The 54,214-nt window shown below is 34.4% G+C and overlaps 3 protein-coding genes across 3 annotated transcripts; 2 read left to right on the top strand and 1 right to left on the bottom strand.

Moving 5' to 3' along the window:
- Positions 1-6,628: 6,628 nt before the first annotated feature.
- Positions 6,629-7,670, top strand: LOC114580142 (importin-5-like). Its single transcript, XM_028696703.1, has 2 exons — positions 6,629-6,965; positions 7,152-7,670. The coding sequence occupies exons 1-2, from the start codon at positions 6,666-6,668 to the stop codon at positions 7,377-7,379; spliced, it is 528 nt and encodes a 175-aa protein (XP_028552536.1). The 5' UTR covers positions 6,629-6,665; the 3' UTR covers positions 7,380-7,670.
- A 15,927-nt stretch (positions 7,671-23,597) lies between these two features.
- On the top strand, positions 23,598-27,408 carry LOC110106029. Its single transcript, XM_020835750.2, has 7 exons — positions 23,598-23,867; positions 24,321-24,407; positions 24,518-24,778; positions 25,304-25,468; positions 25,587-25,640; positions 25,760-25,906; positions 26,607-27,408. The coding sequence occupies exons 1-7, from the start codon at positions 23,700-23,702 to the stop codon at positions 26,982-26,984; spliced, it is 1,260 nt and encodes a 419-aa protein (XP_020691409.1). The 5' UTR covers positions 23,598-23,699; the 3' UTR covers positions 26,985-27,408.
- Positions 27,409-32,257: 4,849 nt separating this feature from the next.
- Positions 32,258-49,130, bottom strand: LOC110106030. Its single transcript, XM_028696705.1, has 8 exons — positions 48,840-49,130; positions 42,074-42,255; positions 41,832-41,956; positions 40,892-41,313; positions 38,555-38,641; positions 33,766-33,947; positions 33,522-33,646; positions 32,258-33,003 (listed from the first exon to the last, which is right to left on the bottom strand). The coding sequence occupies exons 1-8, from the start codon at positions 49,017-49,019 to the stop codon at positions 32,579-32,581; spliced, it is 1,728 nt and encodes a 575-aa protein (XP_028552538.1). The 5' UTR covers positions 49,020-49,130; the 3' UTR covers positions 32,258-32,578.
- Positions 49,131-54,214: the final 5,084 nt, after the last annotated feature.

Genomic DNA, 54,214 nt, shown 5'->3' with positions numbered 1-54,214 from the left:
GGCATATGCAGATGTTACTGTCTTAATTTCTTCATTATGATCAGCTAGAAAGTCAAATAGCTCTAAATAATTTCCTCGATTATCTGAATTGGAAGACTCATCATGCCCACGAAATGATAATCCCTGACGTAACAAAAATCTAACACAATCAATGCCTACAGTTAACATGATCCTATATTGTTTTTTGTTCTTATCATCTTTGCTTAGCCATAAAGCTGGAAGACTGTGTTCTTGATTCTTCATCAAATCTTCACATTTTTGTCTAGCCTTATTATGTATACTGTTGTGATCTCTAATGTGGCATAACAATTTCTCTTTCTTCTTCCAGTTTTTGAAACCTTCTTCAATAAATGAATCCCCACCACCTTGCCCTTTAATAATCTGCTCTTGAGGTTTAAACAGATAGCAGTAAAGACAAAAAACAGCATCTTTCTTCACACTATACTCTAACCAATCAAAGTATTCATCAAACCATTTCGGATTGAACCTACGTGCAATATTACCATATAAAGTTTGGGGAAATTGATGACTACTCGGTTGATGGGGTCCCTTCAATATATATGATCTACGAATCTTATCTCTATCATTTACATCATAACTCCAAATAGGAAGTCGGAGTCTTGGATCTGCTGGGAGATTGTTAATATCAACTTCTACTCACTCTTTTCTCTTTAAATAACGCTCCATTTTTTTAATCCTATAATGAAATTTAATTATCAAAAAAAGCAACCATTAATCAAAATATTTACATCATAACCTTAATATGAATTTTAACCCACAATAATATTAACCTACAAATAGAAACTCAACAAGTTTTTTGGACCTATTGAAAAGAAAGAGTTCAAAACTCAACAAGTTTTCTGGAAATTTTAACCCACAGCAAATAGAAACTCAAATAGAACTTAAGTTGAAACTTGAACTTAAGTTATTTGGGTGGGCTAAGATTAATTAATCAGCAAACTAATTAATGAGTTCAAAACTAGAGAAACTAATTAATTTAACCAAACAATGAAATTACTGCTTGATCAACAACGGTAAACATAGAATGGAAGTGCCGAGTGCGGAACAAAAAAATTGCAAAGGAAATTACTGCTTGATCAACAACGGTAAACATAGACTGGAATTGCAAAGGAAAATCTCAAAGGTAAATAGGAAGATGAGAACTATTGAACTAACAAGATTACTAACCTCTTCCAAAAATTACAAGCCTTGATGGAATGATGGTAGCGACCAAAACCCCAGCGCTGGATAGATATTGGCTGCTCTAATGCTCTGAGACAAAGGATTTCATGATTTAATGATTCATTCCCCAAATAGTTTAGAATGCTAAAAAAATAAAAAAAATACAGGCAGAGTCGCCGGACTGGAAGTGCGGAACAAAAAAATTACTTGCAGATCGGAGATCGGTCTGAAGGCTGAAGGAGATCTGGGGAGAAGCTAAACAGACGAAGTCGGTGTCTTCCTCGCCTCCTGTGAGTGATCAAGCGTGAGAAACAGAAGAGAGGGAGATCCTGTCGATGGAGAGGGAGATCCTGTCGATGGAGAGGGAGACTGGGAGAGAGTGGGCGCGGACGGCGGAAGACTGCGGGTCGGGCGAGCGAAATAGCGTGAGAAACAGAAGAAAAAGCTGGGCTTAGGGCAATTTTTAACATACTGTAATGAAATATTACAAAAAAGCCCTTACTATAATATGATTTTTACATTTTTTTAGGGGGGGCAATTGCCCCCCCTAGCCAGCGTGAGAAACAGAAGAGAGGGAGATCTTGTCGATGGAGAGGGAGACAGGGAGAGAGCGGGCGCGGACGGCGGAAGACTGTGGGGCCGGGCGAAATAGCGTGAGAAACAGAAGAGAAAGCTGGGCTTAGGGCAATTTTTAACATACTATAATGAAATATTACTAAACAGCCCTTACTATAATATGATTTTTACATTTTTTTTAGGGGGGGTAATTCCCCCCCTGGCTATATGCTGATTCCGCTCTTGAGGTTGAGTACAATGCTTTATAGTTTCATATTCTTTAATTAATGGGAAGAGCATATCTCTGTAACTTTACTTATATAGTGAATCATTTTATTTGGGATAGCTCTCGTAGTGTTTTTTTTTTTCTTTATTGGGATTTTTATGTAAAAAAATTGGTGTCTCTCATATTCCTTTTTTTTAACTTTGTTTATCTATTTTTTGATGCAAAGTGATGATACAAAATTATCTCTTTATTAGCTTAGATTTTCTTGCATGTAATAGTTTATCACATCTATGAAAAATTATGATTAAAGAGACTTAACTTGTTCAAGTGTCTCAATAGGATGTCTACGTTGACAACATAGAGTGGTGACATATTTTAATTTTTATAACATGTCTTTTGTTCAAGGTTTATTATACATTTTTATAGATTGTAGACATTGATGAGAAAATAGAGAGTTAAATGATATCTCAAAAAAATTTAATTAATCAACATAAATCTTGATGCATTTCATGTGATTTTTCATAATATAATTTGAAAGAATTATTCTTTTATTTTTTAATATATGACAACGAGAGCCATCTAATTTCTTTTATCAATATAAATGCCAAAACGAAAATAAATTATTGATCAAAACATCAATATATACATATATTTATTTCCCAAAAATTATTTATATAACTCATGATCTATACAATAATAGCACAACTACTCTGTCATGAGTACAAAAGAATAACTACAATAATAAAAACTGAACATAAACCTAAAGGATCCTGATCAATCTTATACTCCTGCTCTATTATCTTGACATAAAAATATTTAAATGAGCTAAAAAACCCAAAAGGTCAACAAAACCTACAATTGAACTCAAAGCATGATAAAAAAGCAATATGCATATCAACAGTCAAATCATAACACTTATATTTAGATGATCATTGAATCAATACAAAAATAATAAAATTGTATGGTACAAAAAATTATTAATCAGTGTGTCAAATCACTAAAGTAATCATCATATCAATATTAGAATTAGTAGATAAATCATATAAAGCGATAAAATCAAATCATTGATAAAGACTATTAAAATCAAATCAATATAATAAAATTATATAGAAGTGTACACATTATATATAATTGTTCTATATTAGTATTAAATCAATATATTAATCACATGCTCAATGTATATATGATGTTTTTTTATCAATAAATTAGTAATAGTTTTAATAATAAATCCATCTAGTAATATAAACAATGCCTCAATAACATTAATTCATTTCAATAGTCACACTAAATAAGTAAATTTTTTTTCTATCACGATGTTTTTTAGTATCATATAAGTGACAGTAAATTATTGGCTCAATAAACAGAGTCGTTACTCTTTGCTCATCAGCATAGTAATTATTTATATATTACTCTCATTTAGTAACACATGAATCAATTTAGGATAACACAAAACTATATTATTTAAAGGAAAGCCTCATCGACTCACCATCATGTACAAGTCAATAAGACTCCAACCAATGAATCAATCAGTATTTACTTATCTTTTACACATACATTATGATCATAGTATTATAATAGTAATTTCAATAGCATATTCATATTCATTTTCAATATATTACAACAAATAAAATATAATTGAACTTAATTTAAAAATTATCAAAATGTCTCAACAGTAGGTAATGAAAATACTACTAAATAAAAATTCACTTTTTAAAAAATGTATTAAATTATCAGAGATTATATAAAATAATATTTTGAATCTTTAATTAAATTGAAGCACTATTTTAGATGTTAAAATAATTTTTGAGTAGGTAAAAATAGTTGTATTTTTAAAATTACATGGAAAAAATATCAAATAAATACTCAAAAAGTTTATAATCTTAATTCTATAATATATAAAAAATTACGTAGTGAAATATTTGCCAATATAAAATTATTCTCATTTTCCAGTAACATATATAAATACAAAATGGATAGAAAAAATTTATAAAATATTTGAAATCAGAAATATGATTATAGATTCTTACAACGAGACAAATAAAGACTCCAGAAAAAACATTTGATTGGGCCAGAATATGGATTATTACATTTCATGTGTTGGAGACTTCTAAAAATAAATTCAAGATCATCCAAGCTCCAATTTCAACAAATTCATAGTCGAACGACTCGGCAAGACAAACCCAATAATATCAAAGGTGATGCAATTCAACTCCACATGTGCCTAAATCAAGCTCTTAATGCATGATAGAAAACTTCAAGATATTAATTAAATGAACAAACTGTCTTTAAAATTTTTATACCTATACATGCTTATGTCAACTCAAGTTTCTTGATGAGACAAACCTAATAAGCTTAAGATCACTCAATTTTATTTCATTTAAGGCACTTATTAAATGAATAATTTATGATCATCCAATTACCATCATTTAATTGTCGTTGCATGACCGTTATTGTTTGACCATCACCGCTTAACTATTACAATCCATAATATGCCATTAGATTGTCATCATCCATCCACTATTACCCAAACGTCATCCAACTATCATCCCGCCGGTCTATCGTCATCTAACTATAGTTGCATGAATAACATCTTTTGACCTTCCATTATTACCCCTCAACTATTTTTCTAATGTCACGCTCTAGGATCTATAGTGGAAGAATTTCATCTTTTTTTCTTTAATATTCATGTTTTCTATTGTCAATTCATATTATTATATATGTTTTTGGTTAACAATCAATACTCATTTATAACGAGATAATCACAAATCAGAGTTGACTAATTGCATTCAGGGATAAATATAAACAACAAAAATATAATTACATTGATATTGGCAATATTTCTATCCTGATTCAAAAGTCAAAAGTCCAAAATAATATATATAATAATTCAACACGCTATAGAAGAATATATAAAATCAAAGAACTTAAAATAAAACTAAAATATCATTACAACTAAGCCTTAATCCACAATTTTCTTATATTTACATGAAATCATATAAAATCATGTAATTAGCATAAAAGTCCAACAAGTAATTTAAATCTTACATCTGAAACAAATTCATAAAAAGAGAAACATTATACTGTAAATTGTGCAAGAAAATTAGTAAATCAATATCTTTTGCACCAGTCACTTGTATCAATTTATCAATATGTTATATAGTTCATCTTCGTCTAACAATTATATACATTATCAATTTTGATTATACATCAATCTTTATTAGTTAATCAAACAATCAAGCTGTATCATTTAATTGGTCTCATTCAATCAATCAATCTCATCATTCATTCTATATTATTAGTTGACCATTTATATTAGCAAAAATAATCATATCAATATTCTTATTATATATTAGTACTATATATTTTATATTAGTACTCTTATTATTTATCAAATATTCAGATGAGGGTACCTTAATCTTACTCATACACTTATGTCTCATGTATCAGTTGTCACATCCCAAAATTTAACTTGGAAGAATTCGAACAGTCGAAATCAAAATATTTAAAAATACGAATAGGATAAAATTCACCAACCACAATCTGAGCAATTTTTGTAAAAGTGTCGAAACAAATCGACAACCAAAATATGGATTGTCTCTTCCTCTCTCCTCTTTCCTTCCCCTTTTATTTCTTCCTTCTACGGCAAGCCACGATGCAAGGGTGAGGGAGGCGAGTGAGTGGAGGAATATTACATTTCAATATGATCATATCACATCATAGTACATCACTTTCAACTCGTTTTCAACATATGTTTTCCCTACTCATTTCACATAGAAATTAATATACACATATTTAATTGATAAAAATATAATAAAATTACATCAAATTATTTAGAGTGATCAAATTTATAATATATCAAAAATTACACGATGAAAGCTTATGAAATCAGGAAATGATACATTTTTGATAGATTTAGAAGAGAGTTGGCGGCAAAGTAAAATAGCAATGCATTTAAACCATTGGTTAATCAAAGGTGGCTAACGATGATAGCGACCAACAACAAAGAGAGTTAGTGACAAAGACAGCTGACCGACTTCATTTTTATCAAACCTGTGTAGTATTTGCTCAAAATAAAAGAATTCTAAATAAACTCAAAAGTCAAAATAAACTAAACAATAATTTTGATCCACCCCTAAAATATATTATATTTAAAATACAATAGTCCAAACATCTATTTTTTTTTTTTTAATTCTTATATTTACCTTCCCCTTACTAACTCCCTTATGATGTATAGAGTCAATTCCTACTTCAGGTAAACAGCCCCATCTTGTAGTATTTAGCATTCCTAGCTGCTCGTTTATTCCCGCTAGAGTGGTCTCTCTACTTCTCCATTGGAAACCACAGAGAGAAAGCTTCCACTTATCGTCGTCTCTCTCTTTCAGAAGCAAGGGCTAATGCTTCTTCTTCCTGCTCTCAAACCTATTCGTGCTCGCCTCCCACCTCATCGAATGGCTTTATAGGGTTTCTTTATTTTTTTTCTGACTTCTTACAGAGGCAGTTAATACAGGAAACGAGGCTACCGCCCAGGAAGCTCTTGAGCTTCTCATTGAGCTTGCAGGCACAGAACCCCGGTTTCTCAGGCGCCAGCTGGCAGATGTGGTTGGTTCTATGCTCCAGATAGCTGAAGCTGGAGGAAAGGACTAGGCATCTTGCTGTGGAGTTTGTGATTACTCTTGCGGAAGCGCGTGAGCGAGCCCCGGGGATGATGAGACGACTACCCCAATTCATTAGGAGCCTCTTTGCTGTGCTGATGAAGATGTTGCTTGATATTGAGGATGAGCCAGCTTGGCATGGGGCTGAAACTGAGGATGAGGATGCTGGAGAGACGAGTAACTACAGTTTGGGACAAGAGTGTCTTGATCGACTGTCTATTGCCCTAGGAGGGAACACCATTGCTCCAGTTGCCTCAGAATTGCTTCCGCAGTATTTAGCAGCACCAGAATGGCAGAAACGTCATGCGGCTCTAATTACTCTTGCACAAATTTCGGAAGGGTGTGCAAAGGTATCAAAATTGAAATAATTTTGTTAATCCTGCAAGGTTGTTCGAATTGGCTTGTTTTCTGTGACTAATGCTATTGAGATTAAATGATCTGTCATCCTCATTGCAATGAGCTTATATTTGATTGACAGCCAACGTTTTCCATAATCTTTAAAGCTCATTTTGGTGTTGTTTTTTTTTTTTTTTCAGGTCATGATGAAGAACTTGGAGCAGATTGTTTCTATGGTATTGAACTCATTTATAGATCCACATCCTCGTGTACGCTGGGCAGCTATAAATGCCATTGGACAGTTGTCCACAGATTTGGGTCCTGATCTTCAAGTTCATTATCAGCAGCAAGTGCTGCCAGCTCTGGCCTCTGCTATGGATGATTTCCAGAATCCTCGCGTGCAGGCAAGTAGTTCCACAATGCTGTGACTGCTGTCATGTATCGTACCACATCATTTACGTCTTCCTAGGAACTGGGAAAAAAAAAGGTTGATAAAGCTAATCTGATATAGCTTTGGATAAAGCTTTTGCTAATGCAGAGACACGTGTTTTTTTCTTTTTATTTTTTTAAAAATTTTGTATGTATTGTTATTGTTGCTTCTGTGTAATTATTTTTTGTTAGCATTACCAATCCATTCTTGCTACTGTTCTTGTTAAGAGTTGCATTGATGCTATTTATATTTTTGGTTAGATACCTTGATCATAACTTGAACTGTATATCCATGCAACGGCATTTCTTCATTAAAATGTTTAAAGCTTTCTGTTCAAACTATGAATTTTTTAATGGTTCCCCATCACACATTTCAAGAAACATGCTTTCTTTCATCAAAGATTTAGAGGATTTACGATCTATTTTTAATGTACTCATCTATGGAAATTTGAATATACATGAACTCCATGATTCTTGCATTGTCTTTTTTTTTTTTTTTTTTAAATGTCTACACAAGGAATCACCAATTAAAAGACCATATTGATGATCTAAACTTTTAGTAGGAGTCAAACATTTCAAATATAGAGTCATATAAGAAAATTTAATTGGTTCTCATTTCTTTTGCATTGCACATAGTATGGAGCATGCTTTTTTTTTATTTATAATCTTCCGTACGTTTTATCGCCATTATAAATCTTGTCTCAGGCATCAGCTTGGTTTCATGACACATTTATGGTTTTGAATTGAGGTAGTATGTTTAGAATGATCTCATCCAATGTTTGAGAACATACGATATGGTATATTTAACTCTTCTATTTTGTGGGAAGAGATCTTTGCTACCACTGGTTTGGCTAAACCGGTTTGCTTTGATTTCAAAAGCATGAATGATCACTATGCTTTTATTGTGCTATCATGATTCACATAAAAATTTGATACCATTTTAGTTAGTATCATGTAAAAATTTTATTTTTGAAATGTTTGAGCTTTTGTTATTGTGTTATCTTAATGGATCAAAATTAACTAGTTGTAATAATGTGAGTATGTTCTTGTTGTTTATGGCAAAAGATGATTAGTTTGAACCTTGGAGGCTAGATAATAGTAATAATTAGTCGTTTTTATATTATGGCGTCTTTGTGGCTTAAGCTATGATGTATTAAACTTTATTCCAACATATTTGATATATTGATATGATGTATTGTATATTAAAGTGATGGTCGAAAAACATAAAAACTTCCTCATGGTCATACTTGTTACCATGTTGAAAAGGGAAATAGAAAAAGTGTACTGTAGAAAGAATGTTGAATCTAACAATGCACTGACTCCGAAGTTCTAAATCTTGTTTGAGATTTGGATTTAGTACTGAGTAATGCTCTTCTCATAAGGCATAAACATATCTTGTTAGAAACCAATTACACAAGTTTCCTATTAGTCTGACTTTGCTCAGCAAGTACAAGTGGTTCTTCATTGTTCACAGTAATGATATTATAAAGGTTTTTTTTCAACATAGGGTACCATTTTTTATTCTTAAATATATTGAGATTTATGCACTTCTTTTTTTTTCTCTCTACAAGAATCACTTACGTTTTTCTTGCCAGATTCAATCGTTGTGTTTAAAATTTTATAATTAGATTTTCTGGTATCATGTACTTATGTTTGGAGCCCTTTTTTATTCTTACCATTTTATTGTTTGACGGCACTTGTGCTTCAGTTTGTAATACAATTTCATTGAGAATGCACTCCTGATATTTAATCACTTACTTGGATGGCATTGTTAGCAAATGCTTGTGTTGCTTCAGGACATAAAGTTTCTTTCTTTCTTTCATTTTTTTCTTATTGCTATTTAGGGAAGATGACCAAAGTTTTTTTTGGTTGTTTACATTTAGATGGGAAGCAGAATGGTGGAAGAAAGGGGCATTTGACAGCTCTAGCGCAGTTGCTGAATTCATCTCAGGGAAAAAAATCATTAGGGAGATTTTTTTTTTTGTTGGGGGTATTATCTTGGACTTCCTTTGATGTTTGCATATTTAGCAGGAGCACTTTCAAAATATATGAATGGCCTGTTGGCATATTTAAGTTTTTTGATGAATGCCACTGACCAGGCAAATGAACTTAATATAACCTTTCTATTAAGAACAGATGTCATCTAATAGAATAAATAAATTATGAAAATATTTCACTATTATCTTGCAATCTTTTAGATTTCTTCTTTCATGAATCACATTCTAATGTTTTGTTTGGAGAATATTTCTAAAATAATTGCTTGAAGCAGGTTAAGATTATAAGTATATTGATGAAATTGGTATTTGGGTCTTTTGAGAAATTAAGTTTTAACACCTCAAAATGGCAAGTTAAATGGTGACCTCTCAATAGGAGATGACTCATGCTCAGGATGGAACCTACTTATTCAGTTTTTTCTATGCATCGTAGCGCCATTCTCACCAAAAGTGTAGATCCATATTTGATACACTCGTCTCATATTTCGACAAATAAAGGCATTCTGCATGGCCCAGGTATATTAGACAGTCATGTATGTGGATTTCCAATGAATGATTAGTTTTCTGATCACGGACAACTTTACAGTGTTTCATATTTTGTCTTTTTACTACAGTGTTTTTCTCGAGATATGGGATCGCACGGGTTTCTGCCTTTGTAATTGACCAGCAGAACAAAAGCGTAAGGTTCATGGATTGAAAAGATTTGAATTCCTCGGTATTTTTACAGAGAACTTACATGAGGTGATTCTTTAAAAATGAAAAAATAACAATTTTTGTCATCTATTTTTGAGTTAATAGCACAATGATGGTGTTTTCTGATTTCTTTCATTATTAATCTTTAAGCTTTCATTACTTTCTTTCTCGTTATACTTGGATTCTTTAGAGTTTTAGTTGCCAAATTTTTTTTATTTTTTTCAACTCATTGAATGACTTAATGGTATATAGCATGCATAGACTATTTATTCAGTGAAAATAATATATTGTATGATTGATGATGCCCAAATAATTTTAAAAAATATATTCATTTTTCTTTTCTTCTTTATGATCCTGCTTGTTTTCCCTGCTACTCAATAGAGCAACATGAAGAACAAGGGAATCATGATAATCAAGAAGAGAGTCCTGACATTTCTTCTTGCACTGAGTTTTTAGAGAGAATTTTATTAGAAGCTTTAATACCTCCTCAACACTATCAGAGTATTTGATATTCAAACAACACGTAAGTAATTATTTAAAAAATATCATATATTATATTAAGATTAATTTTTTTATTTAATCTAATCACAAGATATTATATTAATAGTACTGATTTTGTACATATGTAAGAATTTCTTATGCATATGTTCATAAAAAAGAATAGGAAAATACATGAATGTAGAAGATGGAGCATGTGTTGGCAAACAAGCAAGGCTATTTAAGGATTTCTTCAGACTTGTGCCTGAGAGTGAAAATATTATGTTCTCTTCTTGCTAGATTGGTAAGCCAATTATTTTTCTTGAATTTATGTACTTTTATGATTTAGTAGTTATTAACTTGAACATCTTTATCTTATTTGAATATATCTGTTTCATATCAATGTTCATCATACAAATTCAACATGTTTTTATGTACAATTTTTGTAGGACGAAAATGTTCCATTAGAGGAAAGTTGATGTTTTGTCTGCATCGCCTGTCAATTGACATCAAATCAAGGATATATTACTTCCAAATATCTTTTTGCGGATTTGGTGGTTTGTGGATGATTATCTAGTCATATGGAATCAATTCTTTGAACGAGATTAAGTAATATACATCAATTCAAAACAAGCTTCCAGATCTCAGCAAGATTGAATTGTCAAAAATGGCCTCATTGCTCTTATTCTTTGTAAAGCTTGGTCAATGTATATCTTTAGTTTTGGGTAGAAGATTTTAATGGCTACCTGAGGTAAAGTGGAAAGAAGTTTCTGTAGCGATGTTTGTAACTGAATAATGAATATGATATTTTTGTTATCTATGGCTATTTGTAGGAGTTTTTTTGTTTGACTTATTATGTTAAATTTGAGTCATGAAATCATACAGCCTGTTGTGATGGCACAATTGTGTAATTTATCATGTAAGAGTTTCTCAAGGACATGAAATAGAAAAAAAATATGTTGATTTGTGTTTTTGAATATATATTATAGTATGAATTTTAAATTATTAATAATTTGCGTAAAAATTAATAGCTTATTCTCTTGCATTGTATGTATATGCTTTAAGTATTAATCAATTGCTTGATTGTTTATAATTTTATTCTTTTTAATTTTAACACATCAAACATAAGATTTATTTGCTGATAATAATTTTACTAATTCAATAATATGTGCAGTGCTTTATTCATTTTGTAATTGATACAAATTGGTTTTGACTTTTTTTTTTTCCATGCTAAAGAATAGCAGTCATTTTAACCGCTATAGTAGAATAAGTGCGGTTAAAATCGCTGCTATTGCAGATTTGAAACAGTTCACAAACCGTCGCAAAATACATTACTAGCAAATACAAATATAATGGATTTGTAGTGGTCATTAAATCACTGCACTTATTTCTTAAGTGTTTTAAATTGCTGCAATAGATTAAAAAAAGGTTGCTAAAGCCCTATTTATTAGTAATGTCCTGAATAATTCATATATTTTTCATTTGATTATTTCGTTCTTTGTAATCCTAAGTGTAACAGAATTTCATTCTTCCTATTTCTATCAATATTGTTTTATTTATTATCTTACTTTAAAAGTTAAAACAACAAAACAACCTACATATCTAGTGAATTTAGTATTTAAAATCAACAAAACAGCTTATATTTCTATCAATATTTTACGATAGATTCCATAACTCGAAAATTAAACATAGTAAGTAAAAAAAAAAAAACTCCTAACATGCATACAAATATCTCATATTGACAAACATCTTGTATTCATGCGTCCATTTACAGGCAATGCTATAAAACCTTCGTTTCACTTGTTTCTTATGTAACCATAGATTATCTCATTCCAAAGCTAAGTTCCACATGACAAATCTTCACAACGAATAAATGATAATGAAGATCATTTTTACCATATCATTTTGCTGAAGATATGTGAATCTTATTTTCGGCATTGATGTGTATTACTCGACACATCGTTCAAAAGATCAATATTATGCGAGTGAGATGAATAATCACGAAACCACTAAAGTCCCATAAGATATTTAGAAGAATATGTCATTGACTTGATGCCAATTGAAGTTGATGCAAACCAGCATCATATTTTTCTCGATTGAACATTTCCTCCTACAAAGTTACTTATCAAACATTTCGAATTTAAATGAATGAACATTGGTATGAAACATATATATGAATAACATATAGATGTTCAATGCTATAATTAACCTCAAAAGATATAATGAGTATTGAATTATATAAGTTGATTAGATTCAATCCAAGCAAGAAGAGAGCATTAATATTTTCTCTTTCAGCACAACTCTGAAGAAATTCTAAATAGACTTACTTTTTTTGTCAATACATGATCCAATCTTCTACAATCATATATTTTCCTATTCATTTTGATGAATGTGTTACATGAAAGTCCTTACATCTATATTTAACTATCATATAATTAGATAAATAAAATAGTTGGTAGTAGAAATTTTTGGCTATAAAAGTCATAGGAAGCTAAAGTAATCAATTTTTAAGCTTTTCAATTTTTTTTAAAACACTCATCATTATCATCATTAAACTTACGCTTCATTTGAGACATCCTTTCACCAATATTTTTTTGCTTCTTTCAAAGAAACAATTTGTGCTAAAAAGCTGCTAAAAAATAGTATGAAAACTGTTCCAAACAAAGCTTTAACCCATCTATCTTTATTCTGTGTTATAAATTCTTATTTTTTATTCTGAAAAATTATGCATTTATATAATTTTTATTTTATGAAATGAGAAAAAGCTCCACTTTGAGGAAAAAAAATGGAACATTTCATAAGTGCATATAATTATTTCAAGATATTATTAGTTTGTAATAAATAATTGCTCATGATATTTTCATTAAAAATTTGTTTATTTTTGATAAGATAACAGTGAAATTAATTACTATTTTTAGATGGAAATGAAGAAAAAATATCTCAATAATACACGAGATTTGGTCGTTTAATAACTTAACATCTGAATAAAAAATAAACTATAAAATTCATATGTTAATGTATGGATCACTGTTAAATCATGAAGAATTTAATAAAATTAAAAAATTTCTTGATTGCATTATTATAAGTTGAAGTAGCTGAATGTTAATTTTTTATAAAATATTCAAAATTTAGGTGTTGGGTAGAAAATTTATTGTCTTGCAAGGTAGAATGATTGAAATTTTATTGAAAACATCTTGATTTATGCTATCCTAACACGAAATAACACTCCAAGAAAAAAAATGAGATTTCTTGAGAAATTATTGGTAGAAACACGATCGAGGAAAATTTCAACTGAAGCACCACTTGAATTTATTGCAATGATTTTCGGTGTATTTTCACTTGGAAATAGCTCCGACAGATTCGCTCCCATCCATAAGAATTTCATCGAAAACTAAAATTATCAATGATTGTTTCATCGATAATGTATATATTTCTTGTAGTATAAATTGAATGAAATTATAACTATTAGATGTATGAGGAGGCTTTGACATACCAGAGGAGATTAGCAAGAGGAATAGAGAGAGAAAGGACCAAATGTGTTTAACCTTAGCCAAGGAAATTAGCCTGAGAATTGAGATACTCAGGTTTGAAGCATTTGGGTGCTACTTATAGCTTAGAAATTGCATTGAATATGTTAATTGCTTTAAGCTATTTGAACATTTCCATTTCTAGACATATGCATGTATGAATTTAATTTTATCCATTCTCATTTTGAATAACAATTTAATTATATTCTTTCAATAAATTTAAACCTTATATAAGGTGATATTAGCTATCTATTTAATATTGCATGATATTTAAAGATATGCTAAATAAACCACAATCATGATTCTTTGTATTTGGATAAAAATATATATCACGGCCTATATCAGGCATAAATCAAGACATACTTAAATTAGAAAATTCTGAAAATATGATATTAACAAGTTTAAAATCGAATTGAATATCTCGAAGAGATGAACCTAATGATACCAGTATTTATTTAAACAATTTTTTTTATTTATAAAAATTTATCATAATAATTTTCATAATAATAATATTTTAATAAAAATTTATGCCATAAATCCATTGGAATTGTGACGCCGGAAATCCGTCATAAATCTATTGTAAAGTTCTTTGGAATGCTCAACGGAAAGTTTTCCCATGAAATTCCGTTGGTAATTTATATTTTTCCACCAGTGATTATTATTTATTAACAATGAAAAAACAAAAATGTTTCATTATATCATGAAAACTGAATATGCCAAACATTATTTTTTAATCATTGCTAGTTTCTGTTCCACTTGTTTCAACGATAAAATTTTAAGACAAATTTATAAGAAAATTAATAAAACTAATTAATGCACAGCTTTTTTTTTGTTCCTTTGAACAAATAATATTTTTTCTTGTCACAAAAAATAGATTTTTCTAAATAGTTTGTGTCAGCCCGAAAAGGTGCTTTGGTTGGTATTTTCTTGAATATTTTTGTAGGGGTGTCAATATTGGACCCGATCCGAACCCGACCCAAAAATTTTGAATTTGGGTTGACCCGAACCCGAAATGGGTTAGGTTCGGGTTCAATAATTCGACCCGTTTCAAAAATCGGGTCGGGTTGACCGGAAAACTCGTTTTTGACCCGGGAACCCGTTCTTGACCCAAAAAGTAGAGTTTGACCTGTTTTTGGACCCGAAAACTAGCTGTTTTTTGTCCTAATCAGGTCATTCGGGTCGGGTCGGGTTGACCCGGACCCGAAGTGGGTCGGGTTCGGGTCCGGAAACTGACCTGTTTATAGAAATGGGTCGGGTTCAGGTTGACCCGAGTAGTACTGGATCAGTTTCGGGTTCAACCCGAACCCGACCCGTGACCCGAAATTGACACCCCTAATTTTTTGTATCAGAATGTCTTGTCACAAACTTTATTTATATAACTTTAATCTTCCCTATTAAAATCTATGACACATAAGCCTGAACTAAGAACCCAATGATGAATTTGATTTAGTAGTGTCCATTCTAAATTTCTTCATAACTTCTCAGATGTATTTGTATTGAGATAAACATAATAAGCCTTTATCTTTGTCCCTTAGTAAATATATTCTAATGATACATTTGGCCTAACCCAAATCTTTCATCTCTAGACTCTAATCAACTATTGAGAAATCTCTTTAGCTTTGTTATCTCTACAGTGTTGACATATAGAAGTAAATATATCACATTGTTCTTTGAGAATATGTTGTAATAAACGTAAATATCAAATGTGTTTCTTTTGAAAGAATTAAACAACTTCTTATGCTACTATCACGGAGATTGCTTTAGCCCATTCTAAGATTTTCTAGAAAGACTTGCTTTATTTTTCTGACCAATTTTGATGCTTTTCTATGGTTGGATCATATTTATGAACTCCTCAAGTTCTCCAAATAAAAAAGTTGTTTTCACATCCATGTGTTCAAGCTCAATATCATATTTAGCTATTAATAATAATATCATTATATTTGAAATATGTTTAGCAATAGGAGAAAAAAAATCTTATTGAAATTTATTTCTTCCTCCTAAGTGAAACCCTTTGTCCTAACCTCTCCTTGTAGCTTGTTGCTCAACATTTGGAATATTGGTGGGAAAAATAAACCATGGATTTGAAGTTTCTATCAAATATTGCATTAAGAATAGTATACCATCTCAAAAGATTGAAATAATATTCTATAAATATTCAAAAAAAAGCAAAAATATTTACATTCTCAGAAACTTTCTCATATCAAAAGATTAAAAAATATTTATATTAGATAAGATTTATTTTCTTTCTAAGATACATATTTCTCATAAAATCAATCTTATGGTTAATTACATCCTATAAGAAGTGGTCTCTTTGGAATACTCGATCTCAAATAAAGTAGCGCCAAATATTTTAAGATTTCAAATTTTTAGACAAGAATGGTGTTTTTGGAATTTCAAAGGGAATTGATTTAATTTAGAATGGTTTTTTTTTTCAGAGTCAAAGGAGGAAGGATATGAAGCACTAGATTTTGAGTGGCTCAGATGTGCTCCAAACTATCTTATGTTGGGATTTAAAATTTTAAAATTTGAATTTTATTATTTGAATTATTCATTTTATGAGAAATATAGAGCTTAAATTTTTTAATACAAATTAAGAAAATGTCTAGAAGGCGGAGGCTCACGATGTAGAAAATCAGCCTCGGGTCCTAAAATTAAATTGAGCACTACATGGTTGTTACTCGAACCTAGTTGAATAAGATGTAGTGGGACTTACATCTTTCTTCCCACAAAGGATTAAGAAAGCCCAATTTTTTTGAATTTATTATCTTGCCTAAAGAGTACTACCACCTAAACCTACCTAATCACAAACATATACTAATCAAAGTTACTATGAAATGGATGATAGGGTAGGCTTCTGTTACTTTTAGAAATTAGGACTTACAACTTAGCTACCAAAGCAACATAGCTTGAGGGGCATGTAAAAATATCCTTACTAATGCAATAATTTTATTATTTTGATTGTATCCTTACGGGCTTATTCTATTTTTCTTCTTTTATTTCTATATCATTTTCATTAGGAGTTTGTAAAAAAATAGATTTTATTTCTTGATTTGATGTTATTTTAGTTTATTTAGTTTATCATTCTTTATAATTTTTTAACTTCATAAAAAGATATTCATGTGGTATTTTCATTGATTTTTTTCAATTTCTAAGTCTATTAGGGAGTCCACATAACCTAAAAGTAGGGATGAGATATCTAATGAGTCAAATGTGCCTCAATAAGATAAAAGTACTCTACCTAATGCAAAATATAGAGAAGAAGATATTATTATTGTTGTTAATACTCTCTTTTCTTCTAGATTATGAGAGTTTCTCCAAACTATGGATAAAAGCTTCTCCTTCATATGAAATTGAAACTAACAATTGTTAGCATTACTCTTCTCTAGTTGTTATGTATTTACCTTCATGTCATTGTATTCTTATAAATACACTTGCTATACAACTGTAAATAATATGAACTATCTTTCTTTCAATTCCTTTTCCCTTTGTCTTCTCCGCTGAGGAGTTTCTTGGCTTGTATTATCGCATGGTATCAGAGCTAGCCATGGGAGAACAAGATTCGGCCAATTCCCTTCCTCCCTCCTCCTCCACCACCATCTCTGAATCTTCCGCCACTGCTCTGTCTATACCTCCTTCCCTCAAGTTTCTTGTCTCGAATATCAAGAACCTAGCTCCGCATCATCTCACGGTGGACAACTACGCTATATGGCATATACAAATTCTTCAGCAATTCACCGCCAATGGGTATGCCAGCCATCTAACCAGCATCACCACTTCACCAGCTGACGTCGATTCCACCGATTACGTTCGTTGGAGTCTTGTGGACAACAATCTTCTATCCGCCCTCTTCTCCACAATTTCTCAATCCATTTTACCATACATTCTTTCCTCCACCACCGCTCATGAAGCTTGTTCGGTTCTTGAACGGCGCCTCCAACCCACTTGCCGTTCTCGCGTCATCCAACTTAAGAACGAACTTCATCACATTCAACTGAAAGATCTTACCATGCAATAATATCTAGCTCAGATTAAATCCATTGTTGACAACATCGCCGCCTCTGGATCAAAAATTGATTCGAAGGACATCATTCTCTATATCCTCAATGGTCTATCACCCACCTACAACTCCTTCAAGACTGTCATTTGTACCTCTCTTCTACCCATAGATCTCGATACCTTCTACTCCCTTCTATGAAATGAGGAGATTAATCTCCATCAAGAGCACCTTAAAAATCAAACAACATGTTCACCGACTACATCTCTCTATGCCTCTTCCTCCTCCAACATCTTCCGTGGATGACCCAAAAAATGATATTTTAAAAACAAGAACACTCTGCAGTCTCCAGCAACCCACCGAACCAAACAACTCAATCCACCCCCACTCTGTCTGCCAAGCAAGTTTGCCAAATCTGTGGAAAGGCCGGTCACATAGCCCTCAACTATTGGCATCGCTGCAACTTCAAGTTCGCTCCCATTGTTTTAAGATCTCCACGTGCCCTTCTTGCTCAACAGTCCGCCTCATCAACTCAAGATTGGGTTCTTGACTCCGGCGCGTCAACCCATCTCACACCGGACGTAACCTACCTTCAATCTCCTACTGCCTATCATGGACCCGATACAATATCTATTGCAAATGGTTCCTCTCTCTCCATTCAAAACTCTGGTGGGTTCTTAACTCCGGCGCGTCAACCCATCTCACACTGGACGAAACCTACCTTCAATCTCCTACTGTCTATCATGATCCCGATACAGTATCTATTGCAAATAGTTCCGCTCTCTCCATTCAAAACTCCGGTCAAGGCATCCTTCTGCTTCCCGATACTCCTCGGAAGCTTCGTCTTTGTAATCTTCTTCATGTTCCATCGCTCACACACAATCTTTTATCTATTTCTAAACTCACCTAAGATAATTCTGTCTCAATTTGTTTTGATACAAATGGATTTGAAATTAAGGACCTTCAGGACCAGCGTCTACTTCTTCGTGGGCATCTTAATAACGGTCTTTATTAGATTTGAATGTTTCCCGACACCTCACCTGCGGCTCTTACTGCTACCACCTCGTCTTCTAAACTTTGGCACGCTCACCTCGGCCATCCGAACAATCGTCTCCTCCCAGTTCTTGCCAACAACATACATGATCTCCATAATGTTTCTTATTCTTTCGTTTGCATCTCTTGTAACATGGCCAAGAGTCACAAGCAAAAATTTAATAAAAGTCTCTTTGTTACTTCAATTCCCTTTGAACTCATTCACACTGACGTCTGAGGTTCAGCTCCGCTAAATTCTCTTGATGGGTACCGATACTACATTAATTTTATTAAAGACTTTACTCATTTTTTGTGGCTCTACCTTTTGTATTCCAAACAGGAAGCTCTCGCAAAATTTAAATCATTATGTAATCTTGTTAAAACTTAACACCTTTGCACCACCAAAATGTTATGCTCTGATGGCGGCGGCGAATTTATTAGCAATGTCGTTAAATATTATATGCAAGAATCGGGTATCACTCAGCAACTTAGTCCTCATACTCCTGAACAATACAGCTTATCCGAACAAAAGCACCGGCACATTCTCGATCTCACTTGAACCCTTCTTCACGAATCCAATCTTCTAAACAAATTATGGGCTGAAGCTCTATCAACAACTCACTATCTTATTAATTATCTTCCTTCCAAATCCAACTCCCTTCAAACACCTTATCAACACCTTCATGGACAATCTCCAAATTACTCTAATCTTTGCATTTTTGGCTGACTCTGCTTTCCCTGGCTAAAACCTTACACATCTAATAAATTCTCATCTTGATCTCACGAATATGACTTCTTAGGATACTCCACCCTTCACAAAGGTTATAAATGCTTTGATCTCACTTCGGGCAAGACTCAAATTTCTCATCATGTCGTAGAACACCTTTCCTTATAAAACCATAAACCAAACATGTGCTCCCACTCAATCCTCACCGAACAACCCCATCTCCCCTCTTCTCCTTATTCCTACATCATCTACTACCACCTCAATAGTCCCACCTCCTCCCTCAAATCAAACTCATAATCCTCCTTCTCTAGCCGTTCACACTCTTCCTCCACCAATACCACGATTCCAACTAACACTCCACCAATCACACCTTCCCCTCATCAACCCAGACAGACCAATACTCATCCCATGTTGACTCATCTTAAACTTGGAATTTCAATACCAAAGCAATTCTTTAATCTCATTAGCCACACCACGTCTCAATCTACTCTGACAACCTACAATCAAGCAGCCAAATTCGATCATTGGCGTTAAGCAATGCTTGATGAATACACAACACTTCAGAAACAGGGCACCTGGTCCCTTGTCCCCACTCCACCAGACAAACTAATCCTCAGCTGCAAATGGGCCTTCAAAATCAAACTTCTCCCTACCGGCCAAGTTGATCGCTATAAAGCACGTCTCATAGCTCTTAGCTAAGATAAAAAGTTTGGAGTGAATTTTACCAAGACTTTCAGTTCTGTTGCGAAAATGCCTACTGTTCACTCTTGCTCTTCAAAAACGTTGGCCAATGCTCCAACTTATGTCTCCAATGCTTTCTTGCATGACGATCTTCCAGACGACATCTACATGTGCTAACCACTAGGATTCGAGGACCCCATCTCTGTCTGCAAGCTTCACAAGTCACTCTAAAGCCTCAAGCAAGCACCCCGCCAATGGTTCTAGAAGCACACAAGCTTCCTTCAATCCAAAGGATTCGGGTTTAGTCATTCTGATCCCACACTTCTTCACTTTCATCAAAATAATATTCTCATTTATATACTAATCTATGTCGATGATATTCTCGTTACAAGTAACGATCAGTCCGTCATTCAACTTTTGTTAAAACAACTACACTTAGAATTCCCTCTCAAGCAACTTGGTCAAATCTCACTCTTTCTCGAAAATTCAAGTGCTCAAGACTCCAACCGGCTACTTCCTCACACAACAACACTATGCCACCAAACTTCTACAGGACGCCAGCTTCGTTGATTGCAAAGCAGCGCCCACACATGTCACGCCGAAGTCCAAACATCATCACAGTAACCCGCAGTAGTTCAACGACCCCATTCTCTACCGTAAACTAGCCGGATTACTACAATATCTCTCCATAACTCGACCCGACATCGCCTCCGCAACCAATCTAGTATGCTAATACATGCAACAACCAACCGTCCAAGATTTTCAAGAACTTAAACTTTTTCTTCGGTACATCAAAGGGACTCTATCCTTCGGTCTCCCCATCACATTCGGGGACCTCACACTAACCTCCTACACCGACGCTGACTGGGCATCCGATACTATGGATCGGAAGTCAATTTCGGGATTCTGCACCTTCTTGGGCCCTAATATAATCTCATGATCCATCAAGAAGCAAGTCACCGTTGCAAAATCTTTTACCGAATCCGAATAACGATCCCTTTTAGCTACCATTTCAGAGGTCATCTGGCTTCGTCGGCTCTTTGCAGAACTACGCATTCCACAACCATCACCGACCACGATTCACTGCGACAATGTATCTGTCATAGCTCTCGCAAAGAATCCCGTCTTCCACGTTAGAACCAAGTAGAGATCGACAAGCACTTCATTCGACAACACATCGGGACTGTCGACATAACAATCAATTATATATCCTCCACGGATCAAATTGCCAATATTCTAACAAAACCCCTATTCATTAATCGGTTTAATGATCTTCACAGTAAATTAACTATTCAACCTTCGAATGATTAATTTGAGAGAGGCTGTTAGCATTACTCTTCTCTAGCTGTTATGTATTTATCTTCATGTCATTGTATTCTTATAAATACACTTGTTGTACCGTTTTAAATAATATGAACTATCTATCTTTCAATTCCTTTTCCCTCTGTCTTCTCCGGCGAGGAGTTTCTTGGCTTGTATTCTCGCAACAATACCCCTCTCTCCAATCTCTAATTATTTTTACTATTTACTTAAGATTATCAAATGCCAAATCACTCAATTATTCTAAGATTATATTTATTATGGTAGCAATACATTAATTTGAAGATAATTAATTACTAACTACATGATTTCACAAGATCTCTTAAAGTTAATAAATATCTCTTAACCCACAAAAGTATTTAATCATATCTCTTAAAATCTCATAATAAATAGGAATCTCTATGATATCTTGTACTAAAACTTTAATGAAATAAAATTTTGTTGTATAATGTTAGCAAATTTGTTTTTTAGACACTTGCATGGTACTGGGATGTGTGCAAGTGGATTTTGAATTGACTAAATAAATAAATTTAATGTTATTTTTTATTGAAGAAATAAAATATAAACTATTTATATTAAAATATTTTGATAAAATCCTAGTTAAAATAAATATCAAATTCTTTAAATTTATTTCAAATGAATAAAATATATGAAGGTTATAGATGTCACTAAGGGTGATCATGTTACTCCATTCACCCCATGGTAAAGGATTTATATCTAAATTTTATGAGAAACTTTTCTGTTCTTATTCACAATTATTGCTAAATATTCATTATTTGCATTTAAATATTATTTTTAATTTGAAATTTCATAATAAAATCATAATTTATTTTTAACTAAATAATTAGTACCAAACCAAAAAATAAATAAACACTGAAAGTCAATAAATGATCCAACTTGCAAATCTGACCTAAACCTAACAAAAAAAAAGTTGAGTTCAGGTTAAGTTGGGTTTTTTGATTTGTTTAATAAATGGGTTAGATTCAGGTTGACTCGTAAACCCGCTTTTAAACCAAAATTGACCCTTTAGGCTTTAATATATTTTTATCATTTTTTTGGGACATTTAGGCTATTTAAGGCAAACTCATACGCACAATGCATACACAAAGACTTGAATACTAGACCTCTTATATATATTCATCAAATATCTTAAACTTTTCGGCTAATAAGTTACATTTTTTTTTAATCAAAATGGATAAGATTTGGGTCATTCTTTTTGTTAGCTGGTCGGTTTCACTTGATATTTTGACCAGTTTAATAATTAAGTCGTATTTGAATTGATCATATTTGAATTAGATAAATTTTAGATCGGATCGAACCTACAAACCCATTTTAAACTCAAATTATTCTATTCAGAAACCGGATGCAGAATATCATCCAGGAGACCAAACGAGCAAAATATGATATGTCACATTTTGATTCTTCTCAGAACGACATTAGCATCAGCATAGAATAATTAATCCCATTACCTATGCAGAAATATATAAGCATAGAATTTAAAAGACCTAGATTGATAGAATATTGTCCGATATATGTGCAACTTCAGGACGCCAATGACGAGGTGTGGAGGGGCTTTTTAGTCATTTTGCGGTCATGATGGAGGAAAAGCGGTGTGCTACAGAAAGGTCAGTCCGCGCGAATGTGGAGCTCAGTGTTCTCTGACGCCCACTTTCCCTTTTTACCCCACCATATCATGTACAAAGACCATTATACCCTCGCATCCTTCTACTTTGAACTGGCGAGTGAGAGAGGAAGGAAAGCTTTCATTTTTTCTTCTTCTTCCACCATTTCTTACAAACTCTTCTTCTTTTCAGCAGTAATCAACCATCAAATTTTGAGAGCAGGGGAGTGATCGGCGCACGTTAGCACAGGCCATGAGGGCGCATGCTAGTGTCGTTTTTGAGGTGGTGGTGTTGCTGATATGCTTCGAGGTATGGCTAGCCTGTGCGACGTCGCCGGCCAACGCCGGAGACTTGAACAAACAGTTAGCCGTATGGAAGCACCTAAGAAGGCTCAACAAACCTGCCGTGAAGAGCATTCAGGTCTCGCTTGCTTTAATCTTTGCATTCACCAATTTCCTGTCCTGCGAGCGACACTTAAATGGCTGTTTGTGATTGGATCATTGCATGTTTTCTTGGAAGTTTTTATTTTTTTCGCATTAAAGTTATGATTTTGGCTTTTTTTCTTTAGTTTTTTGAACAAAAAATGGGGAGTCCGCTTTTCCATTTCTAGCGGATTTTGCTCAAGCTGGAGCCCCTCTTTTCCTTTTTTTTTTGTATTCACAGTCAAAAGTTCCCTTTTTAATTCTGAAAAAAGGGACAGAAAAAATATAAAATCATTGTTATGTATGCAATTCACCTAACTTAATAGATTATTCAGGAATCTTTCCTTCTTCTCTCTTGTTTTACTGTTATTGTCACTTATTCACAATATTTTAGCTCTCTAAAGTACGCATTGGGTGCTTAACACAACTGTTTGTTCTGTAAATTTTGCAGAGCCCTGATGGAGATATCATAGATTGTGTAAACATAGCTCAACAGCCAGCATTTGATCACCCTTTCCTAAAAAACCACACAATTCAGGTCTCTCTATTTCTCTTTTTCTCTTATCTTTTTTGACGCTTTCCCTATGGAAGCTCCATTAAGTTTTACTTTCTATGTTCAAATTTGATAAGTTTTCCTTCATTTTTTAGTTGAGACCTGGCTTTCATCCTGAAGGCCTTTATGATGAGAGCAAGAGAGCTTCAGATGCAAGCAACAATAGACCCAATACTATAGTTCAGCTCTGGCATCAGAATGGGAGATGCCCTGAGGGCACAATACCCATAAGAAGAACAAGAAGAGATGATGTTCTCAGAGCTAGCTCAGTGAAAAGATATGGAAAAAAGAAGCAAATGAGCTTTCCAAGACTACTATTTGCAGACCCTGACTTCATCAATGAGGGTGGTCATCAAGTATGTTTCTTAGAACTTTGCTCCTTTGCAACCAAAATTCCATTTTTTTTCTTTGCTTTTTTGTATAATTAGAGTTTTTTTAATCTGCTTCCTGATTGTACATATATTTCTTGGCATTTTTGAAGCAATAGACTCTAATAAATTATCATAATGTAAAGCAATATTTCTTACAAAGCATGCTGCAGAAGGATGCCGTCCTCTAAGCATTTAAGAGAAGTTCTTTAGTAGTTCTTCCAAATCTTTTGAATTAATGATGGCATGCAATTTGAGTAAAATACATTTACTACTGGCTGCTATTTTTGATCAATAAGTCGATCAAAACTCAACAAAACTAAATTAACATAAGCTAATAGTGCAATCAATTGACCGGAATTTCTCTCGAATGGAATTGTTTACATAAGTTTGAAACCAGTGAGAAAAAAATTAGGCCTTTTTACAGTAAAGTTGTGACCTTTTGATAACGTTTCTTCTCCCTTTGAGATATTTCTTCTCTTTTTCAAAATTTTCTTCTTTTATTTGATGCAGCATGCAATTGCCTATGTAAATGGGGAGAAGTTTTATGGAGCAAAGGCAATAATAAATGTCTGGGAACCAAATATTCAATTGCCCAATGAGTTCAGCCTCTCCCAGCTCTGGATCCTGGGAGGTTCCTTTGGTCAAGATCTCAATAGTATTGAAGCAGGCTGGCTGGTAGACTCTCTATGATGTTATCCTCAACAGGCATAGAGAAAAGATCTAGTAATTTGTCATTCCACTTGCTTGGAAAATAGATCTACCAACTAATCTTATCTCTTGCTTGCAAAAATAGGTCAGCCCAGAACTCTATGGAGATAATAATACTAGGCTCTTCACTTACTGGACTGTGAGTAAATTCCCAACTGCTTCTATTCAATTTTTTATCAACATTTTCATGTTTTATAATCTATGTGAGGTAATTTGGATTTATGACTTTGAATTGACTAATCTTCATGGAAATGACAGAGTGATTCTTATCAAGCAACTGGCTGCTACAACTTGCTATGCTCTGGTTTCATCCAGATCAGTAGTGAGATAGCAATGGGAGCCAGCATCTTTCCTGTATCTCAGTATGATGGCTCGCAATATGATATCAGTATACTTGTATGGAAGGTAGATGCAAAGCACATCACTATCATATATGAAGAATAATTCTATCACAACCAGAAATCTAACAAAGAATCTTTGACTCTAACATACACAGAAAAGTGGAAAATAATACTATATTGGAAATAAAATAGGAGTTTTGTTTCTAGTATATTAGTAGTGGTCTTTGTTCATCAATTTAAATCTTTTCGGGTTGATCGGCGTGCATCCATTAATGAATTATGCTTAACTTAGGTCCTCAATGCTTCACAACTTCCTAATAAGTGGTTTCAGGGCCCTAATGGTTTGCTTCTGACAAACGTTTTGTGTGGCTCCCGCAAAACATAAGGTGTCTTCTATAATGGTTATGCAAGGTTAAAAAGTGAGTGAATTTTCATGCACATTTCATGTGATTGAGTGAGCTTTTGGTGCATGATATTTGTAGCTCTGAAAAACTTTAATTTTAGGCTTTGTTAGGTACGACTTTTTTGTTGCTCCTTAAAGCAGTTTATAGTATAAAAATTTAAATTTTTGTATTAAAAAACTGCTTTAAGAATCAATAAAAAAGCCGTCCCAAACGAAGCCTTAGTGGGATTGCTTTTCGAGATAGATGACTACCCGACAAACTTTAAGCTAAACTTATGACAGATATTCAACTGCAAAAACTGAATTTTGCATCCAAATCTTTACCAAACCAAACAATCCCTTAAAACTTTCTCTGGATCAGGATCCAAAGGAAGGCAACTGGTGGATGCAATTTGGAAGTGATTATGTTATGGGTTACTGGCCTTCTTTCCTCTTCTCTTATTTAGCTGACAGTGCATCCACTGTAGAGTGGGGAGGAGAAGTGATCAACTCTGAACCAGATGGACAGCACACTGCCACTCACATGGGCAGTGGACATTTTCCTGAAGAAGGATTTGGCAAAGCAAGCTACTTTAAGAAACTCCAGATAGTTGATGAATCTAATAATCTGAAGTCCCCAAAATGGATTAGTACATTCACAGAACAATCAAATTGCTATGATATTCAATCTAACAATAATGGAGATTGGGGTAGTTATTTCTACTTTGGTGGGCCTGGCAGAAATCCCAATTGCCAATAGAAAAAATCTTTACTTAGAGCACACTCCTTGTGTTTTTTATTAGAATTTGATGATCTCCATGTAAGTGGTTGGAGTGAAAGGCAAGGTTGCTTAGTATTTTATGTGCTTGTCTAGCTCTCCTTGCTTCTAGTGATTTGTGCAGATCTGTTGCTGTTTTCATGAAATTTTAGCATCTTTGCATTTGGAAGTGGAACTATTAGGTAAGTTTACAGGGTGTTTAAATGTTTCATTACTTGTCAGTAGGTGAATTTGTTATATTTATGCTTCAGCTTTATAAAAGGTTTTACATGTGATTGTGAAATAGTAGTTGTTGGCTACAGGATTGTGACACAAATCATATTGAGTTGGATTGGCTGCTTTTGCATGGGACTGCAAATAATGTAAACTTTGCATTAGCTACCTCGCAATTTTTACCAATTAAATAATAGAGATCTTTTCTTTCTTTCTTTCTTTGTTTCTTCTCTTGCCTCACAATTTTTCTACTTTTATTGAATATGTCATAATGTTTTGTGAATTAGTGTAGGGTTGGAAATCATAATCATTTAATTAATTAAATATATTTGAATATTTTTATAAATAAGTTTGGAAAAATTGGATTTTGATTTGTTTAAGATTATGAACAGTATGATTAAAAACTCATGAACAAGTTCTTTATGAAGTTCGATTAAAGTTCAATAATATGCTCATATATGGTTTAACTTTTTTTATCTTTTTCTTTAGATTGCAAGCTATATGTTATGCTCTTAAAAAATATTTGTTTATTTAGCAATTTATTCTACTAAAATTTTATTTTTAAGTATAATAATTTATTCATTAATAGGCTCAATAAGATTTGTTGGCCATTAAAAGAGAAGCATAATATTAAGTTAAGTGTTGCAGAGATGAGGATGATTAGGTGGATGAGTGGTTTTATCTTTAGAGATAGGATACGAAATGAGCATATACGTGAAAGGGTTGGAGTAGTTCCAATGGAAGATAATATTAGAGAGAGCCGTCTTAAATAAGATTTGTTTAGTTAACTAACAGGTTGTTCGATAGTAGTACTTATTAATAGGCTTGATAAGATTCATTTGATTAGCTAATGAATTTAGCTTAACCAAACTCAAACAGTCGTGATTTTAAACGAAATGAATTTGACCATTGTGATGAATTCTATAATGGGGCTCATGCTTGAGTATGAGTTTCAGCAAATGAGCTCAAGCTCAAGCAAGCTCCTGCTTAGCTTAGTTTATTTACAGTCTTAAATGGGTGCATTATCGTTGTCATTTCTATCATGATCATTTAGAGTTTATCTTAAGGATTTTATTTATTTTGTTTTGAATGATATTTATACAAAGAGAACTTCATATATGATATGGAACTCATAGGTACTATAAAGGCCAAAAAAATAAATAAATAAATAAAAGTTCAGCTCCTCTTTTCACTTCATTAAAGTTGCCCATCTTCTCCTTCCTCTTGACTTAGAAAATTAAGAAAGTTTTACGTGCATTATCCTTGTTACATCTTTAGATAATTAAATTTAATGATTGTGGGTTCGCTTTGATCGATTTATTGAATATGTCATAATGTTTTGTGAATTAGTGTAGGGTTGGAAATCATAATCATTTAATTAATTAAATATATTTAAATATTTTTATAAATAAGTTTGGAAAAATTGGATTTTGATTTGTTTAAGATTATGAACAGTATGATTAAAAACTCATGAACAAGTTCTTTATAAAGTTTGATTGAAGTTTAATAATATGCTCATTTATGGTTTAACTTTTTTTATCTTTTTCTTTAGATTGCAAGCTATATGTTATGCTCTTAAAAATTATTTGTTTATTTAGCAATTTATTCTACTAAAATTTTATTTTTAAGTATAATAATTTATTCATTAATAGGCTCAATAAGATTTGTTGGCCATTAAAAGAGAAGCATAATACTAAGTTAAGTGTTGCAGAGATGAGGATGCATAGGTGGATGAGTGGCTTTATCTTTAGAGATAGGATACAAAATGAGCATATACCTAAAAAGGTTGGAGTAGCTCCAGAGGTAGACCTAAAAAGATTTGGTTATAAAATATTTGAAATGATCTTTCTTTATTAGATTTAAATGAGAATTTGATTTTTATCAGGACACAATGGCGAGAAAGGATTCATGTAGCCGATCCCACGTAGTGGGACAAAGACTTGATGTTATTGTTGATGTTGTTATAGGCTCAATAAGATTTGTTTAGTTAACTAACAGGTTGTTCAATAATAGTACTTATTAATAGGCTTGATAAGATTCATTTGGTTAGCTAATGAATTTAGCTTAACCAAACTCAAACCGTCATGATTTTAAACTAGACAAATTTGACCATTGTGATGAATTCTATAATGAGGCTTGTGCTTTTCAAAAACAATTTTTTAGTAAAAAAAATTTTTGAATTAGAAAATTTTGTACTAAAAAATCAATTTTCAAAGCAATAAAAAAACCGTTCCAAACAAAACCTTAATTTATTATTATACATGTGTAGCAGATCATCTTTCTTATTCATAATGAGTTTATCATATAGTAGAGTTAACATTCTCTTAATTTATTGATGCATGAACTCTCATATAACAGAGTTCCATAAAGAAAGTCTGTGTTTAGATGAGCTGATGAGGCTGGAAGCTTTAAATGCAACTTCAGCTTAAAAGAGATGGAAATAAAGTACAGCTTTTGATGATCAATGAAGAGAAATTACTGATTATTAAATGAGCTTTTCAGTATGAAAATTTTAATTTTTAAACTAAAAAGTTGTTTTAAGAAGCAATAAAAACTCGTCCAAAATGAACTCTGAATTAAAATTTAGCTATTTGCTGGTCTCTGATCTTGTTAAGAGAAATCAAGTAGCATTTTCAGTAGAACTATGAAGAAAATTATTTGCAGCTTATGAGGGAGGAAGGTTCTTAGAAAATGCTGAAGATATATTTTTATCAGATTAACTTTTATAAGACATAATGATGAGTGAGGGAAGCATTGGCAGTGAGGAGCATCAGTGCAGCAGCTTATGGGTTGCATCATTGCGAGTGTTGAGGGTGGTTGGAGACATGCAGGAGCAATAATGATATTGTCATCAGCTTTTCAAACCACCAGAAAGCTGATAAGATTAAGGAACTGGTTGAGATTTTTTTTTTAAATCTGTTTTTCTTTTTTCTTTTTTTTTTAATTTATGGTAAAAAAAAATTTTAATGATTTAAAAAATTATATTTTACTCATAATAATTTTACAATCACATTTATAAAAATTACATTCATCCCAAATAACTTTAAGGTTTCATTTAAAACAGTTTACTGCTTCTTAAAATAAAATTTTAATATAAAATTTTTACTTTTTTATCAAAAAATTGCTTTAAGAAATAGTAAGAAAGCCGTCGCAAAAAAATTTCTTTATTTGAGATAACCTTTAGGCTTCGTTTGGGATGGCTTTCTCACTGCTTTTAAAAGTAGTTTGTAGTAAAAAATAATTTTTTTCTACAAAAAAGCTGCTTTAAGAAGTAAGAAAAAAGCCGTCCCAAATAAACCTTAGTCTTTTAACTACTTTATCATTGATTTAAAAATTTTTGTGCTTCAAAATTATTTTTAAAAAATAATAAAAAGATGGTCCCAAAGAATATCTACTCGTAATTTTTTAACAACATGATTGGAGTTTTGTGTTCAAAGAAGGTTAGAAGAAGCAAAAATAAGATGAATGAAACATAAATGAAATAATTTTTTAAGAAAAAGAAATAAATAAGATGATAGAAATACACATTAAATAATTTTTTAAGAAAAAAAAGATAAAATAAGATGAAAGAAATAGATATTAAATAATTTTTTAAAGAAAAAGAGAAATTTATAAGTTGGATAGAATTTAAGCAAAAAAAAGTAAGAGAAATATAACTACTAAAAATAATGATAATCAAAATTGTCTTACTGAACATCAGAATTATAAAAGATCCATTATTTGCACAACAGAACTTTTCTGACTTTTTTGTCTTGTAGATGTTGCATTTGAATTGGAATATAAGTAAATGAACTTAACTAAAAGAAAATTATTGTTCAGCCTTTTTCAAAAGGCAAAAAATCATAATATCAAAAAAAAAAAAAATCTATCTATGACTACTTTTACAATCAACCACAAAAAGTAAAAAAAAAAAATCTTAATTTACAACATTTTTAAGACAATCGTATAGCACAATTGGCTTATGCTTCATTTTGAAACGGCTTCTTATCATCTTAGTACTAAAATTTAATTGCAAAAAAATTTTGTATTAAAAAACTGCTTTGAAAAACAATAAGAAAGTAATCTCAAATGAAAGCTTAATCTTGATGTACAGTTTCATGATCTACATGTTGTCATGCAACATGTTACTAAGGTTTCGTTTGGGACAATTTTTTTCTTGCTTTTTAAAATAACTTTTCAATACAAATAATTTTTGACTTTGAATTTTTTGTATTGAAAAGTTGTTTTAAAAAGCAGTACAAAAGATATCCTAAACGAAACCTAACTAGAGAACAAAAACAAGGTGAACTGTATGTTCAAGATGCCACAACTGGAGAGAGAAATTAAAGGTGATCCATTCATGAAAGTTTCTTACTTTCTATTTGAAAAAGTAGTGTTGCAGAGATTACCCAGAGCCAAAAAGAACCAGCTCATCCTCTAGCCCCACCGAAATAGGAAATAGTTGCTCCAGGCCTCCGCAAAAACAGTAGAACTTGTCTCAAAGAGGATCTCTTCATAGCTCAGATTCAAACCGGAGAAAACAAATCTAGGTTCCAACTAAAATGCCATTTCTCTTCTTTCCTAAGCTACCCTGAAATCCAATTCCTTATTCACATGATAAGCTAACATTTAATTCACACGATAAACATAACAGCCACAATAGAACAAATGGCTCGTCTATATAATTAATATTAGGAGAAATTATTAGGTGCAGATACCGGACAGAGAGAATCATCCGGATTTCTCTCTGTCTATAGTAAAAGCGCAGTTACTGTAATAGCTGCGCTTTGATTGCACTTTGACTGCGCTTTTATTGTAGACAGAGAGAAATCCGGATGATTCTCTAATATCCACACGTAATAATTTGCCCTATCCTATATTAGAGCAATACTAATTTTCTTTTTTGTGAAGCAGCACACTGACACAATAAGGGCATAACATAAGCCTTTAGACAACAGAAGCAATTACAATTTACTCTGAAGAAAACTTTGATCCACAACTACCAGGCTAAATAAACGATTTCCTATTGTGTTCTACTGTTCAACTGAAGTGTAAGCATCAGAAAAGTTTAATAGCTGAAACAATAAAAAAAGCTTGGAAAACAGCTCTAATGGAAACTCAAATACAGACACAAGACAACAAAATGGATGGAGCATCACACTTTTGTCTATGGATGAATATTAATATACATTGAGACCAAGTTCTCCAAATTTACATGCTATGATCCCCTCATTTGTATCCAATCTCATACATGAAGGTCCAAAACAAATAGGCATCATGAAGAAAAGATGAACCTACGAGCATTAAAACTGATCTACAAAACACATTGAGCGTTTATTGTTATTGTGATTGTAGCCATGGAGTTCAGATAACAAAGTTCAATATCAAGAATCCAAAAGGGTTGGCCTAGTAGGAGATGATTCACCAAGAGAGACAGAAGCAAGAGAGGATGCCCATACCCGAGCGCTTTTCGCTCCTTTCTGGAAATTTCCAGTCTTGCTGGTGAGGCCGATTTTTCTCCATATCCTCTTCACATCAATTAGAAGTAGAACACGCCCCAGAAGCTGATTCAGTCCACTAAAGATGCCCAAGTCCACATGGAGATGGGTATACAGAGCCCAGGAAGCTTTGAGTTGAGAGAGAACCTTGGGGAGGAAATAAGTAAATGCCCTTAAGAAGACAAAAAGTAGAGAAAATGCTAGATAAGGTTCATTCTTTAGGAATTTCTTGGTTGTTCCCCTCCATGGCTGGAGAGCGCCTGTATTTTCCTTTCCTTGGTCAATAGAGAAATATGCAACAGGATCTTCACCTATAAACAGGTAGCAAATCAAATCAATCAGTATCAAATATACAAGAATGATGGGAAGGTACAATGGGAACCCAGATTATTCAAGTGTGTCCCGTTAAAGACAAGAGGCAAGGAAACAAGAGATGTATAGCATAGCAACTTCTCTAAACAAAGGGGAACCGTAGCCCCTGACTGTATCAGGTTCATCATAGTTTGACATAAATAATTGCCTCGAAATACAAAAAGTAACCAGCAAACAGACTGTCTAAGTATATAAACAACATGAGACCACAAATCCTCCTACAATTAAGACTTTGTTTGGGACGACTTTTTTACTGCTTTCTAAAGCAGCTTTTCAATACAAATTTTTTTAATTTAAACAACCTTTTTAATAAAAAAACTGCTTTAGAAAGCAATTAAAAAGTCGTCCCAAACGAAACCTAAATCTAGTCCCTAATAATAAGATCAGAAAACACATTATTGTGCTTATTAACTCAAGAAAATTGAGATTTTTTTTTTCATTTTTTGAATAAACTCACCTGTATGTTCTCTGTAGAAATCTACCAAGGAATCAAGATCTTTCAATCCATGATACCTTATGCTTGCTGTTCTGCTGGTCAACACAAAGGCAGGAAAACCGTGGATCCCATATCTTGAGAAAACACTGTAAAAAAGTCAAAATATGAAACTTATACTTTGTGGATATAAAATATTTGTTGATGAATGATGGGCAAACAAATCATTAAATAGAAATCAAACAGACATAATTTGTTGTAACTATACCTGGGCATTGCAGAATATTGCTCAACTGCTAAATGCCTTATTTGTGGAAACATGGAGCTGAGTGTATCAAATATGGATCTAAACTTTTGTGAGAATGGGCACCACGATGCATAGAAAAAAACTGAATAATAGGTTCCATCCTGAGCATGAGCCAACTCTTTATCAAGAGTGTCACCATTAACCTGCAATATTGGTGTGTAAAACATTGCTCAAAAGACAACTTTCCTCTATATGCACATGTTGAAGTACGGTTTTTCTTTTGTTCATTGAGAGCTTCACGTTGGGGCAGGCTAATTTTGGTTAGACATAAAGCTTCGGCAACACGAAGGCATCAATTATGCATCATGAAATAATAATTTATTCGATAGAGAATGCCAACCTGTCAACAAGCTCTACATACAAATTAAATAATAGCATTGGCCATGTCCAATCACAACATTTCTCGCAACAAAAAAAAATCAGCAATTGAATATTAAACAGCTTTCGCAATATATTTCAGGCAAAGCAACTAAAGCACAGCGTCAGATAAAACAGATTCTAGAAACTATGTCATAATAGCATACTTTTTCTATTTGACCCAACACAATTCATCAATATACTTATAATCTTAATCTGCTTCAAACAATCATTTTAGAAATTATTCTCCAACAAAACATTAGAATGGTAATTCATGAAAAATCGGATCAAGTATCTGAACTCAACCCCGGATCTTGAATCCCACAAGCACCTGATAATTCAGATGGGACTGTACAAAGAAAAAAAAAATCTAGAATTTAAAGCAAAGTTTACATAGCATAGAAATCATCCGCAAGAACTTATCAACTAGCTGCCAGAGCGTAATAAAGCTCTAATGACAATAGTATGAATATGTGCATGCTGCATCAGAGAATTTTCTTGAAATGATTTTTAAGGCCAAAATAAACTGCATGGATGCGCAAACTTCATACAAAAAACAGCCTTTACGTGCAAGTCAATGCTTCCTTAAGGTCAACCTTAATTCTAGAACCTCCTAATGTGAGATATATCATGTAAAATGATCACAAAAGCACTACAATGTGGTGTTTGCTCCAAAACTTCACCATAATTACCTTATTTCACCCTATTATTTCTTAAACCAATTTTCTTACAAAACAAAGGTAAGAAGTTATTGTTACCGTATTTAAATTATCATATGAGTTAACTATTTATTGTAAGAATTGCATTATTTATTATTGTTATATTCCCTCATTATTAAAAATATTCCTTTCATTGATTTATATTTGTTATTCTTTTATCATGTTTATATATAGGTACATGAATGTTAGCACTACTAAGACAATTTAGAAAGATGTAGTATTCTCACTTCTGAGCGTAATAGTGACAAATTAAGTAAAAGATTCAATTACAAAAATAAGGAAAAAAAAAAAAAGAGAAAGGTTAGCATGCAAATGCCAGGAAACAAAAAAAAAAAAAACAATTAGTCGAATGTAAACCTGAGAGGGAAGCCCTCTATGTTTCATATCCCTCCCTCTATGTTTCATATGATCAAAAAAACTCCATATTTTTTATAGGATTTGTTAAATTATCAAAAACTTGCTTACAATCTGAATGGGGGTGAGAAGAAAATGAAAATTTTAAACGAAGAAAAAAAAGTAAAAAAGAAAGAGAGAAAATGACCAAAATGATCCCTTAACTCTTTAGGTAGGATTAAAATGGTCCTCAACTATTTTAAAAGACCATTTTGGCCCCTCAACTCTTAAAATAGTCAAAATAGTCACACCATCTAAACTATTGGATGTTAAAATTAATGGTATTAAAATTAGCGGTATTTTTGAAATTGCCCTTTGGAATTAATTGGCCTTTTGTGAGTGGGATGTGAAACAAATGTGAAATAATATTTGAAAATTTATGAAACAAAATAGCAGTGCTTTGGAAGCTAATAAGAACTTATGAGATGATGAAATAAATTTGCTCAATTAATTATTGAATATTTTTATCACTAATATTTGTTAGAACAGATCTAAAGATTGTGCACTGTGACTTGTGCATTTGCTCCACTGGTCCTACTACTTGTATGAATTCGCCAAGCTACAATCTCAAATCTTCCCACATATTTTATTTTGTATGCATTTGCCTCCTTATACATGGCCACTTCTGCCGCTTCCATAAAACATCCACACATCGGCTCTTCAAAAGCCCCCTCTTCATCGACTATGGAGCAACATAAGCTACACAAGAAGCCTGCCTTTGCAACCAAAATTTCCAACAACCTATTTGCTTACTCCTCACAATCAATAATAAATTGCTTGTAGAACTTTCATTTTATTCTAGCCATCAACCACCTAACCATGATCACCTTGCTAGTAGTGCCAAACTCTTCATTGATTTCCTTTCCTATAACTCAAGCTTCTCTCCATCTTATCAACCTAATAACTTTTAATTACAAATCTTTTATTGTGCCATATTCAACACCATAAACCTTACGTAACGGCAGGCACCATTAATTTCCGACATACTTCTTCAGGATCATCTTTTATCCCCCCCTCAAATTTCAATGTCAATAGATTAAGCACAAAAAAAGATGCCAGCATATTATGTAGATCATATCATCCCTTAAAGGAGCATGTGCTTGCAGACATCAATCTTACTCATATGAATGTAATAAACTTAATAGATGATAATATACATATTATCGAAGAAAGCATATCGAATCTAATGTGTTTAATTCATATAAAAATGTTAATAATGATAATGTTCATCATCACATTACGCCGACTCATTAGAGGTGTTACAATGGCCAGTCCTGCGAGCCAAAAAAAGTGTAGGATTGCCAAGACATAGGTTTAAGCGGGCTTGCGCGAGGCTTGGCCACACCAGAGCTTGCACGGCTTGAAAGGTCTAGGCCACATTGGCTTAGATTAAGTTATCCTTAAACTATGCCTAAAGAACTAAACAAGCTTCCTACAAGACAAGTTAAATCATAGAAAGCATCACAAAATTACACAAAAGGAATAATCGTTAACTCATAACTTAAATTGGGTCGACATAAAACATCTCAAACAACAACCCTCATAATAAGTATGCAATGTTATCCTAGAATGGTTGAAATTCAAAAAGATCTAAGATAGGAAAGAAATTCAAAATCCAACAATCAACGCTCTCATAAATCACAAAGAGAGATAAGCATGATTTATTTCATAAAATATGATAGGAATTAGATTTGTGCACAGCCAAAAACAGCAATAACAAAGAGAAAACGCATAAGAAATCAACAAGAAAGAATAATATTATGGGCTAATTTTATTGATATCAGCAAAATAAACCAAGATACAAGTTAATCTACTATTTGAGAGATTGATCGACACTCCACAAATCCTAGGCTCCAATAGAGAAAACTCCAAAACATCAAATCACATAATAAAAATAAAACAACCTAATTAATCCAAAATAAACCTTCCTAATTCCCTCCCAAATCTGAATTAAAATCAGTCATCTTTCCCTAAATAAACCATCCTAATTCCCTCCCAAATCTAAATTCAAACCAGCCTATTTTCCCAAGTAAACCTTCATAATTCCCTCTTTATTTTGGTTTTCTATAGGAATTAAAGGTAGAATTAATCCTCTTTGAGCCCCCTCTCTCCTTGCCTGTAGCCCACACTGGTGGGCCCTATAGGCCTCTTCCAATCGGCAGCTAGACTGGCCCCCTTGTTAGGGCCTGGTTGATTGGCTGGAATGGCTTAGCAGTTCCATTAATACTCCCCTCCCAAAGAGCCGCCTTGACCTCAAGGTAGAATGAAAAAAAACTACTATTGAATCATCCAGTATAGTTTCCATGTTGTTTCATAGTCAGGCAGATCCTTTCACTCGATCAACACTTCCTCGGTTGAGACACATGAAATACTAGATGTCTGGTGGAAGTAGGGGGTAGCTGCAAACGATGTGCCACGGTACCAATCCTCTCCACGACCTCCTAAGGCCCATAGTACCATGGAGATAACTTTTCATTTTGAAGGGTGTAATCTATGTTGCACTAAGGTAAGATGTATTGTACCAATACTCGACCTAAGGTAACCACTTCACCAAAGTTTTGGGTGTTTCTAATACAAAATATCTCAAAATAATCTCCATACTCCTGTTCACCACCATGGTCTACCCATTAGCCTATGAATGATATATTGTACTTCTATTCAAAATGGTCCTCTGCATCCTGAATAACACTCTCTAGAAGTTGCTCAGGAACACTTCTCAATACTGTTGTAGGAGTGGTTGAACCATATCTGGTGCTTCTATCTTCTCCCCATCCTCTTCTCCTTCCAAATTATGCAGCTTAACCAAAAATCCACTCTTTCTCCCTGAATTGCACTCACCATGATTTTAAATGAAACCATAATTTTGGACATACTAGAATCCCCTCTAATAACTACTCCCCTCCCCTCAACCTTGAACTCCATCATTAGAGCCTTCCAATCAATCTTAATCTTCCCTAACTTTTGCAGCCACTCCATTCCTACTATCATATATGTGCTCCCCAAATCCAATGGCAGGAAGTCTTCCAATAACTAAACCTCTGAAAGGATTAAAATCACCTCTTTGCAAATTCCTCTACTATTATATATTTTTCTTGTTCCCAACATAACCCCAAACCCCTCATGTCTACTAATTATAGTCCCAACTGATCCACCATCCCGTTGGAAATGAAGTTGTGGGTAGCTCCACTATCCACCAGTACTACCACCTCCTGATGCCCGATCCTCCCCTTAACATTCATGGTGTGGTTCGATGTGAACTTGACCACTGTGTTAAGGGATACCTTTGCAACATCTAGGTGCAGGTGATCATCTTCCTCCTCTACCTCCTCCTCTCCAGCATCTTCCTCCTCATCACAGTCTATTAGGATCTATAACGAATGGTCTTTATAACGATGGCCTGGAACTTGAACGAACTTCTCATCAAACCTAAAGCATAAATCCATGGCGCTCATCTCCTAAATTTCTAACTCCGTCAACCTCTTGAAGTTCCCCATGGTTGAACTCCTTCACCTTTATCCCTTGGGGCATCCTTCTGAATAAGCATTATTTGCACCTTTGGTGCCAGAAATGTAGTGGTTGTGCAATATTCGAGAATTGATGCTATGGCTACTCCTCTCCAAGGAGTTATTATCCTCCATCAGCTAGACTAACTTCATAGCCTTCCATAAGCCGTGTGGTCTCAATACTCGAATATCAAACTTGAGCCCCTTTATAAAGTTCCCCTCTAGCGCAGTCTCTGACAACCTTCTCAATTGGATTGAGAAGTACTCAAACTTCTTCCGGTACTCTATCATCGTCCCCTCATGCACCAAAGCAAAGAACTATTTATAAAAATCTCCTTTCGGATATGTTATAGTATATGGTCTTTGAACTCTCTCCAAATTGGATCGAATCTCACAAGTCTCTCCAGTAGTACCAAAACAAAGTCTTACCCTCTAGACATAGAGCAGCCACAGAGAGTTGTTCATCTTCCATCAAGCCATTAACTGTAAAATATTGCTCCACCCTATAAATCCACCCATGAGCATCTTCTCTCTAAAAAATCGGCATCTTCAACTTTCTCACCCTAAGATCATCACCATCCCAATTGCTTCTTCCTCCTCCAGTATAGCGAGTGTTGTGATCCCTCCATAATTCCATCTCCCCCAAATCAGCTCTCCAATCTTCACCATCCCAATTTATTCACCGGCCATACCCTTTATCCATTCCCCTCCTTGGAAGTGACTCCAAAGATGTCATCTCCTCTTATTCCCCAAAAATTTTCACCTCCCGATCCTCCCACATCATCACTATATTAGGATTATCCCTACTTCCTTATTCGGACAACGGTGCACTTACCTCCCATGATGTTGCCTTGGCTTGAAACTCTAATATCTTTTTCATCATCTCTTTCATATTCAAAATTGTATCATCAATTGCTGAAATTCACTCTATGAATTCATATTTAGGATTTTCAACTTCCCCATAAAGTCTTTCCTCCAACGCATCAACCTTCTTAGCCGTCATAGGTCCCAAAAAAAGGTGCTCTGATGCAAATTTGATAAGAATTTGATCTCCACAAACAAAAATAGCAATAACAAAGTAAAAACACAGTAGAAATCAGCGAGAAAGAATGATATTATAGGCTAATTTTATTGATATCGGCACAACAAACCTAGAACAAATTAATCAACTATTCCAGAGGTAGATCAAAAACAGAGATTAAAATATTAAAAAAAAGAGAGGTAGATCGACTCTCTACAAATCCTAGGAGCCGCTAAGAACAAATCCAAAAAAAAATTACTCCAAAATATCAAATCACATAATGAAAATAAAACAACCTAATTAATCCTAAATAAACATTCCTAATTCCCTCCCAAATCTGAATTCAAATAAATTATATTTCCCTAAATAAACCTTCATAATTCCCTCCCAAATCTGAATTCAAATCAACCATCTTTCCCTAAACAAACCTTTATAATTCCCTCCCAATTTTAGTTTTCTATGGTACGTAATTAAAGGTAGAATTAATCCCCTTTGAGCCCCCCTCTCTCCTTGCCTTCCGCCCACACTAATGGGCCCCACAAGGCTCTTCTGCCCGCCAGCTAGACTGGCCCCCCTTGCTAGGGTTGGGTTGATTGGCTGGACCGACTTACGGAATATTTGTTGATTTTTCCATAAGAAACCCAAAACAAGGGGACAATTAGTATATTTTTAAAAATAATAATCCTAAATTGGTCTTTTTCATCTGATCATAAAGGCTGGATTTCACGCTTTTTGATTCCCAATCTCCTAAGAGATGTGGTAAGGCAAGCTAATGATCCTTCAAAATCTGCACCATTAAATTGCCTTAAGATTCATGACAACTCTCCAATCAAATCAATACTAATCTCAATTCTCAAGGCTTCATTTGGGTTGTCTATGGATGAATATTAATATACATTGAGACCAAGTTCTCCAAATTTACATGCTATGATCCCCTCATTTGTGTCCAATCTCATACATGAAGATCCAAAACAAATAGACATCATGAAGAAAAGATGAACCTACGAGCATTAAAACTGATCTACAAAACACATTGAGCGTTTATTGTTATTGTGATTGTAGCCATGGAGTTCAGATAACAAAGTTCAATATCAAGAATCCAAAAGGGTTGGCCTAGTAGGAGATGATTCACCAAGAGAGACAGAAGCAAGAGAGGATGCCCATACCCGAGCGCTTTTCGCTCCTTTCTGGAAATTTCCAGTCTTGCTGGTGAGGCCGATTTTTCTCCATATCCTCTTCACATCAATTAGAAGTAGAACACGCCCCAGAAGCTGATTCAGTCCACTAAAGATGCCCAAGTCCACATGGAGATTGGTATACAGAGCCCAGGAAGCTTTGAGTTGAAAGATAACCTTGGGGAGGAAATAAGTAAATGCCCTTAAGAAGACAAAAAGTAGAGAAAATGCTAGATAAGGTTCATTCTTTAGGAATTCCTTAGTTGTTCCCCTCCATGGCTGGAGAGCGCCTGTATTTTCCTTTCCTTGGTCAATAGAGAAATATGCAACAGGATCTTCACCTATAAACAGGTAGCAAATCAAATCAATCAGTATCAAATATACAAGAATGATGGGAAGGTACAATGGGAACCCAGATTATTCAAGTGTGTCCCGTTAAAGACAAGAGGCAAGGAAACAAGAGATGTATAGCATAGCAACTTCTCTAAACAAAGGGGAACCGTAGCCCCTGACTGTATCAGGTTCATCATAGTTTGACATAAATAATTGCCTCGAAATACAAAAAGTAACCAGCAAACAGACTGTCTAAGTATATAAACAACATGAGACCACAAATCCTCCTACAATTAAGACTTTGTTTGGGACGACTTTTTTACTGCTTTCTAAAGCAGCTTTTCAGTATAAATTTTTTTAGTTTAAACAACTTTTGTACTAAAAAAACTGCTTTAGAAAGCAGTTAGAAAGCCGTCCCAAACGAAGCCTAAATCTAATCCCTAATAATAAGATCAGAAAACACATTATTGTGCTTATTAACTCAAGAAAATTGAGATTTTTTTTTTCATTTTTTGAATAAACTCACCTGTATGTTCTCTGTAGAAATCTACCAAGGAATCAAGATCTTTCAATCCATGATACCTTATGCTTGCTGTTCTGCTGGTCAACACAAAGGCAGGAAAACCGTGGATCCCATATCTTGAGAAAACACTGTAAAAAAGCCAAAATATGAAACATACTTTGTGGATATAAAATATTTGTTGATGAATGATGGGCAAACAAATCATTAAATAGAAATCAAACAGACATAATTTGTTGTAACTATACCTGGGCATTGCAGAATATTGTTCAACTGCTAAATGCCTTATTTGTGGAAACATGGAGCTGAGTGTATCAAATATGGATCTAAACTTTTGTGAGAATGGGCACCACGATGCATAGAAAAAAACTGAATAATAGGTTCCATCCTGAGCATGAGCCAACTCTTTATCGAGAATGTCACCATTAACCTGCCATATTGGGGTGTAAAACATTGCTCAAAAGACCAAACACAATTCATCAATATACTTATAATCTAATGTTTTGTTTGGGACAGTTTTTGTACTATTTTTTAAAACGGTTTTCTAGTATAAAATTTTCAAAATTTTCAAATTTAAAATTTTTGTACTAGAAAGTTGTTTTAGAAAGCAAGAAGAAAGCCATCCCAAACGAAGCCTTAATCTGCTTCAAGCAATCATTTTAGAAATTATTCTCCAACAAAACATTAGAATGGTAATTCATGAAAAATCGGATCAAGGATCTGAATTCAGCCCAGGATCTTGAATCCCACAAGCACCTGATAATTCAGATGGTACTGTACAAAGAAAAAAAAAATCTAAAACTCAAAGCATAGTTTACATAATTACATAGCATAAAAATCATCCGCAAGAACTTATCAATTAGCTGCTTGAGCGTAATAAAGCTCTAATGACAATAGTATGAATAAAGTGCTTGGATGTGCAAACTTGATACAAAAATCAGCCTTTACATGCAATTCAATGCTTCCTTAAGGTCAACCTTAATTCTAGAACCTCCTGAGATATATCATGTAAAATGATCACAAAAGCACTACAATGTGGTGTTTGCTCTGAAACTTCACCATAATTACCTTATTTCATCCTATTATTTCTTAAACCAATTTTCTTCCAAAAGAAAGGTAAGAAGTTATTGTTACCGTATTTAAATTATCATATGAGTTAACTATTTATTGTAAGAATTGCATTATTTATTATTGCTATATTTCCTCATTATTAAAAATATTCCATTTATTGATTTCAATTTGCTATTCTTTTATCATGTTTATATATAGGTACATGAATGTTAACACTAATAAGACAATTTAGAAATATGTAGTATTCTCACTTCTGAGCGTAATAGTGACTAATTAAGTAAAAGATTCAATTACAAAAACAAAAACAAGAAAAAAGAGAGAAGTTAGCATGCAAATGTCAGCAAACAAAGAAATAAACAATTAGTCGAATGCAAAACCTGAGAGGGTAGTCCTCTATGTTTCATATGGTCCAAAAAACTCCATAATTTTTTATAGGAATTGTTAAATTATCAAAAACTTGCTTACAATCTGAATGGGGGTGAGAAGAAAATGAAAATTTTAAGCAAAGAAAAAAGGAAAAAAAAGAGAGAAAATGACCACAATGATCCCTTAAATCTTTACGTAGGACCAAAATGGTCCTCAACTATGTTAAAAGACCATTTTGGCCCCTCAACTCCTAAAAAAACCAAAATAGTCCCCCCATCCAAACTATTTGATGTTAAAATTAATGGTGTTAAAATTACGGGTATTTTTGGAATTGACCTTTGGAATTAATTGGCCTTTTATGAGTGGGATGTGAAACAAGTGTGAAATAATACTTGACAAATTATGAAACAAAATAGCAGTGCTTTGGAAGCTAATAAGAACTTATGAGATGATGAAATAAATTTGCTCAATTAATTAGTGAATATTTTTATCACTAATATTTGTTAGAACAGATCTAAGGATTGCTCACTGTGACTTGTGCTTTTGCTCCTTTGGTCCTACTACTTGTAAGAATTTGCCACGCTACAATCTTAGATCTTCCCACATATTTTATTTTGTATGCATTTGCCTCCTTATACATGGCCAGTTGGCCACTTCCGCTGCTTCCATAAAACATCCAAACATCGGCTCTTCAAAAGCCCCCTCTTCATCGACTATGGAGCAACATAACTGATAGGACTTGAGGATCAAAACAACACATAATAATATAAAAAATAACAAGTCACTCCAAATATATTCAGAAATAACACAAAGAGAGTTGTTTTTACTAATACCAAGCAAAACAAGACAAGATACAAGTTGATTCACTGTTCGAGATGTGAATCGTTTCTCCCACAATTCCTAGCAGCTAATAGGAACCCAAAACCTCACAAAAACTGCTGCAGAAATTCCAAACATAACATAAAAAACCCCAACCCACCATAATCTCCCCCCTTAAATAGCTCAAAAGCCCCCTAATAAATGCCCCTTATATCTTTACCAAAGAATCCCCTCCCAAAGACTCTTCTCCTATAGGTGATAAAAGAGGTCCTGGGCCCCACCTATGCAGCTGGACTGCTGCTGCCACCTGTATCAATAACCTACACCAGAAGCCTGTCTCTACAACCAAAATTTCCTACAACCTCTTTGCTTACTCCTCACAATCAATAATAAATTCTTTGTAGAACTTTCATTTTATCTAGCCATCAACCACCTAACCTTGATCATCTTGCTAGTAGTGCCACACTCTTTGTTGATATTCTTCCTATAACTCAAGCTTCTCTCCATCTTATCAACCTAATAACTTTTAAATGCAAATCTTTTATTGCGTCATATTCAACACCAAAAACTTTTCATAAGGGCAGGCACCATTAATTGCTGACATACTTCTTCACGATCATCTTCTATCCACCACTCAAATTTCAATGTCAATAGATTAAGCACAAACAAAAGATGTCAACATATTATGTAGATCATATTGTCCCTTAAAGAAGCATGTGCTTGTGGACATCAATATGACTCTTATGAATGTAATAAACTTAATAGATGATAGCATACATATTCTCGAAGAAAGCATATCGAATCTAATGTGTTTCATTCATATAAAATTTTTAATAATGATATGTTCATCATCACATTACGCCGACTCATTAGAGGTGTTACAATGTCCAATCCTGCAAGCCAAAGGCAGTGTAGGATTGCCAAGACATAGGTTTAAGCGGGCTTGCATGAGACTTGACAACGCCAGAGCTTGCACGACTCGAAAGGTCTTGGCCACCTTGACTTAGATTAAGTTATTCTTAAACTATGCCTAAAGAACTAAACAAGCTTCCTACAAGACAAGTTAAATCAAAGAAAGCATCAAAAAATTACACAAAAGGAATAATCATTAACTCAGCACTTAAATTGGGTCGACATATGACATCCCAAACAACAACCCTCATAATAAGTATGCAATGTTATCCTAGAATGATTGGAGTTCAAAACGATCTAAGATAGGAATGAAATTCAAAATCCAACAATCAACACTTCTCATGAATTACAAAGAGAGACAAACTTAAGCATTGATTTATTTCATAGAATATGATAAGAATCCAATATGTACACAACAAAAAACAACAATAACAAAGAGAAAACGCAGTAGAAATCAACAAGAAAGAATAATATTATAGGTTAATTTTATTGATATCAGCACAACAAACTAAGATACAAGTTAAGCTACTATTTAAGAGATAGATCGACTCTCCACAAACTCTAGGCGCTGCTAGGAAAAACTCCAAAGAAAATTACTCCAAAACACCAAATCACATAATAAAAATAAAACAACTAATTAATCCAAAATAAACCTTCCTAATTCCCTCTCAAATCTAAATTAAAATCAGTCATCTTTTCCTAAATAAACCATCCAAATTTACTCCCAAATCTGAATTCAAATCAACCTTTTTTCCCCAAGTAAACCTTCCTAATTTCCTCTCAATTTAGATTTTCTATAGTAATTAAAGGTAGAATTACACCCTTTGAGCCCCCTCTCTTCTTAACTGTAGCCCACACTGGTGGGCCCTATAGGCCTCTTCCACCCGCCAGCTAGACTGGACCCCTTACTGGGGCCTGGTTGATTGGTTGGATTGGCTTAGCCGGTCCATTAATACTCCCCTCCCAAAGAGCTACCTTGACCTCAAGGTGGAATGAAGAAAACTACTGCTGAATCTTCCAGTACGGTTTCCATGTTGCTTCATAGTCGGGCAAATCCTTTCACTCGATCAACACTTCTCTAGCTTCTCTGGTTGCCGAGCGAACTCCTCTCACTTCCATTGGCTCCAGGATCAACTTCATTTCTTCTGTCAAGGTCATCGGCAGCGTTGCTGATAGATTGTGTTCGCCAATAACTTTCCTAGGCTGAGACGCATGAAATACTGGATGTCGGGTGGAAGTCGGCGGTAGCTGCAAACGATATGCAATGGTACCAGTCCTCTCCATAAACTGCTACGGCCCATACTATCGTGGAGATAACTTTTCATTTCTTCTTCGAGCTAAGGTCTTCTCTCTGTAGGGTCAAATCTTCAAAAACACCTTATCACTCACCTTGAACTACACATCCCTTCTATGCCCATTAGCTTGCTTCTTCATAATTTGTTCTACCCTCAATAGGTGCCCCTTTAGCTCTCCCAATATCCTATCCCATTCCTCCAACTATTGTTTGATTGATGAAACTAGAGTGCTCTTGGTCCCATAATATACTAGTTAAGGAAGGCCTTTTCCATAAAGGATTTTGAAGGGTGTAGTCTATGCTGCACTAAGGTAATTTACATGTACCAGTATTCGATCTAAGGTAACCACTTCATCCAAATTTTGGGTGTTTCTGATACAAAATATCTCAAACAATTCTACATGCTCCTGTTCACCACCTTGGTCTATCCATCAGGTTATGGATGATATATTTTACTTCTCTTCAAAAAGGTCCTCTACATCCTGAATAACTCTTTCTAGAAGTGGCCCAGGAACACTTCTCGAGATTGTTGTAGGAGTGGTTGAACCATGTATAGTGCTTCTATCTTCTCCCCATCCTCTTCTCCTTCCAAATTATGCAGCTTAACTAAAAATCCACTCTTTCTCCCTAGATTGCCCTCACCATAGTTTTGAGTGAAATCAAAATTTTGGACAGACTTGAATCCCCTCTAATAACTACTCCCCTCCCCTCAACCTTGAACTTCATCATTAGAGCCTTCCAATCAATCTTGATCTTCCCTAACTTCTGCAGCCATTCCATTCCTACTATCACATATGTGCTCCCCAAATCTAATGGCAGAAAGTTTTCAAATACCTAAACCTTTGGAAGGCACACAAAATGCCCTTCCTAGGATAAAGAAAATACATCAAATTCTCAAAAAGCTGACAAACTACAATTTAAACGACAAACAATAAACTTTTTAAATAAAACATGACACTTACAACAAAGGACGCTTACAAACCCTTAAATAAAAGCTTCTAAAGTTGCATTTCTTGAATGAGAAGACAGGTACTGATGGGGTGGATACTTGAGGGAAGAAGAATGAGATTAGAAGCCGAGACAAAGAGAGGAGAAGCTCGCAAGCCTTCCCAAGAAGTAGAAGAAGAAGAAGTAGATTAAGCTCTCAAGCTTTCCAAAAACCCTCAGGTTTTCATGTCAAAAAATCACATTATATCACTCTTGAATCTTGACTTCGTATTTCTTCATAATCACATCTCGTTCTCGTATGAATTGGTCCTGCAGAAATTTCCTTTTCTTCACGAATTTCTATGTACTCATATGCAATTTCTTCTGTAATTTATATAACTCATTTTGGAGTGGGTCTGTTGATCTTCCCTCTGTCAGAACCTAACTGTCCATTGGAGTTTCGAAAGTTGGATCAACTAACTGATTATCTTCCATGACAAACTCAATTTTTTCGTGATTTTCCATTATTCTAAACACTTAAAAAAGACACGAAACAACCTAAGAAGACACAAACCTAGGCTCTGATACCAAATTGATGCAAGCAAAAATTTGAGGTTTTTCTCAAATTTTTGCTTGCATCAAGTGAAAGCCGTCCCAAAACGAAGCCTTAGATACCACCCAAGATATATGACATCAACATGAAATTTTATCTAAATAATGAACATAACTTATAGCATCTGACAAATATCACTAAACCTAACACATATCATTTGTCTAATGAAAATGATATCTTGATACCATCGAAATAAAAATAAAAATGAACCAAACAGGTTCTAGAAGCAAAGAAATAGATGTAAAACAACTAACCCAATCTAACCTCCATACGAAAATGATGTGTGCACGTTAAACCTAAATATTTACTCCAAAACCTAAAAACCAATGAAAGACAGCTCCTAAATCATTGAATCTTCTTATATGAATAGATGATCATCAAAAAGATCAACATTTTTTTTTCTTTTGCAGTCTTTTCCGGTACGCCCCGCCACACCTCAGTTCATTACATCAAAATTCCTGGAAATAAGGATAAAAGCTAGCAATATATGTCAGCTCAAGAACATCTGGGAAGGAAAAGAGCAACTAAAGAAGCCATAGCGAAACATAAGATAACTCCAGCACCTATTCAACATCTATCCTTGGAAAATTACAGTCAAACTCAGACAAATAACAGTAAATTTCTCGCATTGAATACACAAAACGTCACAAAGTTAACATACGGCACACAATTTTACAATCCCTTTCCCCAAAATTTTCCCTTCAAAGTAAGAGTATCATAAAATAAATGAACAACCCGCTGATAAATTAAAAGCATTAGTTACCCCCGGCAAAGAAAAATCCAAACCCCCATGAAACAAAATGAAAACCCAATTGACCAGAAGCCCGAGCTGAGAAAAATCTCAAGCCACCAGAGATAACTCAGCTCAAAGTCGCCCACTTTCAAAGCTAGCATGAACAAAACAATTTATTGTAATCTAATCATAAAATTATCAAACGCGTTTCAATGAAAACCTAGAAAACACAACGCACATCCATAGAGCTTGAATGGGAGAAAGCTCGGCAGATCATACCTCGTCAGAAAAAGAACGCTCGATCCAAAGAGGGCACTGCGGCGATCTCAGAGCTTCCACTACTCCGACTACGTCCGATCGAGGACAGATCAGCGGCGCCGCAAAAGAACCGCGACAAAGTGTTAAAGCTAGAAATGAGAAGGGGAGCAGGAAGACGACGAGACAGCGAGATACCGACATAGATGGAAAGAAAATCGCTCCAAGGGGAGATGTGATGAGAAATCGAACTGAAAATTCTGGAACTGCCTCTCTCTCTGTCTCTTTCTCTATTCCCCCCAAAATTAATCGCTTTAACGCTCGGGCTGATGAAGCTCCCCACGACCAAACAATGCTGGACAGGTTGACCACTAGATTTACGAAAGTACCCTCGGAAAGCATGAGCCAAGCCAACATCAGATTTTTTTTAATAATATATTGATTATCAATATCTAGAATTAATTTATATTTTGGAGTCTATTTAATTTTACCTTCAATAAAGTTATTTTTTAATTTTAAATGGTGTTTTACTTTTTATCACATTGTAATTTTTAATAATTTATTTTAATGATTCAATCTTAATTCTTCATATTATTTTTTTATTATAAATTTAATAAATTTACTATAAAATATTGATAATTATTATAAGTTAGAATACTCACTAATTTAAAAAGGAGGACATATCATCTTAGTATTTTATAAAGATTATATATATATATATAGGGCTGCAAGCGAACTAAACGTTCGACGAGCTACTCGTTGTTCGGTTCGATTAAAGCTCGTTTGTGACCATTTAATTAACTAAACAAACAAACTTGAAAACCATTGAACTCAAACCTCTGGCTTCTTTTCAATTCCTTGTCCAATTATGTAATTCTATGAGATAAATCTATGGATATAGAAAAAAACCCTTGGTATAAGAATCCAAATAAACCTTATACGTCATCACAAAATTAGGCTTGATCGGGCAACTGAATCTCGAGCAAACGCTAGTTGAAACTTCAAAAAATTAAACTCCGGAGTAATATGAACTTCCGATTTCAGCGAGCTTACAGTCAAACTGAGCGTCGGAAATACGAAACCCAACGATCACCAAGATCGACCAATACGAGCCCAAATGAGTCTGAATCAAGGGCTCAAAGGCTGTTGGAAGGTTCAAACAGAATTTGAGTTACCAAACGGACTCCCGATTTTGACGAGCTTATACTCGAATTCGAGGGCTTCGAGAGACGAATCACGAGCCCAAGATCACAGAATTTTCGACATCAATAGGCCTCCAAAATGGGCACGCAACGAACGGGTGCTATGGTCATATAGTTCAATATCGGCCGTCGCATTTGACCACTCGCCTATTCCGCCCTTGATTCATCGCCTATTTTACGGGCCTGCCACTCCAGAAAATCTATAAAAAAATAGAGCCCTTCATTTCTTCACAAGAAGGATCGAAGCAAAGAGAGAAAAGAGAGAAGAGGAATGGAAGGAGGGCTTCCTCCTGAACAGCCTCCGGAAACCGGCGAACCTCGCCGACCACCCTGCGTACGAGACCTCGCCAAGTGAATACGTCGACCGACCAGGCAAACTACTACGGACCAATCGCGCAAGGAATCTCGCGGACCCCGCAGAACCTCGCCGACCACCGCAGGAGTGATCTCGTCGGGACACCGCAGGAATCTCGTCGGACCACCACAAAACCTCGCTGGACCACCGCCTTAGACCCGACGTTCATCCTCAACATCTGCCAAAGACCGACTGTTCATACCCCATCGTCGAACATCCTGCCGCAAGATGACCGACAGTCTTTGGTTCAAGGCCCTGACTAACTCACAGTCCTACATCTCCTGCTCAAAGACCCGACGTCTTGTTTCAAGGGCCTACGACGTTAGTCCCTATCGTCCTGAGCCATGTAAGACCGACGTCTTGTCTTAAAGGGGAACCCGATCCTTAAGCTCCAGGCACCGTAGACTCTCGAACTCCTGTTAATACTGGGCTCTCTCCAAGCTCGGATTCAAACTGGGATAAATCTCAAACGACACATAGACAGCGCGGCGGCGACCGGACTTCCTATCCTCCTAACCCGTCCTACTCAGGCATAATCACTTCCAGTGGACCTGGATTACACGCTACTCTGGTCGCTCGACTCTCCGATCTTTATTCCAGTAGATCAACGTTTCAGACTCAACAGGCCTACTCTACGGTCTTCGTCTTCGTCGCTATCCCATCCATCACACAGAACAACTGAGTCTTTCTGACCCCAAGTCTCTCCTGCCGCCTACGCGTCATTCGTGTCTCGACCACACTTGCCGATCCTACAGACAACGGTTCTTGTTCTGACCCGCCCTGGACGGCCTTGCGACCGTCTACAGTCCCGACTGAGGTCCTACAGACAAAGCCTGATATGTAACTACCTATCCATGTATATAGCTTAATCGTATATATGATGTAACATCTGTAGGCTACTCAATCCAAGGCCTTCCGCTAAGGAAGGGCCTCAATTTGTAATCGACTCACAACATACTAGTGGATATCATTTCAAACTGGGCCAGGCCCGTGGGTTTTTCCCCCTTTTCAGGGGTTTTCCACGTAAAAACTCTCTTGGTGTCCTCTTATGAATGCTACACCCTCTTCACTTATCTGCTTGTGTGCTGGATTTTCGTACAATGCTAAACGCTAAACTAAATATTTCTCTACCGCCGCGAATATTCCAGAACGAACAAACTAAATCAAATTACTTACAGTAAAAAATCACGCCGACTCCTATGAGCCTATTTTGCTTATTTGTTTGGAATTGTAATGTGTCTCATTCATATGCTGAATGAATGAGAAATACTATATATGGACTTTGCGAATGTTCTAGCGACAGCAACATGATCAAGAGAATAGAGTTTGATTGTTTAAAACACTTAGTTAGTAATTAAAACGACTGCCATATGAATCCTATTTTAGTCCAAAAAGTGAAATTTGATGAGGATGAACCTATATATATATTATATACCTTGAGTATACTATACTATACTATACATAAATAAGGATGAAAATAGAGATAGAGGGGCTTGTGTGCCAAATATAATAAACAGAGTAGCGGAGGCCCGAGTGTATGGTGAGGTGTTCATGGTGTCTCGTGTTCCCTCTCTCATAATAGCTATAGATCATCGTACTAAGTTTGATTGCTACGCTCATAAATGCTTTTTCGAAGCCTGTCTTATATAGTTAGTTGTTCATGTGTTGAACGCCGGAAATTTATCAGGTATTATTTTAAATCTCAGGTATTGAGAAAATTGAATTTGAGTGTTCAGGTTCTGAGTATACAATGGTTCGAGAGTCATGTTCGGTTAGCCTTATGAGCTATCGTTCGCGGGGTATTTATATTTTATTTAAAAATAATTGATATTTCTCTCTCAAAACTATCTCAAAAAAACTCTGAAGTAATCTTATGATACACTCTATATTCTAAATGAATATTTGGCACAGGTTTATAATAGACCAAATCACAATTAATATATCTGAGTTTAACATTAATTCTCCTTAATAGTTCAAAATAATTTAGAGAATTATATTTTAATCGAGCTTATTCACGATTCAAAATTCTGGAACGTAGAAATGCAGACTGTCTTCTTAATTGATACTGAAAGCATTGCTGTATATAGATTGCGTTAACTTAATGATGTTGTATTTGCGACATTCGCTCAAATGAGCTGGGGGAACGCATTAGTTTTCAGGCGTTTGTTTATTTAAGGAATCTAGATAATTAAAATATTTTTCAGTTTGTTTGTGTGTTAGTCTAACTTAAACGATCACAACAGTTTAATCGACGAACAACGAGTAGCTCGTCGAACCTTTTTGGTTCGCGTTGCAGCCATATATATATATATATATATATATATATATATATATATTATTAATTAATAATATAATCTTTATTAAAATCTAAGATGATTTATGTCCCTCTTTTTTAAGTCCGGTGAGTATTTAACTTATATTGATACGTCATTCACAAAAATTATCATTGATCGGGCACGGAATTCGGGCAGAGAATTTGCGCTTCAGGCGAACTTCAAAAAGAGTATGAGACATGTCCCGGGGCATCTGAACTCCGATTTCAGCGAGCTCTAACAGGTCACATGAGCGTCTTCGGAGATGATGCGAACCCAACGGCACCAAAGATTCAACCCAATCCAAGTCCCAAATGAGTCGAAATCCAAAGTGGGTTCAAGCGCCGTTGGAAGGTTCAAAACCGCAATTTGAGTTACCAAACGGTCTATCGCGCGATTTTGCAACGAGATGTATACTGCGAACTCTGGAAGGGCTTCGACGTGCGAACTCCTACCTTGAGGCAAGATCATCACAATTACAAGATCATTAAGGCCAATTCATGTCCATCGAACGGGATGATCAAAGGATTCGTAATCGGCCGTCCATTCAAACCACTCCTGTTTTGCCCTTGTCTCGCGCCTATTTACTGCTATGCGACTCCAGAAAACTATAATAGAGGCCCTCGATTTTCCGTGAAACGGGGACTCAATGTTGAGGAGAGCAGAAGAAGAAAGAGAGTGAGAAGGAGTGTACAAGATGGGAATAGGGGCAGAGAGGTGTCCTCACCCTCCTCGCAGCAGACCACCTTCGCCGGAAGTTTTTTCCTTGCCCGCCTTTGGAGACGCCGGAACCTCTGCGGATTTTCAGGAAATATCGCAGGGAAATTCGCAGGGATTGGAATTTGTTGGAAGAGATAAGGTGTAATTGGCTCTCGTAAATGTCTTAGTGCGCGAAGAGCGTTGCTGGCGGGAAGAAATGGCGCGATGGAGGGGCCATAATGATAGAGAGAAGAGAAGTAGTTGGTAATCACAAAAACGAAGTTGAAATTTGCAAGCTGCAAGGGCCGCCGGTTGGTTTTTGCCATTGTGTAGACTTTTCTCCACGAGATAAAAACTCTTGGTGTTACGAACTACGTAACGTATCTCTACTTCTGTTTTTGTGGTCTTATTAACTTGCGACGAGCGCTAACGATTCTGATGACAGTGGTGACATTTAGACGTCCTACCGCCCGCGTGTATTTTCTTAACCAACGCAGACAATAATATTATCGAATATTTTATAGTAAATTTATTAAAATTCTATAATAAAAAAAAATAATATCAAGAATTAAGATTGAATTAAAATAAATTATTAAAAAATTACAATGTTGATAAAAAGTAAAACACCATTTAAAATTAAAATTAACTTATTGAAAGTAAAATTAAATAGACTCCAAATATTAATTAATTTAAGATATGATAATCAATATATTTATAAAAAAATCTGATGTTGGCTTTTGCTCATGCTTTCCGAGGGTACTTTCGTTAATCTAGTGGTCAAAACCTGTCCAGCATTGTTTGGTCGTGGGGAGCTTATCAAGCCCGAGCGCT

Source organism: Dendrobium catenatum, unplaced genomic scaffold (genome assembly GCF_001605985.2).
Source record: "Dendrobium catenatum unplaced genomic scaffold, ASM160598v2 fragScaff_scaffold_821, whole genome shotgun sequence".
NCBI lineage: Eukaryota > Viridiplantae > Streptophyta > Magnoliopsida > Asparagales > Orchidaceae > Dendrobium > Dendrobium catenatum.
This window is presented reverse-complemented; position numbering and strand designations above follow the sequence as displayed.

Excerpts from the sequence above, each read along its gene's own strand:
- LOC114580142 (XM_028696703.1), top strand. The coding sequence starts at position 6,666 with ATGATGAGACGACTACCCCAATTCATTAGGAGCCTCTTTGCTGTGCTG. Across the intron at positions 6,966-7,151 it reads TTTCGGAAGGGTGTGCAAAG|GTCATGATGAAGAACTTGGA; the intron begins GTATCAAAATTG and ends TTTTTTTTTCAG.
- LOC110106029 (XM_020835750.2), top strand. The coding sequence starts at position 23,700 with ATGAGGGCGCATGCTAGTGTCGTTTTTGAGGTGGTGGTGTTGCTGATA. Across the intron at positions 23,868-24,320 it reads CTGCCGTGAAGAGCATTCAG|AGCCCTGATGGAGATATCAT; the intron begins GTCTCGCTTGCT and ends TAAATTTTGCAG. Across the intron at positions 25,469-25,586 it reads GTATTGAAGCAGGCTGGCTG|GTCAGCCCAGAACTCTATGG; the intron begins GTAGACTCTCTA and ends TTGCAAAAATAG.
- LOC110106030 (XM_028696705.1), bottom strand. The coding sequence starts at position 49,019 with ATGTCGGTATCTCGCTGTCTCGTCGTCTTCCTGCTCCCCTTCTCATTT. Across the intron at positions 41,957-42,073 it reads CAATATTCTGCAATGCCCAG|TGTTTTCTCAAGATATGGGA; the intron begins GTATAGTTACAA and ends GCTTTTTTACAG. Across the intron at positions 41,314-41,831 it reads TTTCTACAGAGAACATACAG|GTGAAGATCCTGTTGCATAT; the intron begins GTGAGTTTATTC and ends ACCTGTTTATAG.